Source organism: Durio zibethinus, chromosome 14 (assembly GCF_047325235.1).
Source record: "Durio zibethinus cultivar Kanyao isolate XHJ-2024 chromosome 14, ASM4732523v1, whole genome shotgun sequence".
NCBI classification, from domain to species: domain Eukaryota; kingdom Viridiplantae; phylum Streptophyta; class Magnoliopsida; order Malvales; family Malvaceae; genus Durio; species Durio zibethinus.
In genome coordinates, this window is record NC_143175.1 from 17245042 (window position 1) to 17317130 (window position 72089).

Consider the following 72089-nt stretch of genomic DNA (forward strand, 5'->3'; position numbering starts at 1 on the left):
ATCATAACAACAAATCTTAGATTTTTTCAAAAATTTAACCAAAACATGATGCTTCAACACCTTGGAGCTCTTTGAAATTCACCGTCTCTAGTATGTCTCTCAAGTGATGCCATATATTACTCATTCGATTTGTTCTTCTTCAATTCAAGCTACCCTTATGGGTTTTCAACTTGAAAAATTTTTTTTTGTTGTTCAAGCTGCCCTTTCGAGTTTTTAACTTAAGCTCTTTTCTCTTTTTTTTTTTTTGTTCAAGCCACCCTTTTGGGTTTTTAACTTGAAATTTTTTTTCATTTTTTTTTGTTGTTTAAGCTGCCTTTTTTGGGTTTTCAACTTGAGCTCTTTTCTCTTTTTTCTTTTATTCAAGCTGCCCTTTTAGGTTTTCAACTTAAGCTCTTTCCTCTTCTTTTTTTTTTGTTCAACCTGTCCTTTTTCGATTTTCGACTTAAGCTCTTTTCTTTTCTTTTTTTTTGGTCAAGCAAAGTACTTTTTCACAGTGTCAGAATTAATAGGATTAGGAAGCTCATCTCCATTTATTTTTGACAAGATTAAGGCTTTTTCTGAAAAAGCTCTTTTTACCACATATGGTGTTTTCTAAATTGGAGTCCATTTCCCCTTATCATCATGTTGAATTGGAATAATTCTTTTCAATACCAACTTTTCTTCTCGAACTTGATGAGATCGAACCTTTTATCATGAGCTCTCATCATTTTCTTTTGGTACAACTAGCCGTGGCAAAGCATTGCTAATCTCTTTTCTTCAATGAAATTTAATTGTTCATAGTGCTTTTGGACCCATTCAGCCTTTTCTAATCCCACTTATCTGAGGACTTTTAGAGATGGGATTTTTACTTATACTAGCAGTACAACTTTTATTCCATAGACCAAGAAAAAAAGAGTTGCTCCAGTAAAGGTACGCACCAAGGTTTGATAAGCATGTAGAGCAAACGATAATTTTTTGTGCCAGTCCTTGTATGTTTCAATCATTTTTTCCAGAATCCTTTTGATGTTCTTATTTATAGCTTCCACTGTCCCATTCATTTTTAGGTGATATAGGACTAAATTATGATGCTTGATCTTAAATTGAGTGTATACTTCTTGCATCATTTTGTTGTTCAAGTTCTTTGCATTATCTGAAATAATCCTCTTTAAAAGCCTATATCTACAAATTATCTCTCTTTTAATGAACTTGTAGACTACTGATTTAGCCACAGTTGTGAAGAAAGTAGCTTTAACCCATTTAGTGAAGTAATCAATATCACGAAAATGAATCTATTCCCGTTTGAGGCCTTTGGGGTAATAGGACCAATGACATCCATTCCCTACATAAAAAATGGCCAAAGTGGTGCCATAACATGTAGAGCATTAGGCAGAACATCAATCTTATCAACATAAATCTGACATTTGTGACATTTTAAAACATAATCAATGCAATTCCTTTCCATTGTCAACCAATAATATCCCACCCGTATGATCTATTTAGTCATCATTTTTCCATTTGCATGTGCACCACATATACCATCATAGATTTCTTCAATAATCTTTTTGGCCTCGTAGGTACTTACATAATGTAGTAACACTTGGTCCCTACTTCTCTTATACAAAAACTTCTCCATCTAAAAAGAATCTCATAGCTAATCTCTTCAGGATTCTCTTATCATTTTTTGTTGCTTCATATGGGTACTGCTGGTCCCTTAGATATTGCGTAATGTCATGATACCAAAGATTGCCATCTTTTTCCTCCTCCAAGTTGGCACAATGCACCAGCATATTTTTCACATCTAATTTAATGGGTTGAATTTCAACGGTATCACCAATTTGTAGCATCGCAACTAAAGTTGCCAAAGCATCTGCTATCTGATTATTTTCACGAGGTAAATGTTCAAACTGGATACTTTTGAATTGCTTGCACAAGTTTAAGATGTATTTGTAATAAAAGATGAGTTTGAATCCCGTGTCTCTTAATCGCCTTTTAGTTGATAGATAACCAAGGCTGAATCTCCGAATACTTTTAATGTCTTAATTTTTCTGTCCAAAGCAGCATGTAACCCCATAACACAAGCTTCATATTCAACTATGTTATTGGCACAGTTTAAGTTTAATCTTGTTGTTACTGGATAGTAATGTTCTATTGAAGATATCAATATTGCTCCAATCCCATGCCCCAAGGCATTGGTAGCCTCATCAAAATACATCCTTAATGTTTCATCCTCATCTTCTTTTACTCTAAGATGGCCATTAATTCTTCATCTGAAAAGTCAAGTTCGTAGGTTCATAATCATCAACGGCCTTATCTACCAAAAATTTGGCAATGACACTTCCTTTTATTACTTTTTGGCTTATATACATTATGTCATATTTTAAAAGCATCACTTGCCATCTTGTGAATCTTCTTGACAATAATGGCTTCTTAAAGATGTACTCAATGGGATCTAACTTAGCTATGAGCCAGGTTGTATGGTAAAGCATGTATTGCTTGAGTCTTTTGGTTGTCCAAGCCAAAGCATAACATATCTTCTTGAATGAAGAGTACTTGGACTCATATTCTATAAACTTCTTACTCAAGTAGTAAATATCCTTCTTTTTCTTACCAGATTCATCTTACTATCCCAGCACACATCCCATTAACTTCTCATATACCACTATGTATAGAATTAGTGGTTTTCTAGGAATAGGTGGTGCTAATATTGAAGGATTTGATAGGTATTCTTTAACCTTATCAAAAGCTTATTGACATTCTTCATTCCATTCAACAAGATTATTTTTTCGAAGGAGTTTAAAAATGGGATCACATTTAAAGGTGAGTTGAAAAATGAATCGAGAAATATAGTTAAATTTACCTAAGAAGTCTTGAACCTCTTTTTATGTGCTTGGTACGGATAAAATCTGAATGGCTCAGATTTTATCTAGATCAACCTCTATCCTTTTTTCACTTACTATAAATCCCAACAGTTTCCATAATTTAGCTTCGAATTTATATTTGGCCGAATTTAGTTTAAGCTGAAATTTTCTCAACCTCTCAAATAATTTTTTGAGATTGGTTACATGATCTTCTCCTTTTTTGAGATTTTGTAATCATGTCATCCACATATACCTCAATCTCTTTATGCATCATATCATGGAACAATGTCACCATAACCCTCTGACAAGTTGTCTCAACATTTTTTAGTCCAGAGCATGACCTTGTAACAAAAGATTCTCCATATAGTTATAAATATGGTCTTTTTCATGTCATCTGGGGCCATTTTTATCTAATTATAGCAAGAGAATCCATCTATAAAGGAGAATATCGAATGTCAAGCTATATTGTCTACTAATGTATCTATGTGAGGTAAAAAAAAATTATCCTTTGAGCTAGTTCTATTTAAACCTCAATAGTTTACACATATTCATACTTTTTCATCCTTATTAGGGATTGACACTATATTAGCCACCCATTCAGGATATTTGGTCACTTGTAGAAAATTGTCATCAAATTATTTTTTTACCTTCTCTTTAATTTTTATCAACATCTTTGATCTCATTATCCTCAACTTTTGCTACACCGACTTACATTCTGGCTTCAATGGTAGCTTATGTTCTACTATTTCAATGTTGAGCCCAGACATATCTTCGTAGGACTACACAAACACATCCATAAATTCTCAAAACAAATCTTCTAAATGTTGTCGATCAACTGCTAGAAGTGAAGTACCAACCTTGACTTCGTTTTTGTTTTTGGTATCACCTAAATTGATCATTTCAACAACTTCTTAATAACGCTCGATGGATTTATCTTCCTGGTCAATTAGTCTCATTAAATCTAGAGAAAAGTATATTTTTCAGAATCTTCCTTAGCATTGAATTCATCAGTATTAATTGAATTTTTAAAATTTAACCCTGAATCATTGTCATGATTACCTTCATGTTCAATCGGGGACCTGAAAATTAATGAAATAGGAAATATTGGCAAATTGCTTTGATGGATGGAATAGAAGAAGTGGACAAAATGCATGCTTTTACTTTTATTGAAATAATGAAAAATAAATGGCCCAAACATAAAAGTTCATCCTAATGCTTTGGGCGTAAGCAATTAGGAGATGTGATTACATTGAGAAAAAATCAGAAACAACTGGCATCTGGATTACCCTTCAATTCTTTAGCTCATAGCCAGCTAGGCATCAGTAAACCATAGCTTCCTTGCTTTGTCTTTCATTATCCACCATATGAATGAATAACTTGACAAAAGCTTCCTTTCATCTTGGTTCTTCTCTTATGTTTTTCTTAGTTTTCATATGCATATATCTTCTAAGGATGAAAGTCTCATTAAATGAGGAACAACCATTGGCCCATTTTTTACCCTCATACTATTGTTCTACACTTCATCCATCTCATAACCCAATCCTACTCTGCCACTATTATCTTCAAGTTTTAATGGCCCTCTTATCCCTTGTAGACTCTTACCCAAACCAAACCTAATACTCCAACCCTTATTGATCATCTGATTGATCATAATTCTACTGAATTTGAGCCCTTCTCCTACTATATTGATAAGTTCAAAAGACTAATAAGAGCATTCCAATGATTCTTCTACACCTTCTACATATGAGGCATTTATAGGTTGGGTCACCAATAAATCTTCTTTTCTAGCCATAATCACCAATTTTCCTTCCACATTGAATTTAATCTTTTGATGCAGCAAGGAAGAGACAGCACCTACCTTGTGGATCCATAGTTGTAGACATCAATTTATCCAGAATAAATAAATAAATACATAATATAAGTATAAAATATGAAATACAATAAAAAATATGAAATAATATAAAAAAATATGAAAAAAAAATAAAACAGAACAGAAAAATCGATGATGGCAGTGGTGCCATCCCCGATACCACTGCCACCACCCATGCCACTAGACCCAACACCCCATTATTCTGATCACTATACCCTACCCTCTACCCCTCTAATTACTCCTTCCATTGACAAAACTATCGGATATGGCCAAAACTAATAAAAGAGGCATGGGGCTCGTGCTTACACCCAAGCCAAGCCCCATGCCTTTCCCTCCAAACACACATGGTTGGAGCTCTATAAATAGAGCTCTTAGCGAAGATAAAAAAGAGGGAGGGGAAAAGGAAGGAGACACTACAAAAAAATAAAAAAAATACACAGTTCTCCCGTAGGGAGGAACTCAACGCCTAGAGCTTCCTGCACAAAGAAAAAAAAAAGGGTCAGTTTCATAAAAAGAAAAAAAGTCAGAATACACAAAAAAATAACCTCATCGAAACTTTGAAAGTATATCTAGGGAAGTGGAGACTCTTTTTGGTGAAAAAGAGGTCAGATCTACGCTCAGGGGGTCGAGAAGAGTTTGTGAGAGATTTTTGAGAATTTTTCGACCATCGACGATGGCAGCCGATGACCGACGAAAGACGGCGGCACGGTGGAGGAACGGCCTGCTACCATCTGTGTTTGGCCAAAAAAAAGAGAAAAGAAAGGATTTTTATCTGACAAACGGAAAAAATGAGTGAAATTTTTTTTTTTTTACTTTTATATAAGCTGTTAATAGCCAAAATGACGTCGTTTCAATAAACTCCCAAAACGATGTCCTTTTAAGCACCCAGGATCCGCGCGTCAAACCACGACCCAACCCTGGCTCCGCGTACCCAACCCGTCACCCGCTTCTTTCATTAGCCTCTGATCGGTCTGATTGAATCGAAATCGAACCGAACCAGTACTGAACCGCTGAACCACCCAGACCGAGCTGAACTGTCGAACCGAACCGTCGAACCAAACCGTACGTTGACCAGACCGTTGATCGGTCTGGTTCAGATAAAAAAAAACTTTTTTTTGAATTTTTTGAATTTTTTTTATATATTATTTTATTAATATTTATGCATATTAAAATATTTATATTTGTTAGATTAAGTGATGAAATATGTAGTTAATTTTTTATATTATAATTTTGTTAATTTTTAAAATAAACTTTAAAAATGAAATAATATAAAAAATAAATTTAATAATAATACTAAACGAAAAAAAAATGTAAGAAAAGGAAATTTTTATCTGATGATGAAATTCAAAGGTATTCCGAGTAGTGATATGCCTACGAAATCTCTAGGTGAGAAGATTTTTTTTAAATACTACAGTGTATTGGAGTATTTATAAAAAAATTTTAATACAATAAAAATTTTCTTTTTTTTTAAATAATAAATAAAAATTGATGAATATATTAAAAATATGAGTAATAAAAATGAGAAGAAAAGAAATTTTATCCGATGATGGGATTCTAAAAGTATTCCGAGTAGAGATGCTTTAAGAATTCTCTAGGTGAGAAGATTTTTTGTAAAATATTACCAGTGTATTGGAATATTTAAAGAAAATCTTCAATATAATAAAATTTTCATTTTTTCTTCAAATTTTTAAATAAGAATATTAATAAAATTTTAATAAAATTTCTAACAAAGGAAAATAAAATGTGTGCATCAACATGGTAACATTTTGCATTGAATGTGACATTTTTTTACGAAAAATAAATTCGAGCCTCCAAAGATGGGATTCTAAGGTATTCCGAGAAATGATGCCTAAGAAATCTCTAAGTGAGAAAAAAGTTCTTCTAATGTTACCAACGTACTCGAACATTTTAAGAATTATTTCAATAAAAAGGTTTTAATTTATTTCTCTCGAGAATATTTTTTTCTAATAAATAAAAAATCAAGGAAATTATTTTTTTGAATACCGAAAATTGGACTATTTTTATCAAAATCAAAGGATAACACGTTGTTAATTGGTATCGTTTTTTAACGGGCACTGTGGGGGTGCTAATCCTTTTCCACGCGTAACCGACTCCTGAACCCAGACTTTTTCTCAGACCTTAAAATTATCTTTTTAATAAATTTTAATTAATTTTGAAACTTTATTAAAAGGGTATGTTTTAGTAGGTGGCCAATCGCACCTAGCCAAAAAAGATTGGTGGTGACTCCGTTATTTTTTATTTCGTTTCCAAATTCATCGAGCGAACACAAAACCGTTATTATAGCTTGGCGACTCCGCTGAGGACGCTTTTTGTTTTCGAGAGTCAAGCCAAAATTAATTACTTGTTATCCTCAAATTTTGATTTAAATAGTCTTAATCAATTTCTTAAATTTTTATTCTTCATTTTTAGTAAAAAAGGTAAAAAAAAAAAAAAAACAAAACAAATCAAGAATAAAAAGCAAAAAATTCACACACATTTCTTTTACTATGCCTCTCGTGTTTTATTTTTCTGTATATATTGCTCTCAATAAATTAAGATATATTTGCACACAATGGCACGATGCATCTCATACATGAGCTCTATACCCGAGCTCCGTCCTTTATAGGAGGAAGTAAAGTACCTATGCTCTCGTGAGGTGATAACTTTCGCAATAGCAAGCGAAATACTTTCACCCGAATTGAACCCTTTCCGTTCATAGCCTGTAATGGGTGAAGATCAGGGTGCCTTACTAGTTCAACATGGACGACAGTGAGGAACAATTTGGGAACCTTTAGACCCTGTCAATCCAAACCGAGCATATAATAAGCTTAGGAAACCAGCCTTATGTAGAGCCTTGTCCATCCTCTTGTAGGAAATACCTAAGAATAAAAGTTGTGTATAGTATAATACAAAACAAAACAAAACAAAAATCTCAGAAACACTAAAAAACAAAAAAATGTTTTTTTCGAACCACATTAACTCAATTTTGTTTCATTTTCTTTTTTGCATTAATCATATCATACAGTTTTGCATCAAGATATTTGTTTTAGGACATATTTCTCTCAAGAAGTTTTCATGGATCCCATAGAACTGTAGATTTGCTCATCCTCAGTCAGTGTGCCATGTGAGTCGTATAATAAAATACATGTTTGGTCGAAAGAAGCTCAACAAAAGAATAGAGATTGTTTACCTACCGATTATGTGTCTGAATTACCCGAGAAAGTGCATTTAGATCTCACACAGAATGATTTAAAAGGGTTAGCTGCTATCTGGGGTCAATTAAGTGAAGAAAAAAAAAGTTTTTGTAAAAAGTATGGGCAGATTGCATCCCTCATTTCAGTAGTCATCGATGAACAGCTGGTCAAAGTAGCTATACAATTTTGGGATCTATCCTATAGATGCTTCACTTTTAATCAGAAAGATTTGGTGCCAACTATCGAGGAGTATTCGATTTTGCTCGGGATAGAACTACAATGTCCAGATAAAGTATTTACCCGAAAACCAAAATCAGGTTATCGTAAAAAGTTAGCCAAGCTTGTGGGGGTTAAAGTAGAAACCATTGATTCCTTTGTGAAGTTTAAAGGTGAACATCTCGACATTCGTTGGGACTTTCTCCAGAACTTCATTCAAGAGCATTTAAATGATGATCAAGGTATGGCTGTATTTACTCTAGCATTGTATGGCATGGTAATCTTTTTGAAGACTTTGAGTTACATTGAGATAACTGTGGTAGACTTTTTCGAGCAAATTAAAACCCAAGCAATTAATCCCTCTCCAGCAATCCTAGCCGAAACCATCAGGTCATTGAATTTCTGTCGACGAAATAAAAAAAGACGATTCATAGGATGTGCATCTCTATTATACATATGGGTCAGAAGTCATTTCAAATGTGGGAAAAGTGCATTTTCAAAACCATATCTTCGAAACAAGGCACCAATCAAAGAGTTTTGTAAAAGCCAATGGCCAACATTAAAGACTAAGGAATAATGGGTCCTTTTCTTGTGAAGGCTTACTGGGGATGAAATCGAATGGATGACGCCTTGGATGCCTCGTGTGCCCTTGTTATATCATGGAAGAAATGAGCCATGGATACCGTTATTAGGGCTATAGGGTGTTGTAAGTTACGCTCCATTGATGGTACTTAGGCAATTTGGTGCAAAGTAGTTTATTCCTGCTACTCATAGCCTGATCCAAGTAAAATTTATTTATGGGAAATCGAATCCATCGAAAACCTAAGAGCAGTTGATCCAAGCATGGAAGAGAACACAAAGAATGAGGTTAGGGCCTTTCATTGACAAAGTCACTTTTGATTACCAGATTTGGAAAGCAAGGCAGCCTAGAGACATAGTACTCCCTCTTGATGATAGCTCATATCAATTGGTTAATCTTTCTGAAGATGTGTAATTATCAGAAGTTGAGCTTGTCAAGAAAGAATCAGAAGCTGAAAAAAAAAAGAAACAAGAAGAGAAAATTTGAAACTTCATGAAAAAGTAAGGCAATTGAAATATGAAGCAGAGATACAAGGGAGCAGATTACAAAAAGTCATAAAAGAATGGGATCTAGTTAATAGTGATTTGAAAGATCTACACCAAGAAAATAAGAGGTTAAGAGTTCAATTTAAAACTGAAAAAGTTATCAAGTCTTACCTTAGTCGACAACGTGAAATGGATGAGCTCTGAGAGAGAATAAACTAATGGAAGGGCAAAGCTCAAGAAAAGCAAGAGGAGACCACCAGAATTTCTCAAGAATGTCAGAATTGGAAGGGATTATACTCTACAACCTCAGCAAGATTGGTGGAATGCCAAAATAAAAAGGAAAGGTTAAAAGTCATTCTCGTAAAAGAGAGAAAAAAGCACTTTGAAGTACTAAATGAAAAAGAATCACTTCACCAGGTGATCCAAGGGTTAGAGATACAACTACAAGACCACAAGAGACATATTTCAGTAATGATAGATGAGTGGCATAGAAGGGAAAAAGATTAGATTTCACATATGATTCAGAAAGGGATACCCACATGAGATGGAAAGCAGAAAGCTTAGGGAGGTAATGGTACATAGAGCACTTGACTAATCAAGTTTACAAGGCAGTGAAGAAAGCATGAGAGATGGTTGAAAAGGTAGAGGCATTAAAAAGAAAAGTCAATCCCATAGGAGAATATAGACAATACCTAGTGAACTTTTTAGATAAGGCAAAAGACCATTATGAGCAAGTCAAATGCTTCTATGGATATAACTCTAGGATGGTAAATCCTATGTAATAAAAGTTGTATGAGATCAATAAAAATTTTTAATGTTGAGATTCGTCCAAGAACAAATATCTCCCACTTACATTCATGCATCATATACATTATTTTTCATAAAATAAGTAAAAAATAAAATTTTCAACACATAGCATTCTAATTTTTTCTTTCTTTCTTCTTTAAAATAAAAACTTTGTGGTAATAAAGGTTCAAGAATAGCTCGTCCATCGAAAATTTTGATCCAACTTACTTGTCATTCATACAATACCAAGACACAGACAAGAATCATGAAATAAGAACAGACCAGTCGATTTGAGAGAATTGAGAAAGCTCAAGAAGAACTAAGAGGGGATCTTAGTACAGTAATGGATATGCTCAAGAAACTTGACAAAAGAAAAGCAGTGGAAGAAAATTCTAGCTTTCAAGACCAATTGTCAGATATGGTAGATCCTGTCTATCCTTCAGGGTTTGAGCCACGATTGAACCAATCTTCACAAGGAACTAGAGTACCAATTCTTACTCTCGGTGGATATCCTAATCCTTATCCAGGAATGACATCCACACTTGCTCTAGGACAATTTAAAAATGTTGTTAATCCCATTATGATGGAAAAACCACCTGAGCCAATCTTTGTTCCTGATTTGGATGATCCCAAAGAAAGAGAAAAGCTAGGGATGCAGACACTTGAAAAAGTAAAAGATACCAGTACCCGGGAGAAGATGAAGTTATTAGAAGAAAGGCTTAGGGCTGTAGAGGGAATAAATTTTTATGGCTCCACAGATACGACTGACCTTTGTTTAGTTCCAGATGTGGTCATTTTGCCTAAATTCAAGGTCCCTGAATTTCAAAAATATAATGACACAAAATGCCCAATGACCCATATCACCATGTATTGTCAAAAGATAGCATCATATGCTCGAGATGAGAAGTTGTTAATGCACATATTTTAAGATAATCTTATGGGTTCTGCAGCTAGATGGTATGTTCAATTAGATAGGACTCATATTCATTCTTGGTAAGAGCTTACAAAGGCATTCCTTACACAATATCGACATGTCACGGATCTGGTTCTAGACTGTCTATCTCGACAAAGTATGGAAAAAAAAAGCAACTAAAAATTTTAAGGAGTATGCACAAAGATGGAGAGACATGGCTATACAAGTTCAACATCCTCTCACTGAGAAAAAAATAACTGTTTTATTTGTGAATACCCTAAAAGCACCGTACTATGAGAGATTGATAGGCAATACAACCAAGAACTTTACAAATATGGTGATATCAGGTGAGATCATTGAAAACGCCATAAAAATGGTAAGCTCGATGCAGGAGAGACAAGTGGAGTAAGAAAAGGTAGAGCTCCTATAAAGAAAAAAAATGAAGCTCAAGCAGTGAACTATATGGGGTAACAATTCAAAGGTTTCACACCTTATCCTACACCAGTATACCAAACCCATTACCCTTCTGTAAACCATGTTACATCCATCCCTCATTCATATCAACCATACCAGTCATTACCACAACCAGCTTATTCACCCCATTTTCAGTCATCCTTTAAGACACCCACCTACAATCGTCCTGCTGCACCTATCAGACCAAGATGAAGACCTAGTCCTAATAGTAGTTTGAGAGCCCAAAGAAATACCCAAGAAAAAATCACTTTCAATCCCATTCCCATGACATACACAGATTTGTATCCTCTACTTGTTGAGAAACATCTGCTTGCTCCTGTTATCGTTGAACCCTTGAAACCTCTGTTTCCCAAATGGTATGACCCCAATGCACATTGTGATTATCATTATGAAAATCCAGGTCATTCCACTAAAAATTGTATTGTTTTGAAACGAAAACGTGCAAGGGTTAATCAATGAAGGAGTATTAAATTTTGATACCAACCAACAAGGGACTCTAAATGTCAATGGGAATCATCTACCAAATCATATCAGACCATCAATAAATGCCTTAATTGATGGCCAAAGAAGCCACGTAAAAGAGAAAATAAATAAAGTTAAGACTCTAATGGCTAAGGTGTTCGAAGTATTGGTCAAAGCTGACATCCTAAAGCCAATAAAACCTCAAAATTACTCTGAAGTAATTAACCCAACTGAAAGCTACAATTATCATAGAGGTGTTCTGAAGCATTCTATCGAGAATTGTCATCAATTCTGTCAAGATGTGCAAAAATTGATGGATAAGGGTCGAATGGAGTTTTACCAAGAGAGAGAAGAATTGGTGAAAGTGTCTACCATTGATTCAAAGAATAAGTTTGGGCATAGACCGATAATTATCTATTATGATGAGAAGCCAACATCAAAGCTAGAAAAGCCCCTCTCCCAACTAGTGGTAACAACTAAAGTTCCTAGCCCTTTTTCATATCAGAATGATAAAGCAATACCTTGAAAGTATGATTATGATGTCGTAGTCAACCTAAATGCTACCAACATAACGGGTGTGAAAGGCATAACTCGAAGTGGGAGGTGTTATACCCCAGAGGCTCTAAAAAAAGCTAGAAAAGAGAAAGCTAAGGTAGGAGAAGAAAATAAAAGTCAGAATGGTCTGGATGTAGCCCTAGAAAAAAAATGTCAAAAGCCAGTATCTAAAAATGAAGCATGTGAATTTCTAAAGTTAATAAAACATAACAAGTATAACATGGTAGAACAGCTTAACAAGATGCCAGCTAGAATTTTGTTATTGTCATTATTGCTCAATTCAGAGTCACATCGTAATGCTTTGCTTAAGGTGCTAAGTCAAGCATATGTGTCTCACAATGCTTTTGTTGAATATATGGAATAGCTTGTTAGCAATCTGACGATTTCAAATTATATCTCTTTCAGTGATAAAGAGATTCCTTCTGAAAGTAGAGGAAGTACCAAGCCTCTTCATATTATTGTAAAATGTAAAGGTCATATAATGGCTAAAGTTTTGATTGATAATGGCTCATCCATTAATGTTATGCCTGTGACTATTCTGGCAAAACTCTCTATTAATGGATCTTATATAAAACCTAGTCATATGATAGTGAGAGCCTTTGATGAAATCAGAAGAGAGGTGCCGAAAGATATAAAAGTGCCATTACAGATTGGCCCATATACTTTCAACATGAAATTTTAAGTTATGGACATCTCTCTTTCATACAGTTATTTATTGGGTAGGCCGTGGATCCATATGGCAGGTGCTGTTTCATCCTCATTACATAAAAAAGTTAAATTCATTGTTGAAGGGAGGCTAACATGTATGATAGAAGAAGAAGATTTATTGATAACTCAACCGATAAATACTTCTTATGTGGAATCAGTAGATGAAGCTTTGGAATGCTCTTATAGATCTTTTGAGATTGCCAATGCAATATATATAGCTGAAAGATCTAAATTGTATTCACCATACTTGTCTACGATAACTAAAATGATAGTTAAACAGTTTACCAAGATAGGATGGTGACCTGAAGTCAGATTTGGGAAGAACCTGCAAGGAATCACGAAGCCATCGACCATATATGAAAAGAAAGACAGATTTAGCTTGGGATATAAGCCAATAAGAGGGGACAGAATAAGAATGGTGAATGAGAAAAGAGATAAGAGGATAACTAATCTTAGGGGACATGAGCCAGAGTCAAAACCCATAATCATTCCATACCTTTATGATTCTTTTCACTCAAGAGGATACATTTATCCAGATTTATCGAGAGCCCCAAGTGCAAGATTCGTGGAAAAATTTTTAGAGTTGGCCATTCAAATGGTGGATGATGGAGAAAAAAAGAGTCAAAGTGAAAAGCTGTTCATGTACCCTTGTCCTTCAGATTTTGAGCTGAATAATTGGAAAGTTACAGAGTTGCTTGTTATTTTTAAAACTTTGAAAAAGTAATGTACTATGAAACCTTAAATCCCTAATTACTTTCTACGAGTATTAGGAGATCTTTTATGGTGTGTTTATGTTTATCGTTTTAATAAAAGACTTAGAAGATGTATCCACATTTTTTCTATTATTTTCATCTTCATTTTACTTTTCATTTTTTTCTTTTCATCATTTTCTTGCCATTCCATTTTTGTGTGCCAATATTCTCTTCATCTTACCCTTTGTAGAATCCCAAACAATGAACACGAAGATAATCATGGTAATAATCTCAAATTTAATTTTGAAAACTTAGTTCATGTTGATGAACTTGATAATGAGAAAGATTCAGATAACTACACACTGCCTCTTGATTTATTAAAATTAATAGAACATAAAGATAAGCCAATTGAACCCCGTAAAAAAATTATCGAATTAGTGAATTTGGGAGATGGTGAAAATAGAAAAGAGGTTAAAATTGGTATATCTCTTTTACCAGCTGAAAGACAGAAGCTAGAAGAACTGCTTCGAGAATATGTAGTTGTGTTCGCGTGGACTTACTAGGATATGCCAGGACTCAGCACTGATATTGTAAAGCATAAGTTACCTTTAAAACCAGGATGTAAGTCGATGCAGCAAAAGCTAAGGTGCATGAAACCAGAGATGTTGCTGAAAATTAAAGAGGAAGTGAAGAAACAATTCGATGCTGAATTTTTTAAAGTGGTAAAATATCCTGAATAGGTAGCCAACATAGTGCTAGTTCCTAAGAAAGATGGAAAAGTGAGAATGTGTGTCGATTATCGAGATTTGAATAGGGCAAGCCCTAAAGATAACTTTTCTTTACCTCACGTCGATACTCTAGTGGATAATACTGCTAGGCATTCCATATTTTCCTTTACAGATGGTTTTTCAGGCTATAATCAGATCAAGATGGCTCGAGGTGATATAGAGAAAACTACATTTGTGACCATGTGGGGAACATTCTGTTACAAAGTCATGCCTTTTGGGTTAAAAAATACTGGTGCCACTTATCAAAGAGCAATGGTGACTCTCTTCCATAACATGATACATAAAGAAATAGAGGTATATGTGGATGATATGATTACAAAATCTCATGAAGAAAAAGATCATATAGTAAATCTCAAAAAGCTGTTTGACAGGTTGAGAAGATTTCAGCTAAAGTTGAATCTTACTAAATGTACATTTGGTGTCAAGTTAGAAAAACTATTGGGCTTTGTGGTCAGTGAAAGAGGAATCGAAGTGGACCCGGATAAGATACAAGCCATCCAAAACTTATCTCCTCCTCATACCCTAAAAGAAGTGCAAGGTTTCCTAGGGAGACTGAACTATATTGATCATTTTATCTCTCAACTCACCTATAAGTGTGATCCTATTTTCAAGCTTCTCAGAAAACATGATCCAGGAGCATGGAATGATGAATGCCAATAAGCTTTTGATAAGATCAAAGAATACTTGTCAAATCTACCTGTGTTGTTGCCTCCAATCTCAAAAAAACCTTTGATCTTATACTTAATAGTGCATAAAAATTTTATGGGATGTGTGCTGGGGCAAAGAGATGAAACTGACAGGAAAGAATGAGAAATATACTACTTGAGCAAAAAATTGACTGATTATGAGTCCAAGTATTCACCATTAGAGAAGATATATTGTGTATTAGCCTGGACAACTCGAAAGCTTAGACAATATATGCTTTATCATACTACTTGGCTCATAGCAAAGCTGAATCCTATTAAGTATATCTTCGAAAAACCATCATTGACAGGAAGAATAGCACGGTGGCAAGTTATGCTTTCAGAATATGATATCATTTATATGACTCAAAAAGCTATAAAAAAAAGTGTCGTAGTCGAGTTTCTTGCTGATTGTGCTGTTGAAAATTATGAACCAATGACCTAGAGTTCCCTGATGAAGATGTGATGGCCATTAAAGAAAATGAACCTGTTGAAGAGTCTTGGAGGATGTATTTTGATGGAGCTGCTAATGCTTTGGGTCATGGTATTGGGCAATTTTAATATCTCCTGATGGACATTATTATCCCATTACAGCGAGGTTAAATTTTAATTGCACAAATAATGTGGCTGAGTATAAAGCCTATGTTATGGGTCTGCAAGCAACAATTAAAAAGAAAATCAAAGTATTAGATGTGTTTGGAGATTCAGCTCTAGTCATCTATCAGTTATGAAGAGAATGGGAAACCAGAGATTCTAAGTTGATACAGTACCATAAGTACATTTCTCAGTTAGTTAAATAATTTGAAAAAGTTCAATTTGAGCATTTACCTAGAGAGGAAAACCAAATTGTTGATGCACTAGCTACTCTAGCTGCAATGATTAAAATAGATGCAAATATTGAAATCCAACCCATCAAGCTGGATGTGAAGGATGAACCAACATATTGTTCAGGTGTTGAAGAAGAGTCGATGGGAAACCATGGTATCATGACATCATGCAATACATTAAAAGCTAGCAATACGTAGAACATGTAACAGAAAATGATAAGAGAACTATTAGAATGTTGGCTATGAGTTTCTTCTTGATGGAGACATCATTTATAAAAGGGGTCGAGATCAAGTACTCTTAAGGTGTGTGAATGCAGCTGAAGCGAAAACGATTATTGAAGAGATGCATGATGAAATTTGTGGGGCACATGCAAATGGTCATATGATGGCTAGACAAATTATGAAGGCTAGATACTATTGGTTAACAATGGAGAGTGACTGTATTGATTATGCCAAAAAATATCATACATGTCAGATCTATGTTGATAAGATCCACACTCCTCCAATAGCGTTGTATGTTTTGGCTCCTTCGTGGCCATTCTCTATGTGAGGTATGGATGTCATTGGTCCCATCACTCCAAAAGCTTCAAATGAACATAGATTCATCTTTGTGATGATTGATTACTTCACAAAATGGGTAAAAGCCGCATCATACGCTAGTGTGACCCGATCTGTGATATGCAAATTCATAAAAAAAAAAAGATAATATGCAGATATGGGCTTTCGGAGACAATTATTTTTAATAATACCAAAAATTTAAACAGTAAGATGATGAATGAAGTTTGCACTCAGTTCAAGATTCGTCACCATAATTCAGCACCATATCATCCAAAAATGAATGGGGCAATAGAGGCTGCAAATAAAAATATCAAAAGAATCCTAGAAAAAATGACTGATACTTATAAATATTGGCATGAAAAATTACCTTTTACTTTGCATGCTTATAGAACATTAGTTCGAACATCTACCGAGGCCACTCCGTTCTCTTTGGTATATGGAATGGAAGCTGTGTTATCGATCGACGTAAAAATTCCCTCGTTGAGAATCCTGATGGAGGTAAAATTAGAGGAAGCAGAATGTGTTCGAAATCGTTACGAGCAGTTGAACCTCATTGAACAGAAAAGACTTACAACACTTTGTCATGGTCAATTATTTCAAAAAAGGATAATGAGAGCACATGATAAGAAAATCCATCCTCGTTGCTTTAGGGAAGGAGATTTAGTACTGAAAAAGATCTTTCCAAATCAACATGATAATCGAGAAAAATGGACACCAAATTAGGAAGGCCCGTATGTGATGAAAAAGGCATTTTCTAGTGGGGCATTGATTTTGGCAAAAATGAACGGAAGTGATTTACCTACTCCAATAAACTCAGATGCTGTGAAGAAATATTTTGCTTGAAAAAAAAAACAAATTAAAAAAATAAAAAAATAATGACTCATCTGAAGCTGAAAACCTGAAAAAAGATGGCTTGGATGCGAAGAAGAAGCATCATTCCATAATATAAGGGCAAGTGTAGTTTGATGAACTCTAAAGGATCAAGGAAGTTATCTAATTTAGTTTTAGAAAAAGAATCTGAGAATATTCTGTTCATGATTATCTTATGATCATCATTTAGGCACTTTTGTTTCAACTTAAATACTTTACCATGCACTTATTTCCAGTCTAATAAAATATGCTATCTTTCTTTTAGAAATAACACCTATCCATTCCATTATTCTCATTTTTTTTTGCCATATGAATAGAAAAAATGTGTGATTGCATTTTATTGGTCTTGGGTTTAAAATGATGAAAAGAAAAACAAGCATGAAAGATTTTAGCATTACTTTTTAAAAGTTGACAAAAGCAAATGAAAAAAGATGAGAAAAGCATGACAAGACATTGATGTTGTAAACTTTTGAAGAAGAAAAAATATTGTGGTCAGATGTTAAGAACAAATTGGTCGTATAAGAATTCTAATAAAAGAAGCTAAAAGTGAGAGATTTTGAAAATTTTTTTACTATAATGAATAATTTTGATTGCATTACATGCATTGCATTTAGAGCACTCAGTACATGCATCCATGAACAGTTTTAATAAGGACAGAGACTTTTCATTTCCTGATCAAACAAAAGATTTAAAAAGAGAAGAATTTACTTGTTAAAAGAAAAGAACTCAGTTTTGAGAAAAGATGAGATTTTTAAAGTTGTTAGCCTCTGATGAGAGGAGCTTTTTCAAAATAAGAGATTTTTTTTTAAGTTGTTGAGATCTGTTGAGATGAGCTTTTTCAAATGAAATTTTAAAGTTGTTGAGCCTCTACTGAGAGGAGTTTTTTCAAATGAGATTTTAAAGTTGTTGAGCCTCTACTAAGAGGAGCCCTTTTTCAAGATGAGATTTTAAAGTTGTTGAGCCTCTGTTGAGAAAAGCTCTTTCCAAGATGAGATTTTTTTTTTTTAAAGTTGTTGAACCTCTACTGAGAGGAGCCATTTTTCAAGACGAGATTTTTTTTAAAAGTTGTTGAGCCTCTGCCGAGAGGAGCTTTTTCAAATGAAATTTTAAAGTTGTTGAGCTTCTGCTGAGAGGAGCCCTTTTTCAAGATGAGATTTTTTTTTTAAAAGTTGTTGAGCCTCTACTGAGAGGAGCTTTTTTAAAAGAGATTTTTAAAGTTGTAGAGCTTCTGCTGAGAGGAGCCGATTTCCAAGATGAGATTTTAAAGTTGTTGAGCCTCTGCTGAGAGGAGCCCTTTTCAAGATGAATTTTAAAGTTGTTGAGCCTTTGTTAAGAGGAGCTTTTTTAGATAAAATTTTTAAAGTTGTTGAGCCTCTGCTGAGAGGAGTCTTTTTTATATTTTAAATTCCCAAAAGTTATCGAGTCACAAGTGAGAGGAGCATTTTCGATTAAAAAAATTTTCGTTTGGATTTCGGACAAAATTATTGTCTTTGTCTTTGCCCTATTACTGATTATCAGTAATGTGCAAAGAGGGGCAGTTGTAGACATCAATTTGTCCAGAATAAATAAATAAATACGTAATATAAGTATAAAATATGAAATACAATAAAAAAATATGAAATAATATAAAAAAATGAAAAAAAATAGAACAAAACAAAAAAATCGAGGATGGCAGTGGTGCCATCCCCGACACCACTGCCACCACCCATGCCACCAGATCCTACACCCCACTCTTCTGATCATTATACCCTACCCTCTACCCCTCTAATTATTCCTTCCGTTGACAAAACTGTCGGATATGACCAAAACTAATAAAAGAGGTATGGGGCTCGTGCTTACACTCGTGCTTACACTCGTGTCGAGCCTCATGCCCTTCCCCTCAAACACACATGGCTGGAGCTCTATAAATAGAGCTCCTAACGAAGCCAAAAAAGAGGGAAGAAAAAAAGAAGGAGACGCTGTAAAAAAAAAAAACATAAAAAAATACACAGTCCTCCCGTAGGGAGGAACCTAGCGCCTAGAGTTTCCTGCACAAACAAAAGGGGTCAGTTTCATAAAAAGAAAAAGAGTCAGAATACACAAAAAAATAACCTTACTGAAACTTTGAAAGTAGATTTAGGGAAGTGGAGACTCTTTTTGGTAAAAAGGAGGTCAGATCTGCGCTTAAGGGGTCGAGAAGAGTTTGTGAGAGATTTTTAAAAATTTTTTGACCACTGACGACGGCGACAGGTGCCGACGAAAGGCGACAGTGACTGCAGAGGAACGGTCGGCTGACCATCTGTGTTTGGCCGAAAAAAAAGAGAGAAAATGAAGGATTTTTGTCTGAAAAACGGAAGAAATGAGTGAAAATATTTTTTTTGACTTTTATATAAGTTGTTAATAGCCAAAACGATGTCGTTTCAATAAACGTCCAAAACGATGTCGGTTTAAGCACCCAGGATCCGCGCGTCAACCCGAGACCCGATCCGGGGTTCGTGCACCCGACCGATGACCCGCTTCTTTCATCAGCCTCTGATCGGTCTGACTGAACCGAAATCGAACCGCCCAAACCAAACTGAACTAGTACTGAACCACCCAGATCGAGCCAAACCGTTGGACCAAACTGCCAAATCGAACCGTGCGTTGACCGGTTCGATTCAAGTAAAAAAAAAAAATTTTTTGAATTTTTTTGTTTTTTATATATTATTTTATTAATATTTATGCATATTAAAATATTTATATTTGTTAGATTAAATGATGAAATATGTGGTTAATTTTTTTTATTATAATTTTGTTAATTTTTAAAATAAACTTTAAAAACGAAATAATATAAAAAATAAATTTAATAACAATACTAAACTAATAAAAAATGTAGGAAAAGAAAATTTTTATCCGACGATGAAATTCAAAGGTATTTCGAGTAATGATGCCTACGAAATCTCTAAGTGAGAAGATTTTTTTAAAATACTACCAGTGTATTGGAGTATTTATAAAAAAAAAATTTAAATAATAAATAAAAATTGATGAATATATTAAAAATATGAGTAATAAAAATGAGAGGAAAAGAAATTTTATCTGATGATGGGATTCTAAAAGTATTTCGAGTAGAAATGCTTTAAGAATTCTCTAGGTGAGAAGATTTTTTGTAAAATAATACCAGTGTATTGAAATATTTATAGAAAATCTTCAATATAATAAAATTTTCATTTTTTCTTCAAATTTTTAAATAAGAATATTAATAAAATTTTAATAAAATTTCTAACAAAGAAAAATAAAATGTGTGCATCAATGTGGTAACATTTTGCATTGCATGCATGATATTTTTTTTACGAAAAATAAATTCGAGCCTCCAAAGATGAGATTCTAAGGTATTCTGAGAAGTGATGCCTAAGAAATCTCTAGGTGAGAAAAAAGTTCTTCTAATGTTACCAACGTACTGAAACATTTTAAGAATTATTTCAATAAAAAAGTTTTAATTTATTTTTCTCCAGAATATTTTTTTTCTAATAAATAAAAAATCAAGGAAATTTTTTTTTTGAATACCAAAAATTGGACTACTTTTATCAAAATCAAAGGATAACACGTTGTTAATTGGTACCATTTTTTAACGGGCGCTGTGGGGGTGCTAATCCTTCCGTACACATAACCGACTTCTGAACTCAGACTGTTTCGCAGACTGTAAAATTATCTTTTTAATAAATTTTAATTAATTTTGAAACTTTATTACAAGTGTATGTTTTAGTAGGTGACCAATCGTATCTAATCAAAAAAGATTGGTGGTAATTCCGTTATTTTTTATTTCGTTTCCAAATTCGTCGAGCGGACACAAAATCGTTATGACAACAGTTTTCCTAATAAGCAACTATATGATAAAAAGATATCCATGACTTGAAATTTTATGTTAGGAAGGACAATGCTAAATGAGAATAGACAAATTTCCTTAGCTACAAGTTGTTGGAAATTTCAAACTCCATTTCGCAGAAGCAATGTGAAGTTTCTAAAATTCGTGTTTTGATTTTTTTTTAAAAAAAAAATTTAATATTTTGAATTTTTAAAAATATTTTCTCTATTTTTAAAATTTAAATTTTGAAAATTTTTATATATTTTTAATTTTTTTTCCTTTTTCATTTTTTTAAATTTTTAAATATTTTTGTTTTTTAACTTTTTAACAAATTTGTTTTTTTTTAACATGGCAAGTAATGACATGGTATTTTTGACACATATTATGATTTTATTAAGTTTTCATGTTATATCGACAAGTTAACTAATAAAGTTAATTCGTTAAAATATCAAAATATTTAATAAAATGAAAGTTTAGATATTTAATTATAAATTTTAATTTTTTAAGTGGGGCAAAATTTATATTTAACCCCAAAAAATATAAGAGCGTGGTTCAGCAGGAAATTTCAAATCAACTTTGTTTACTTTTCTATTTTCAAAAATAAAAACTTTGTTTACTTTTCTTATGCAGAAGAAGTCCAAAATACGCGGAATGGAACCATATATGGAAGAAACTGACCTTTACAAGTACAGATTTACGCATAAATACTTTCGTTTAGAAATACTTCTTTCATATTCATTTCCTTCAGCATATCGACTGAATTTGGTTTTACAGGCTATAGAAAAAAAGGGTTTTTTTTTTCTTTTTTTTCCAAATACTATTTCTTTACATCAAGTACAAATAAAGAAATATAGTTTTGCGGAAAAGTTAGCACGAATCAGTTAGAAGAGATATGCCTACCCAGATGAAAGAAGAGTGGCTGGAGAATTGCAAAGGGGATGATTTTCAGCTTGAAGTTGCCGCCAAGGCCGAGAGTAAAAACCTTGTGTTGGAGAACCTGGCTTGGAACCATGATGTAGCTCTTCCAAATGGGCAAAGCTTACAAGTAAAGACGGGTGGTGCGTCGTTCATCATATTTCTTAAGTTCGCGGTTTCTGTTTTACTTGGAGATCCATCGTTGTTCATTTCTACAATGTTTCAGTTTGAACAAAAGTAGTTTTTTGTTTTTTTTTTTTTCCACTTTTGGGGGATGTTTTTGAGTTTGTTGCTGGTTTTGTTGGGTATTTACTATCAAGTTGAAGTAGTATTCTTCAATTTAAATCATTGAATGACGGTAAAAACTAATGATTAGAACTTTTACATGTGCTGAAATGCTTTTCGCTTGATGGTTAACTGTGAATAATTGTACTCCATATAAGATTTCAGACCGACTTGGCCCAACCCAAACCATAGACACCTAAATTTTCCCCGATTATTAACTAAGCCCATATATCCATTATTTCTCTTATTAATTTCTAGTTTATTAATTATTTAAGCTCTATTTAAAAAAATTGCCAACAAAATACTATAGGTAGATTACTGAATTTTTAATTTCAATGATTAATTTTAAATTTTGACAATCTCAATTATAAAAAAAAAAAAAAAAAAACTCTCAGACCATTGTCAACACCTCGACGATTGATCTCATGGGCCATTGACAGAAGAGTAATTGCGTGTTTTAGGGTCTTCCAAGTCCCAAAATATATGTTATTTTGGTTGGACAACAAGAAATATATGTTATTATGTTGGTTGATCTTTGTTATGTAGAATCAATGAGAAATAGAAGATGATGCCGAACACGGGGAAGAAATTATTAATAACAAATGAAAGAGGGTTGTAAGTTTTCTGGGTAAAAGTCACGCGGGTACACAGATTTTCGGCCCTAAATACTCTTTGTTGTTTATGCGAAGAGGAGGATCAGATTATTCTTTCAGCAGTTATGGTCAAAGGTGTTTGATACTTCATTATTAGTTACTAAACCTTTGAATTGTTGGAATGATGAATTTAGATGGGCTCTTACATATAGCGGAAAAGAAATTCTCCAAGTCGTTCACAACGAAGGAGATCTACAAAGATTGTGTTTCGGTCAATGGTTGTTACTATTAATTATATTAAAGCTTTTTTTTTTTATTTGTTTCAATTACAGAAGATATTATTTATAATTTTTTTAGTACAACTTATAAATATTATAATTAGTTAATCACAACAAAAATCATTTTACTATTTCAAAATGTGGGTTCAACATATTTTTTTTATAAACATTATATAATGTTGAATTAAAATCTATTAATTGTATTATAATAATTATAGGTGATATGTTTTATTTTAATTATAAATGTAAACACTGTAAAAACTAAATTTAGTGAAAATTGAGATATAAACCAACAAAGCTAACTATAACGAATCGTCGAAAAAAAAATAATAAAGCTAACTGTACAAGGCTATATCTCCTATGGTACTTCGTAGCAGGTTGATCTCTACTTCTTTTTGGATTTGAACGAATTGCAATTATCCAAAACGAAAATTCAAGTTTTATGAAATTCAACTTGTTCTCTGCATATTTACACAACCATATGCAATAGCAAGCCAAAGGTATTAGACACGCACAATAGACTTGAGGAAAAGAAATTGATAAAAAAACGAAAAAAATTGTAAAAACGACTTGGTACGAGTTCTGCCAACTAAGATATACTATGAATTATCAGCTTGAATTAGCGTCTTTCGGAGGTGCATAGGATGAGAAAACAGATAATACTCACCATATTTGCTTAGCTTAAGATTCCACTTACACTATACCTGAAATTTTGGTGCAATTAAATTTGTTTGAATATAGAATTTTTGACCCCATACTCAATTTGCCATCTAGGGTCAACGAGGCCATGCCCTGGTTTACTTGGTCGACCTCGGCAAGCTCACAACTTAGCGGGGTTTTTCGACCCAAAAATCGTGGGTGAATAAACAATTTCTTGCTCTATGCTTTAATTGATTAGCTTTTCGTTTCTGTGAGCTTGTTGGCAATATGTGGGGAACAAAAAATGACTAGTGACCCGAAATTTTATATCGAGTATTTAATTTAATATAATTGTAAATATCTTTTTATTTAAAGAAGTTTGAATTATCCGGCTTCTTTCATTGAATCAAAAAGTAAATAAATTAATAGAATATATCCTCCATAAGGCAACGGCATGACAAAACCTGTTCCCATTGCTTGAAAGAGTTGCGAGAGGATGAACCCACCATTCTACTGAACTGTGGGGGGAAACTGAAAAGAAAGTAAATGACTTTGTTCATTCCATTAACTCATTGCCACTAGTAAAAGTTGCAGGAGCCAATATTGGACCATTGCACTATTGACAAAACTCTCATATGTATATATCACTTCAAAATTGATTATCAAAATCAATCTCTTGGGGTTGATTACTAGGACAAAATGATTATGCTTCAAATGAACCCTTGCACAAATTCAAAGGCTGATCTAATCAACTTTAAGACTAAAGGTAGACATGACTCATATTTATAAAAAGCAAACGATCATGTAGGACAATGACGTTTTACAGCAGTAGAATTTTAATTTGGTTTCTGATTTAAATATGCTTGGGGACTCTGCCATGGCCCTCTCTTATGTCTCTACACATTCCAATATAAATTTTTTTTTAAACTTCTTGTACTTTTGGGGACCAAAAGTTTTCTCAGGATCCATTGCCAGTAGCTCCTCATCTTCAATCAAACCCCACTTTGAAAGAAGAGCTGCAGAGGGCCACAAATTTAGTAATCTGTTGGCCCAAATCTTTCAGTCAAAAATTATCAGCTAATAGCTAGATGGTGTTCTAATTTAATTTGCATGCCTAGTAGAATCAATGTTGTCTACTGAAATTTATATAAATTCTCTGAGATCATTTTTAAGATGTAGAAGAAATGATGTCCCAAACATTCTATTTCCATTAGATAGAAAGACCAAGAAACCTTTTAATTACCTTTATTTATGACATCACGTTCCAATAAGCTGATTATATTTTTAAAATTTTCCCATAATAAACCGATAATCAAAAGCCCCAACAGATCATCAGCTTCAGAAAAAACTAATGTAAAAGCACATTATAATGCATCATCAAATTGATTTTCACTTTTGATTTGAGTTTAAGCTTAGTACAAATGTTCCTTTCCAGTCAAATATAGGTCTCTCAATTTTTTTCTGAAAGAAACATCCAAAATTATCCTCTTTTGCTTCAATCAAGATACCATCGATGAGGTTCAAAGGGCTAAGTTTTGAGTGTGGGTTAAATATTTTAGTCAAAATTAAACTATCTAATTTAGTCTGATCATCACTTTTATGGCCGTTCGCTGTAATTATAAAGGATTAAAACAAAGCAATGCATTACAAACAAAAGCGACACTCAATTGCGCAAGCTTCCAGTGTTATATAATTGATTGCATGACGAAGGTCGAATATAATTAAATTGCATAATGAAACCTTATCACCCAACTATGCGCTACTTTAATTACCTAATTGCTGAGTTTCTTTTATAGATAATTCAATCAAGTGCAGACCCATCCATAGGTCGAGTCTTGCACATTGTTTTGAAGTTGGAAGTCGATCTTATCCGAGATATTATTTAATAAATAAAAGTATTTTTGTTTTACTTTATTTTTAAAATATTTAAAATCTTAATATTTTAGAATTTTTAATATATTTAAAAATTTTAAGCTTATTAGATCCAAATAGATTGGGTTAGGCCTTCGGCTTCTAAAAGTCGATTGGGCTTGTATCCGACTTAACTTATAAGCATTTTTGCTCAGAGATGTCCTTTGGGTTTCATTCTCTCTCAGGATGATCCAAACACGCACACTCTCTCTCATATGAATAAAAAAATTAAGATTTAACTTTCAGACTATTTTCTCATAAAAAGATAGAACTCCTTTATGTATTAAGTGAATTAATTTTTGCGAGTTACTTCATTGCTGATTGCATGCATTAAAAAAACATATAATATATATTATAATATAATGCTATTTCGTTCTACGGTCAAACAATATTGCTCAAAAATGGTACGAAGATAAGAAGTAAAAAATGTATGGACATTTGTTTTCATTTTCTTGGCTTACTTCCTAAAAAAGTGTAAGAAAACATAGAGTTTGAACCCCACCATCCCCATCTCCTATTAAAAAAATCCGTTAAAAATTATTTATTTTGAACCATTAATTTGTAGACGTGAGTATGGGGCAAAGGAGAAAATCTCAATCCCTCAAAATTTAAGCAAATCTTGAAATAAACTTCAGGTCAAACAGTCTTCTCTTTTGATGTGAACGGGCAAAAAGATCAAATGTAAGAAAAAAAAAGTACCTAATGAAATCTTGTTTCAAGGACGAAGAAGAGGTTTTGAAACCATTAGGTTTTAATTTTAGGTTCAAAACTCTGTGTGAATTTTATTTAATTTTGTCAGTCTGTTAATATTTTTATTTTATTAATTAGTTTCTTATATTGCATGTAATAATGTTGTCATATTTTGTTGAAAATTGTTTATTTTTTATTTTTATTTGATTTCGATTTATAAAAATAATTCTCATAAAAGAAAGAGCGAAAAAAACAATCATAATGAGAGCATGATGATTTCTGGAAGAGATGGCAAGAATCTTACACTTCGATGATTAAGCACATGTGGAAGAACGTGCATGACAAGTGACAACTGAAGACGTTAAAAAAAAAAAAATGGCAAATTATAAGATGGACGTTTCAAAAGTGAAAGCTGCCATAGGTAATAGAGAGAACCTCTCAAGCCTACTAAAAAAAAAAAAGGTTAAGTTGCGTATAAGTACACTTTGATTTTAGACGGATTAAAAATGATTTTAAAACTTTAAAAAGTGATATTTAATTATTTAATTATTTTTATTTAAAATTATTATTATTTTTTTTTCATCATCAATTCATTCTCTTTTTAAAATTACATAAATTTTCTTTTTAAAATCAAACAAATAAAGTTCTCCGTCATTTTCTTCATCTTTTCTTCCATTGTTTTCGACTTTCATAAATGTTTCTTACTCATTTTTTACCTCTAACATTTGCAACTTGTTTTTCCTTTTAAATTTTGGGAATCCCAAATCATATCATATGGATTTGTCATGAAATTCTAAATTCTAATCTATTTCTTTATTTTTGACTTTTTTTAATCTTTTCACTTTGTAGCAACAAAATGCATATTAATCATATCTTATTGTCTCAAAATAAAAAACTTGCATTTCACAAAATTCAAAACACAAAAAAAAAAAAAAATTCAAAACTCACATATTAGAAATTTCAACACCCAATTCAACGATCCATTGAAAACCAAAGTAATTGAGTTTGGTGGAAATAGAGATAGCAACACCATTAAGTAATCCATCGTTGTTTTTTTTTTTATTTCAATGGTGATAGTACTAGAATCAAACCCATCTCTCTTAATTTAGCTTTATTTTTTTAATTGAAAATTTATCAATGCATTAGGTTCGATTAAAAAAAGAATTTTGAATTTTTAAATTTAAAAAAAAAATTGGATAAGATAATTAGAAGAATAAATTATAAAAAATGAGATTCAATAAAAGATTTCTAGTTGTTGGTCATTATCAAATTTGCAAAATAAAAAAGAAAGGAAGTGAAAAAAAAAAAAAAAAAAAAGATCTCGTTCAGTTTGCTTAGCATAATGGCGTTTTTTCCCACATATTTGTAAAAAAAATTATGAGTATGGAAGAGATTGGTGGCTTGCTAAGAAAAATTTGAAAATGGAGGAAGAGAAAGCTAAGGGGATGGTGATGATGAAAGGTTGGCGGCTATAGGTAACGTTAGTAGAAGAAGAAAAAGAAAAGTCTAACAGCGTGAAGGATAATACTAAAGGACTAAAACACAAAGGGGTTAAATGTCACTTTCAAAACATTAAGAGAGATTTATTTTGACCCTAATTAAATAATATTTATATATAGTTTACCAAAAAAAAATCCTTATAGCCATTAACATTAACATTTTCTAAACGTTAATCTTTTTCATTAGGAATAATGACCTAAATGACCTCTAAACTATTGTATTTTTTTTAATATAATACCTAAAAAAAAAAATCTAATATGATATTTAAACTTCATATATGTATAACAATAAACCCCACGATTTAACACTTTTAAAAACAAAAGCCGACTTGACCATTTATCCAATTAAAGCATGACACGTGTTCAAAATGCCACATCACATATGGAAGTGTTATTGATATGAACACATGGTAATTACATGCATACAAGTGTCTGCCCACATGGCTTTTATTATTTTTTAAAATTTCAAAAAATGAAAACTTTTTTATTTTTTTATTTTTGAAATAAAAAAAACTAAAAAAAAAAAAAAAAAACAATGGGTAAAGAGAAGGGGGAATGGAAGAGAGAGAAGAATATCACTGATCCATACATTCAAATCTAAGCTACTTCTCTCATCTCGGTAAGCCTCTTCTTCCAGTCAAAACCAAACCCTTTTCCTGTTAAAATTTAGAAGACATAAACATCAATGAAGACCCAAAAATTTCAGTCACAAGATAAGATTTCAACTTTAATTAATCAGTATTTTGATATAAAAGCAAGAACAAATTATTATTAACCTGAATTAATCTTAAAGTTAAAAAAAAAAATTACTCTTTAACCGAAACCATTTTTTCTAATTTAATAAAAATCCCCTAGCCATAAAAACAAAAAGCGCCAACATCTTAATCCCCAATTTTATTTTTAAAAGGCTCAAAATGAAGAAAGGCATGTTTAAGTTTGGAACTCACCTGGTTTCCATTTTAAGGATCCAAGTTTCTGCTATCATTGCTGAAGTTGAGCTGTTACCTTTGTGTTTCAATAGGTTAAACACAAAATCTCGTTAAGAATTTAAAATGGGTTTTCAAAATGAAGAAGCCTTTCTCTTTAGTTCTTAATGGCTAGCAGTGCCGCTCTCCTTCCCCCTTATCTCTCTCTCTCCTCCCCTACCCTCCTTTCCCTTTTCTCCTCAATTCTTTCTAACATTTAAATCCTAAAAAAAATTAAATCTGAAAACAAATGCAATTAATTCAGGAAAATAAATTAAACTTGTATTTTTCAAGGAATCAATCATTGTCGAGATCATTTTCGAATCTTCAAGTTCTTTTTCAGTCTTTTAATCTATCTAAGACTTGTTCTTCAATCTTGGAACAAGAATCTTCAAAAATTTTTCTTAGATTCTAGATATTTTCATATTTGGCATCTTAGGGAGGTAAGGGATTTTGGGTTTTATTTTGTTGTTAGCAACCTGGGGATTTTGAAATTTATTGATTTTAATTTGTAAACTTTTTTTTTTTGTTTTAAATTCTTTTTTCATTTAACAACTGGTAAAAAAGAAGACATGTTGGTCTACACATGTCGAAATATAAAAATGACATGTTCATTTTTTTGGTTTATTTGTCGTATTTTAACTTGGACAGATGCCACATCAGCAATTTTTTTAACGAAGGTGGGTTACTGGTTACATTGTTACACAGAAATAAAGTTTCAGTAGTTGATTAGAATTTTTTTTCTTTACATATTAAATTAAAAAATATAATAATTTAGGGGCCAATTATTTATTATTCCTTTTCATCGCAACAGCAAAGTGGAACTACTCTTTGCTCAGAATTTCGAGCTTCTTTCTTCTTTCATTTTTTTTTATATTAATTACTTCTTTAGAAATTAATCCAAATAATACTTTTTATTAATAATTTTATAGTAAATTTGGTATATAAAATTATGATAAAATATAATAAAATTATATTATGAATATAATTAAATTAAATAATATTATTTTATCTTATATTTGATGTATATAAAAATTAAGATAAGATAATTTATTTATAAGTTAAATTTTTTTTTAAAAAAATTTATATAATTTAAATTATTGATATAATTTTTAAAGATATAATAAAATATATAAAATTAATCCAATGAATTAAAAATAATTATATTCACTTCGAAAGAATTGAATAATCTTACATAAAAAAAGATAGTTTTTGTTGGGGAGATAAATCATATTTTGAGCCCATAAAAGATATTAGAAAATACATACATACATGCTAAATATCACTTGAGCTCAAAAACTTAAACTATTAGGTTCTTGGATCCTTCATGCATATATAGGATATCTTATTTAAATTTTCTAATAATGTAAAATTCTTTATTCACATGTAAATCATATTCCATCAATCTCTCTCATTCACTTTGTGAGTTTTGATTAAGTCCCGTCTCAATTTCTTAGTACAAGTAAATCTTATCAACACCTACTTTAGGTCAAACAATCTCATATTTTTAATGTGTTTTTGGGCCAAGACACAACGTTTAATCTGATTGCTTAGGTTTTCTTAATGCTCCATCAAACTTACACTCAAAGTTGACTCAACAAATGCCTATTTAAGTGTTTTATTTTTACATATTATTATATACTCGTTGTATCAAAGTCGAGCTTTTTAAATACTGGTGTGCTCGGCATTCGAGCACATGGAGTTGATGACGTGGCTAACCTCTGATCTATCAACAATCTTTCCTTTAGTAATACTACTTGAGATTTGAACTCATAACTTTTGGCTCTGATATTACTTGTTGGAGAAATAAGTTATACTTAGAGCCCATGAGAATATATTAGAGAGTCTATGTATATATGTTGGATGCCACTTGAGTCTAAAAGTTTAAACTATTAGATTTTTAGATCATTTATGTATATATGAGATATTTCATTCAGATTTTCTAATGATATGAAATTTTTTACTTACATATAAATCATATCTTAATAGTTTTATTTATAATTTTATCTTTTTTTAAATACAAATAAAATATAATATAAAATAATTATTATTTTATTTTATTTATAATTTTATAAAATAAATATGACATAATTTATCGATAAAATATTAAAATTTTAATCTTTAACTATTAAAATTTAATTTTTAACAATCTTAAACAAAAAATTTTCACAGTTTTTATAAACAATTTTGGATCCCATCACATTGGCTCCGTCCCATCAGTCGACAAACCCCAAAAAACAACTATAGCTCTCAAAGAGAGAGAAGGGAGAAGGTGGGGGGGGGGAGTTTGGCCTTTTTGATAGATGACTTTGTTCCGTGTTAGGAAGCGCGGCGTTGGTTATTGCTAAAGCAGATGATTCCTTTCTCTTATAGAATTAGAAATATGTACCCCTCCAAAAAAATTGGATTTTGGCGTTTTTCTTTTTCAACTTTCTCCTACTCCAAACTCTCAGTTCGTATTGCTGTACAAACAACAAAAAATCAGCACCTTCATGTTTGGTCAAAATTCCTATAATTATATAATCATTTTTCGTCCACAAAGCAACAAATAAGTATTTTCCTTAGGATAATTTTATTTTTTTATAATTAGAATTTCATCATTTTGAAATCCTTTTCTCTCTTTCTCTTTCTTTTTATAGGGTGAATTTTGTTTTGTATTGTTTTTTTTTTTGGTTAAGAGCATGAAAATATGGCATGGGCACAGACTTAGACGCATTCAAGAGACAATTATTTTTTTTTGGTAGGGTGAAAAATAACTAACCTCAGGTTAAAATTCCTAAAAAATGTGAGACCAAGAGACTTCTAGGAATTTGGAGTTGCCAAGAAAGATGATTAAAGGGAACCTAAGATACTAATCAGTGATCCCTATAACAGTGATGAATGACTTTGGATTCAAGCTTTGATGTTGATGAATCAAAGCATGGAGAGTTACAGAAGGGACCGAACCCCTTTAGACAACTCCACAAGAACGTGTGGGAGACAAGTTTATAACATCACAAACTTGAAAGTGGTAACAGTCATGAGAATTCAAATGAATTAAGAAAACGAAAAAATAATGGATACATTTTCACATATCATCGTTCAATCACTTAGTACAAAGCATAATTTTGATCATCTACTAAAACAATAATCTATATCTTCTTCATGTCAGATTACGGAAACTCTCTCTCCATGAATATTACATATGGACCTACTGAAGTTCTTAGAGAAGTACAATAATAGAACACAAAAAAAAAAAAAGTGAACAACAGAATAATTGTCAAGAGTGAAAGTCTACCATTTTCTACGGTCTTCTTTTAGTTCCAATTGACCATCACTTTCTCCTCATCAGGTTGGAGACTTGAAATTTGCAAAAGTTAGAGTAGTTGTTCATTGATCAAAATCCTTATCTATGACGTGATTTCTCCTTGATTAAACCTGTAAGTAATTCAACCAAAAAATGGGACAAAAAAAGAGACTGGATTGTGTTTTGGTGGAAGAAAAGATTAAAAAATCACAACAAATTGGTGGTGGAAGAAGAGGTAAAACCAGAAAGATCTCTCCATGCATTGCCACCACGACCTCCCCAATATTGATCACTTCCTGAAATTCCCAAAAAAATTCCTTGATAAATTCAACCCTTGAGTTTCTTCCATTTTAGCCGTTGCCAACTGAGTAATCGCACTCTCCAATGGCTTAGACCGGAGTTGATGATGACCACCATAACTTGGTGCCTCTACACCTTCACCTTCAAATGGATACAATCCAGTTGGAGGCTCCAAACCAGTTAAAAATGGAAATTGTTGAACTTGTTGCAGTCTCCACTGTTCTACTAATTCATTTGTTAACATTGACCCACAATTAGGGGTGTAAATGATACATTAGTACTCGCAAGCTACTCGAGTTAATTTCGAAAAAAATTCGAATTCGGTTCGATTATTGTCGAGTCGAGTTCGAGCTCGAGTAGCTCGACTTATCGATCGAGCCGAATTCGAGTATTCTTATATCTGATTCGAGTAGCTCGCGAGCCTAATCGAGCTTTTATATTTAAATATATTTTTATTATTTTAATTAATAAAATATTTCGAGTCCGAGTTCGACTTCGAGCATGAATAATCGAACTCTTATTGAGAATACGAATCGAACTTATTTTTACATATTAATCGAGCTTAATCGAGCGAACTTGAATAACTCGAATTCAATCACGAATCGAACTCGAGCTTGAAAAATAAAACTCGATCGAGCTCGAACCGAATATCAAACCCCGAGTTATGAGTCGAGCTCGAGCTTCTCACTATTCGGCTCAGCTCGGCTCGTTTACAGCCCTACCCACAACCACTTGAGCTAGTTGAAAATCCATGTTAGTAGCACTTGTTCTGCCGCCTGTCGCCGCCACCTGAACCTGAATTCTCCCAAAATTTATCCCAACATCACCAGAATTAAAGTCACCGAGATGTTGTAAAGGGGACAACAGAGGCAAATGTGGCGGTGCAGGGTTCATGTGGCCTAAAATATCAGTGCAACTATTAGAACCAAGTGTCCTTGAAGATAAGCTTGACCCGGTTTGGCGGTCTGATACTACTGATGAAGACTTTGATAGATTACTTCTTTTGATCCTTTTGTTTCTTCGACAAACACCACCAACCGACACGTTCCTTAAAGCATCTCCTCTAGTCCAGTATCGTCTACAGGTTTTGCAAAAGTGGCGAGGCTGTGAAAGGCTGTAATTTTTGAAATAACAAAATTTAGTATTTGTTGATTCACATCGAGGGCACTTGAGAGCTGCCTCAGGCTGTGGTATCTTGGCTAGCCTGGCTCGTTCCGTCATTGAAACAGGCCTAGTACCGCCTGCACCACCCCCAGGTGGTGTTGGTGGTGGAAGCTGAGGATTATGATGATTCTCACTAGTAATAACACCAGGTTGCTGATGAGTTGGTGGCTGCAGAATTCAACATATACATAAAGAGAAAAGGAAAAAAAAAAAAAGAAGAAAATCAAATCAATGGCATTTTCAAGAGAAGATTGGAAAAGAGTAGGAATATTATTTATCTTCATTTGGCTTTTTTGGAGAAAAAGCTAGCTAGGAAAGGAAAAGAAAAGAAAAAAATGGGTAAAAAATACTGAAAAAAAAAACATTACCTGTTGCCAATTGGGTGGACCTAGATAGATTAGGACAGATGAGAAAACCATCGTGTGAGCTTGAGCTTTCTATCTTTTGGAGACATGGTGGAGAGTCACGTTAAAACAGGTGAGTTGCAGAGAAAAAAAAAAAGAAAAAGAAATTGAGGAAAGAATGGAAAAAAATAGGGTTGATTTTATAAATATATTATGTGATTAAAGCTGAAATAAAAGTACTCTTAAGGTTTAAAATGTGACATTTAATTACCTATGATTTGTTAAATTATTTTTTATTTAAATTTGTTACTTTTTGTTTTTTTCTTTAATTTTTCTTTCATTTTAATTCGTACTCTCTTTTTAAAAATTCATATTCTCTTTCTAAAAATTTATTTTCTCTCTCTAAAATCAAACCAATTCTCTCTCTAAACCCAAATTAATCCATAAACAACAACATTTATTCCACTAGAACCTTCACATAACCACCATAATTACAAATTCATATCACCACAAGATTTAACTGAATTCATACTCTCTCTAAATATTCATAATCTCTCTCCAAAAACTCATTATTCCTATTTAAAAATTCATACTCTCTGCCTTAACTAGTCACAATCATTACCCCAGTTGTTCAGTGTCACCACCAATTCAACCTCAACTACAAAGAAATCAATAGCATATATCTTTACTAAGTCTCCATATCCAATAACAAAAGCCTAAAACTGCCTGGCAACCAAAACAAACATATTTTGTTTAAGCAAACAACTTCATAGGTATACACAATCAAAAATTTAAAAATCTATTCAGTTGAAAACTGAAGAGATCAAAGCATTTTTAGAGAAATAGTTTTTGGGTATACGGTCGAATTAGTGGACGATTGACGGTGGCGATCAGTATTGGTTGATAGCGGTTGTGACGATGGAGGTATGCCAAGTTCTAAAAAGGCATTGAATGAGTTAAAGATGAAGTCTGTTGGTGATGTGAATTTGTAATGATGATTGTGGTGAGGAGATTTTGGTGGTTCGAAGGTTATTGTTTATAGATTGGTTTGAGTTTAGAGAGGGAATTAGTTGGGTTTTAGAGAGAGAATATGAATTTAGATGAAAAAAAAAAAAATTTTAGATAAAAAAATAAAATAAATCATAGAGTAGTTAAATGTTACATTTTAAATATCAAAGGGACAATGTCATTTCAGCCTTAACCACAAAATATATTTATAAAGTTAACCCAAAAAGATAAAAGGAAAGCTTATGGGTTTGTTTGTTTATTTATTTTGTTCTTTCACCCCACTTTTTTTTTTTTGTTTTATTAAATTTTTTTAGGATTAAAACATAATTTTTTTTTCTGACTAAGTAAGCTTCAATATTTTTTATGTTTGTTTTTTTTTTTTATTATTATTATTACAGTGCCCCAAAAAAATATTAGTGGCCATGCATGTTTTGAAAAAGAAAGGAAACCCTAGGTGGAACTTGGTAACAATAAAATAATAGTTTATTATTATGAACAAAATAATGGCATTTCAAGCCAAAAACATTAAAAAGAAAAGTTGGTCTTGGTGGGGGAGGCTTATGGGTGGATGTGTCACGATCGAATGGACATTTATTTCTTAGGTTTGTCCCCTAAGGAATTTTATTTTATATTTCATGTAAAAAATATATATATATTTCATGTAAAATATATATTTTCTTTTTTTTTTTATATTGTTTCTTTGCTTAGATTATTGTAAGGTACGTAAAGTTTTACATTTTCTTTTGCTATAAATTGTCCTATTTTTTCTTTTAGCATTATGGGATTTTGGCAAAGGACTAATAAGGACCATGAAAGGCAAAGTGAGCTACTATAATCCTTCTCTAATTCCAAAAGAGAGTTGAGAGACAAGAAAAAGTGTGAAAGGAAATTGAATATTTTAGGTACAGTGGGATTAAGCAAACCCTATAGTGGTGCATTCAACATATTCTTGTCACTTTTTCTTAATCACCCATTAATATATTATTTATGCTTTTTTTATTTGCAAGACTTTGATTTCTATTTTAAGTCAATATTAAATTGATTTTAAATTTAAGTCGAAAAGGAATTAGCAGCATCATGGGAAAAGAACCAAAGAAAAAGATTGGCTAGCAATTTGAACCAATATTTAATTAAAAGGATAAGTATTAATTCTTTATTGTAGTCATGCTCAAAGAATTTGATCTAATATATATCCATGTTCATCACATTTTGCATATGGCATCCCCTGTGAAAGTATAAACTGAAAAAAAAAAGCAGTATTTATTTTCTAAAAATATAGTTAGAACTTAGAAAGTACCAAGTCAATCTTTATAGGACAAAATTAAGGAACGATGCCATTTTTCTTTTGATCTTTTTTTTTTCAATGTAGAACCAAGTTGATTCCGACTCCAATAAAGAAATCAATTAATCTAAGTTCTGCCCCTTTTTTTAGAAAAAAAAAAGGAAATAACTATAGTTCATGGGAACTAAAGAGAATATCACATCGTTATCTTTTAACTTGATTTTAGTCTGTAAAATATTCATATAATTAGTTTTTTTAATCACAATCTAAAATTTGTTAAGGATTCTTCAAAACACTTAATTTTATCTAAAATAATTCAATCATGTTTGATTTTAATTTTGATTCAAATATACTTATTTAAATCAATTCAAACATGTTAATTTTATTAAGTTATCTTGATTTTTGTTTTAGATTAATTATTTTGTATCGTTTTGCATGAAGTAAAGTCCAATTCAATTTAGATTTAGTCGATTAGGCTTAAACTCCAAAAGATCAATTGTGAGCCCAAATTTAATTTTAAGATCCAATTTCAATTATATCATAATTTTGATGAATTAAATGAAGAATACAAAAAAATAAACAAAATTAAAGAAAAAGAGACTGAGATGGTGGTGTCGTGCACGATGCCATCCTACTAGCCACTCTACCTATCACCTGCCAGCTACCCCACCAACCCCCTGCCAACCACCTTGCCAATCTCTCTTCCCCTGCTAGCTACCTCATTTCCCTTGTCTCTATGATTTGCTATTCTCCCTGTTGTCCCTTACTGCTTGCCCTTGTTTTATAAATTCCACCATGGAGGGAGAGCAAAAGACTGTTAAAAAAATTCTCATGAGCCACCCATTCTTTATGCTTGAGCACCATCCTCTACCATTAAACCTCCACCGTAACTACTCCACGACACATGCAACCAATTGGTAGCAATCACAACCCCTTACCAAAACTGTTTCATGGCCAATCCACCTAAGTAACCCAAGTTTTCTTTCTCTTATTGTCATTACCACCACAAAGTCTAAAACACACTAGCAACTAAGGTATAATCCTTTGCCCAAAACCCACTAAAACCAACCATCAAAACCTATGCCTAAATCTTTCACTCTTATCTAATCCATTATTTCTTTTTCGAGAATAAAAAAAAGGCATAAGAAAAAGAAAAAAAAATCCATAGTTCTCTTTTCAAGGTGTAACCTTAGTCAAAGACCAAAAAAAAAAAAAAAAGGCAACAACAAAGAACTTAAAAATAAATAGAAGAAAGGTTTTGATCTAAAAGGAGGTTTTGGGTGCTCAAATTTCACAAGGACGGAGATTAAAGATTAGGGATGAACATACTAAGAGTAGGGGCCCGTAAGGGTGGCAAAACTCAAGATTTTAAGGTGTTTTGATCACAGCTTTAAAGGTAGATCTAAGGCTTTATGGGGCGATTTAGGAAAATCTGAGGTTAGGATGGCAATGAGGTGATCGAGACGAAGCTACTATGAATATTTGGACTAAAAATGAAATTGGTAGATAGTGGTGGGTGGCGATGACTGGCATGATAAGAAATTGAATTTAAGGGTGGTGCTTTATTTATTCTAAAGGGAATGAGAATTTTTTTTTAGGAAGAGATCAAATGAATTAAGAAAAAGGTTTGACATTTATAGTATAAAAAAGAAAAAGAAAAATAGGAGTAGAGCCCAGACCCGACCTGCCAACTGACCCAACTATAATTGCTTAACCTGACTCGATTCAAGTCTGACCCAAAAGTCTACCTTACTTGGGCCATTTGACTTTCTCTTAAGCTTCAATTCAAAGTCCAAATGAGATATTTTATTTTCTATAAACTTTGGGTTTGTGTTGTAAATTATTACATGTATTTTATTTTTTTAAGGTAAAGATGAATATGTAAGTCATTTTTTTAGAAATAAAAAATAAAAGAATATGTCTAAGTAAAAATAAAATAAAATAATTTTAGAGACCCTATCTAGATATTAGAGAGGATTCAAATAATTATATTTTGTGAAAGAATATTATTTTAGTATTAAAAAATTCATGTGAATCTTTTATGTGAAAGATCAATATTTTTAATTCAACCTAAATATTAGGGAGTTAAAAATATAATTGTAGACACTTTATTTTGTCCATGAAATTTTTAAGGTTGAAATGGGCTTTCAACTGTAAATTAGGTTTTGATTAGAAAACTTCAGGCCCAAATGGGTAAAAGCCCACAATTTTAATTTAAATGTTGATTTTGATTTAAATTTAAATTTTAATTTCAAGTATGATTTTGGATTTTAATTGTGATTTTATTTTTTAATTTTGGCCAAAGATGAAAAGAAAAAAAGAAAGAGAAACGTGTTGAAATTGATAAAATAGAAAATCGAGGGAAACTTTATAAATGTGTTTGAAATCCAAGAAATCATGGAAATATCTTGGCATTAGTCCCATAAATTAAAATTTGGCAAATAAGAAACTAAATCACGGGATTGGTGTTTGGATTTCCTTTTTTTGGTTTCAATTTTGGATTTTAGAGAGTTTTGGGAATTTTTATGGGATTTTTGGTTTGATCCTTTAAATTTCTGGGCTTGGTTTGTTTTTCTATTTTTTTTTTTTTATATTTTGTGAATTTAGGTTTGAATTTTTCGATGAAGTTTGAATTTTTGGGTGGAATATACAATGGCCAAAGGGGTTGGTTTCATGGTGGTCGAAATCTAGGTTCTTGAAGTTTTTTGGGAAAGTTTGAACTTTTTGAACGTCGATTGAATTTCTCAGCTCCTAAAATTAGGTTAAAGGTGGCTAGTTAAATTTTTTATTTGGGGCTTTTAGAGAAAAGGTAGAGAGAATTTTTCTAGAGAGAGAGAAAGGAAAATAACCATTTGAGGGTTAGCTGAATTTTTTGGCTTTTATGCAACATAGGAATGATGCTATTTTGGAAAAAGCTTTGACCTGTGTGAACCCAATTGACCTACTGACAGCTTGCGTGCCTATCCGCTTAGGATCCGACATGATCGCAAGGTTATCTTTTCTTTTTTATTTTATTTTTAGTTTTATTTTTTTTTTGTTTTATATTTTTTAATTTTTTCATATTTATATTTTGTTTTATTATTTTATTTATTTTAATTGTGATTGAGTTAAGTAGGATAAAAAAAACTTTGACATTAATTATAATATATATTTTGCATGATTTTACAATATATTTGCATAATATGATTTTATATTTATTGCATGATATGATTAATAATGTATTTGTATGATTATATTTAATTTGATTGTATGATTATTAATATATTTAATTACATGATTATTAATATATTTATTTATACGATTATATTTGATTACATGATTTTGTGTGACTTATATTTGCATGATTAATTAATATCTGTATGATATTTTATATTTTGCCTAATATTTTACTATATGATTTGTTGTATGATATATTATATTATTGTATGATATCATTTGTATGATAATTTTTGTTTTATTTTAATTGAATTTTTTTCTCAGACTAAAAATAGGGTTTTAAAAATAAATTTATGAATCCTATTAAATTATTGGAGGATTTTTATGGATTAAAGTTTTTTTTTTTTATGAATTCTACCAAATTATTGGAGAATTTCATAATCTAATTTTTGTGAAAAAATAATTTTCATAAAATCTTACTAATATATTGGAGGATAATCTTTGACAAAAAACTTATCAACATATTGGAAGATATTTTTAAAAATAAATTATTTTTTATAAAAATTAGATTTTGAATCTCCATTGATAGAATTATTAAGAGTGTTGTAAATAGCAATCTCTATGTGAATTCTTAAGTGAGAAAATCTTTTCTAAATTTTACTAACATATTGGAGAATTTATATAAGAATTTTCAATACCAAAACTCTAGATCTCAGTATCACAAATAAAAGTTTTTACAAAAAGGTAAATGAATCTGATAATGGAGCCTCTCAGAGTAAGGCATTGTTCTTCATAAATACTCTTAAGGTGAAAAAATTATCCTAAATTTTTGTTGAACTATTATAGTAATTTTAATATTATTTTTAAATAATTAAATTATTTGGTAACTTATAGAGATGTTTAAGGCTTAAATAACTTAAAATCAAATTGGTCTCATCTTTTAGGAGGGCACTGTGAGGGTGCTATAAGCTTCATCATGTATAATCATACTCCTAAACCTAAATCTGATTTCGTAGACTAGAATCTACCATTTAAAGATACCTAAGTTGAGTTTGAAACTTTTTTTTAAAATGGGACAGATTCAGTTAGTTGGCCAATTGCACCTAGATAAAAAAAATATTGGTGATGACTTCTTAAGTCTATACCTAGCGATGGATCTATGGATCCATACATTATGATAATTTGGTGACTCAACTGGGGATAGTTGAAAGTTAGGCCAGTAAATGATTTCTGGTTATCCAAGCCTAATTTAATAAAATTTTTTTTTGTCTGTATTTTATTTATTTATTTATTATTATTATTATTATTATTTTTCATATCTGTTATTCACTTGCATATGTATAATACTAGCTCTACACCTAAGCTTTGTTATTAATGAAGGAGTAGAATACCTAAGAAATTAAAGGGGAGCTAAATAAAATCCTAAAGGCATTGAATAAGTTGAATAAGGGAAGGCTGTGGAAAAACATTCCAACCCTCAAGATCATCGATCACCAAATGTCATTGACTTTTTTTTCCCTTTTAGGTATGACCTATATCAGGCCTAGTCCAATTAAAGTATTCCACCACAATAGTTCATATTCCTTGTAAGATACCCTATCTTAATATGCCGTTTGCATCCACTCAGGGGTAGTTTCAAAGTTTTGCTAATTTTTTTTTCACAAAAAGGGCAACTAAACTAGTTCTAGTCCTAGTCCCCAACTTAGATGACCTAAAGGAAAATGAAAAGCTAAAATTAATGGCGGTTGAAAGTTTAGAGGATTCAAAGTCTAAATAGAAGATGAACCTACTAGAAGAGAGATTACGGGCAGTCAAAAGGATAGACATTATGGCTTCATAGATGCTGCTGGCCTTTGCTTGGTTTCAAATGTTGTGATTCCTATGAAATTTAAAGTTTTAAAGTTTGATAAGTACGATGGTATTAAGTGTCCAATCATACATGTCACCATATACTATCAAAAGATGATTACCTACATCAGTGATAAAAAGTTGTTAATACATGTATTCAAAGTTAGCTCTACTGGCTCACCTATAAGGTGGCATGTCCAGTTAGATTAAACTTGCATCCATTTTTGGAAAGAGCTCATTCGAGCATTTATTAATTAGTATTGCTACATTATTGACTTGGTCCTTGATTACCTTTCTTTACAATGCATGGAAAAGAAGGTAATAAAATCCTTCAAAGAATATGTCCAACAATAAAAGGATATGAATGTTCAAGTTTAACCACCTTTGACTAAAAAAAAGTAGTACAATACCATTTATTAACACCTTGAAGGCACTATATTTTGAGAAGATGATAGGGAACATAACAAAAAACTTTATTGATATGGTGATCTTAAGAGAGATTATTGAAAATACCATTAAGAGTGGTAAGTTTGAGGAAAGAAAAGCCAACGGTATAAAAAAAGGTGAGATACCTAAAAAGAAAAAAGTTGAAGCACATGTTATGAGTTTTAAGGGGCAATAGTTCAGAAATTATGCTTTATATCCATAACCTATTCATCCTACTTATTACATTACTATTAATAGTATTGCACAAGTTTTTTACAAACCTACTCCATAACTAACTTACTTACTTGCTTACCAACCAGCCTTTCAAACACCTGTATATGGGTGTAGTCCTGTCACTACACCAATTTCAAGGCTTAACAACCAAGCAAGTGGTTCGAGGAGATCTAGTTATAACAAAAAAATGCTCACGTTGATCCTGTATCTATAAACTATACTGAGCTATTCTCAAATTAGTCAAGAATAACCTAGTATTTTTAGTTTATTTAGAACCATTGAAGTCACCCTATCCCAAATGGTATAATGTTAATGGCACATGTGATTACCATAATGGGAATATGGGTAACTCTATAGAGACCTATCTTGCTTTCAAGCATAAAAAGTAAAGTTTGATCCTAGTAGGCTTAATGAGTTTCGATGAATTAAATGAGATAAATGCCAATAAAAACACTTTGTCCGATCATCTAGAGGCATAATTTTAGGAAGGATATGAAAACGTTGATTGAAACTGCTTGTCATTTTAAGATTTTTTTAGAAGAATTATCTCTTTTATGTACTAAGATTCATCTTATTTTACATCATTTTCTCTTTCGTGTGAATCATATTATATGCTTTTACCTTCTTATACTTTTTCTATATCTATTCTTAAATTTCAAATAATGAATGTTCAAATAATCATGATAACAATTCAGGATTCAATTTTTAAAATATCATTCATGTTGATATGATTGATTTATTGAGATTACTAAATAAAAGAAGATAAGTTTGGCAAAGATTTTAATTATTGAAAGATGAAACTAATATAGTACGTGACCTTTGTTTTTAGTCAATAAAAATTCTTGATTGAAAGTATTAATGTTTAAGATAAGAAATGGCTATATTTTTTCTACCCTTCACAGAAAGAGTAAAAATTATCTTTTATTACCCCACTTGAGCCTATTAAAAATTTTTTTGGAAGAAATTCTAATTAAGGATCACCTCCACACTGGAGGCAAAGTTTGAGAAGCTTGTTAACAAAAAAAAAAGTGAAGATCCTTAGTGTTTTTAAGAGTAAAACTCTTTTATGGTTAGATCTTTTTGAAAAAATGATAAAAAAAAGAAAAAACTGAATCAAATTCTCTTGTTTCAAATTGAACATTTTTTCACCCTTTTATTTTGCCAAAACTCATTTAGGAACTAAAATAAACAAATTCTAGAAACAAAATGGGTTTATGGTATGTTTTGGATAAAAAGGATCGATTCTTTAAGGGAAGGATCCATCCCCTCCCTTACCTGATCGATCCGTTGGCCAAAGGGATCAATCCATTTTTCTTTTAGTAGCCAAACTTTTAGAAATTTATTAAGAACCAATCGATCCCCTCCTTGTAAGGATCGATTGGTTGGGGTTAGAAACATACCTGATCGATCCCCTTTTAAAGGGATCAATCTTTTCTTTTTATATAGAAAGTAAAATTGGCTCAAAATCAATAAAAGAGATCGATCCTTCCACATAGGGGATCAATCATCTAAACATAGGATCGATTAGGTAGGTGTTTTCATGCATAAAATGGGGTTTCTTATAATTGACCTAACCGATCCCCTACATGAGAGGATCGATCCACTGATGCCTAGAAAACCCTAATGGCTATTTTTTTGTCTGATATTTTACAGGTTTGAAGTATTAAATGCAAAGCAACGATTATTTATTCCTTTTTACATATAAATGAAGCCTTCCACTATAAATCAAGATTATGAAAAGCTAAGAAAACTTATTACCTCCACCAACCATCTTTTTCAAGCATTAAAACCAGTTTAAAGAAAGAAAAGTGTAGAAAATCCCTTATTATATTAGCTTTTTCTCTTAATCCTCTTGTCAAAATTGGTTTGTACTGCAAGTTAGCAAACATTCAACTATAGAGAGGTTCTTTAAATTTGCAAAATACTTCAAAAACTTTATATTGTGAGATTGTGATCTTAAAGGGTAGGATAACCCTTAAGAGTTTATGGTGTTGATTGTGTAGAGCTTTGAGAAGCTAGGTTATAACTTTCAACATATAATGGATTAAACTCCTTAGCAAGTGAGGCTAAGGGAGAGGACGTAAGTGTTTAAAAGAAGAATCGAACCTTAATAAATCTTGGCATCCAATTCTCTATCTCTATCTTTTATTTTTAAGATTGTTAGTTTACTTTCATTTATTATGTTTACTTGCATAGAAAATTTGTTTTGCAAAATTTGTGCTTATTGGGTATTAATTTTTAAAAATTTTATTATCAACCAATTCACCCCCCTTTTAGTTTAATTCAAGTCTTTAAGCCAATAATTGGTATCAGAGCTAGTAATTTTTTTGTAGGTCTAATAACCTAAGAGTGATCTTAAAAATGGCTCAAAGAAATATGGTGATCAATGTGGAGCAACCATCTTCAAGCTATAACAAATACAGTGAGCAACAAGAAGTGTGTCTCATTGCTAATGAAACAGTTGCTACATCTCTTAGAAGTGAAAGCCATTTAATTGTAAGACCTCCTCTCTTTGTTGGTGACAATTACTCCTATTAGAAGACTAGGATGAGATTGCTTATTCAAGCCAATGATTATGAAGTTTGGAGAGTCATTGTAAATGGCCTTCAAATTCCAATGAAAATGGTGAATGTTAGAGAGGTGATCAAGCAAGAGAGTGAATACGATGTCAATGATATAAATATGGCTTAACTCAATGTTAAAGTAATGTATACACTCTTTTGTGCATTAGGGCCTCATGAGTACAATAGAGTTTTTTTGTGTGAAAATGCAAAAAAAATTTAGGGCAAGTTGGTTATCACTCATGAAGGTACCAATCAAGTGAAGAGATAAAAATTGGCATGCTCACTTATGATTATGAGTTATTCAAGATGAAATCAGATGAAACCATTAGTGAAATGTCAAACTTCACTGACATCATTAACGATTTAAAGGCTCTTAGAAAGACTTACACAAATATGAAGATGGTGAAAAAATTTTTTAATAGTTTACCAAAGATCTAGAAAGCTAAAGTGACAGCCATTTAAGAGTCTAAAGATCCTCACATAATTGTTTTGGATAAACTAAAGGGTTTTCTCTTTACCTATGAGAAGAATCTCAAAAGAAGATAAGAACCAATCAAGAAAGGTGACATTACTCTTAAATCAACCTTTTTAGAAGATGAAAAAAATCTTAGGCAAGAAAAGGATGATAGAGATTAAGAAATAGCCATGTTTACAAAAAGATTTAAGAAGTTCATAAAGATAAACAAGTCCTCAAGTAAAAGAAGACCATAAAGGGAAATGATAAAAAAAGAATCAAGTAGAAGAAAAAGAGATCGGATTATTTACCATGAATGTAATAAATTGGGACATCTTAAATTTGATTATCCTTTGTGAAAGAAAAAAAACATGACAAAACCAAAGAAAAAAGCAATGGTTACAACATGGAATGATAGTGACTTCTCCATTAATCAATCAAATCAGGAGAAAGTAGCCAATCTATGTCTTATGGCTCATGATGAGCCCAAGACAAAAGAGCATTGCCACAAAGCAAATTCAAGCAAAAACAATCCATGGTACCTTGATAGTGGATGCTCAAAACATATGATCGGAGACAAGACTCTTTTCAAGAACTTAAAAGCTAAAAGTGGAGGAAATGTTACATTTGATGACAACTCTAAAGGCCATATTGAAGGGATTCGCTCCATCGATAACAATTCTTTTACTACTATTAAAAATGTTTAATTTGTAAAAGGACTCAAGCAAAACTTACTTAGTATTAGTCAATTATGTGATAAAAGACGTAGAGTTGTGTTTGAATCCATATGCTATCAAGTGATTGATATCAAAACTAACAAACTTTTTTTTATTAGACATCATTAAGAAAATATTTATGTAGTGCATCTAGAAGATCTTTCCTCTAAAAATGTTTATTTTGTGGCTCAAAAAGAAAATGAAAGTTGGATTTGGCTTGGAAGACTTAGACATGCAAGCATGTATGTAATTTCAAAACTTGCTCAAAATGATTTGGTTGTTGGTTTATGAAAATTGAAATATGAGAATGACAAGGTTTGTGATGCGTGTGCTCAATGAAAACATAGAAAAATCTCTTTCAAACCTACGCATTGTATTTAAAATATTAGATGTCTTTAACTACTTCATATTGATCTTTTTGGTCCTACTAGGACAATGAGTCTTTATGGAAAATAATATGGGTTTGTTATTATTGATGATTTTCTTAGATCACATGGGTTTTCTTTTTGCATTCAAAAAATGAAGCTTTGGAAAAAATTCATCACTTTTATCAAGCAAATACAAAATGAAAAAGGTAATTCAATTTCTAGTATTAGAAGTGATCATAGAAAAGAATTTGAAAACCTTTGCTTTAGTGTGTTTTATAGTGAAAATGGTATTAACCATAATTTTTCTACTCTTAGAACTCCTTAACAAAATAGGGTAGTAGAAAAGAGAAATATGACTTTAGAAGAAATGGCTAGAATCATGCTTTGTGAAAATATTTTACCTAAATATTTTTGGCTAGAAGCCATAATACCTCTTATTATATTATAAATAAAGTCATGATTAGGCTAATTTTGAAAAAAACTCCCTATGAACTTTTTAAAGGAAAAAGTCCTAACATAAGTTATTTTCATCCTTTTGGTTGCAAATGTTTTGTTTTGAATAATAGAAAAAACAATCTTGAAAATTTTGATGGAAAATGTGATAAAGGCATTTTCCTAGGATATCCTTTGAATTCAAAAGCCTATATAGTCTTTAATAAAAAAAAAACATTAGTTGTTGAAGAGTTTATCCATGTTATCTTTAATGAATCTAACCCATCTCCGAGAAAGGTGCCTTTTAATGATGATGATATAGGTTTACTTCAAGAATATATCAATGATGTATCACATGACATTGAGGAGAATATTCAAAAGAAAGATGATGAGTTTCTAGAAGAGCCACAACTTATAGAGAAAAAACCAAATCACCATAGAGAAATGAGATATGTCAAAGATAGTGAGATTATTGATGATCAAACTTAAGGGGTAAGAACTAGATCTTCTTACAATGTATGTAATTATGTTGATTTTCTATCTTATATTAAACCCAAGAACATAGATGAAGCTTTAGGATATGATCATTGGATATTGGCTATATAAGAGGAATAGAACCAATTTGAAAAAAGCTAAGTGTGGAATCTTGTACTTAGGCCTAGTGATCATCCTACTATAGGTACCAAATTAGTTTTTAAGAATAAAATGGATAAGCATGGCAATGTTGTTAGAAACTAAGCTGGGTTGGTAGCTCAAGGGTATAGTTAAGAGGAAGGAATTGATAACGATGAAACCTATGCCTCAGTTGCAAGGTTAAAAGCCATTAGAATGTTGCTTGTATTTACATGTTTCAAAAATTTCAAAGTTTTTCAAATGGATGTCAAGCGTGCATTTTTAAATGATTTTATAAATGAAAAGGTGTATGTAGAGCAACCTTCTGGTTTGAAAATTCTAAATTTCCAAATCATGTTTATAAATTGACAAAAGTTTTACATGGTCTAAAACAAGCTCCTAGAGCTTGGTATGAAAGATTATCAAAATTTTTAATTGAAAATGGTTTTAATAGAAGGAAGGTTGATACTGCACTTTTTATTAAAACAAAAAAAAATATTCTTATAGTGCAATTTTATGTTGCTGATATCATATTTGGTGCTACTAATGAAGTTTTTTGTCAAGAATTTGTTAAAACTATGCAAGGTGAATTTGAAATGAGCATGATGGGAAAACTTACATTCTTCTTGGGATTACAAGTAAAACAAACAAAGATAGTAGCTTCATCAATCAAGCCAAATACATCAAGGATTTACTCATAAGGTTTGGATTGGAAGAATCAAAGCCTTGCTCAATACCTATAAACACTTCAACAAAGCTTGACAAGGATGGATGGGGTAAATGTATTGATTTAAAATTATATAGGTCTATGATTGGTTCATTATTATATCTTACTTCAAGTACACCAAATATAATGTTTAGTGTGTGTGTGTGCTAGATTTCAATCATCACCTAGAGAATCACATTTATCTACTGTTAAAAGAATTTTTTGACACCTAAAAGATACTCTTAATCTAGGATTATGTATCTAAAAGGTTCATTTTTTGTTTTGCATGCCTATTCTGATGCAAATTTTAGTGGTTGCAAAATTGATAGAAAGAGCACTTTCGATACTTGTCAATTGTTTTAGAATATGCTCGTATCATGGTTCTCCAAGAAACAAAGTAGTGTTGCTCAATCTACAACCGAAGCTGAATATGTAGCAGTTGGTAGTTGTTGTGCTTAAGTTTTATGGATTAAGCAACAATTAAAGGATTTTGAAATTACCATGGATCACATTCCCATTAAATGTGGTAATACTAGTGCCATCAATCTAACCAAAAATCTAATTCAACATTCTAGAACCAAGCATATTGAAATTAGGCATAACTTTATTAGAGATCATGTTCAAAAAGGTGATATTGTGCTTGAATATGTTGATACCTTACATCAATTAGCTAATATTTTCACAAAACCTCTTGATATGGGTAGATTTAATATAATTAGAGGTGAACTTGGTATGATGAATGTTTCTTGAAATGAATTTATTCATGGCATGATGAATATTGTTACCTTATTTGATCAAATGTGTGTTTATCTTGAATTTTTTTTAATCTTATGTATAATTATATTTGAAATTGTACGATACATATTTGAATGTTCATGTTGCATGGTTTTTAAGTTAAAATTAAAAAAATTGCTACAGGCAAACCGATTGATCCCTTCTTGCACCTGATCGATCAATTTTTCATTTAGTAGCCAAATTAAATGGAAAACGTTGGGGAGCCGATCTCCTCTTATGGACTTGATTGATTGGACCATGGTTAACCTCTACCTAATTGATCCCTTTTTACACTTGATCAATCAGGTCATGCATAAATTGCTTTATGCACACTATTTTGTCCTCTTAAAATTAGGTTCCTTCTCATCGTTGGTCGACTATTCAAGCTCCTTCATCTCTTTTTCTTCTTCCCAAAATACCTTTTTCTCAAACCCTAAGAATTCTTACTTCATTTTTTCTCAAAATTGATCTTTTTCAACCAAAATTTTTTGCAAATTGCTTTATTTCTATTTGGTTTCTTACAAAAATCATCCTTAAAAATCTTCAAATCACATAAAAATCTGCACTCATTCTTCTTACTCTAGAAAATTGATCAGCTTTTTGAAACTACCACATTTACTCAATTTTTTAACCTCTGTTAAACATATTCTATTACTTATCACCTATAATCACCAATTTCTTTATCAATTTCACATAAGCCTACCTATTCTAACTATCCCATTGTTTTCATGGCTCTAAAGACTAAAAAAAATGTTGGAATAAGGAGGAATCCTCTAAGGGAGGTTTTTAGTTTATCAATTAGCCCTTTATTCAATCAAAATTTTACAAAACCCTAATTTTGAGGAGAGATATGAAGCACATTTTGCTTATAAAGAGGTCAAGCATGGAAGGGTAATCTTTCTTGAATTCTTACAATCTATTAAGTTCCATTATTTGCATACATTTGAAGAATTTGGCTGGTCGAACTATTTGTGTATGGATGGAATTGTGTATGAGAATCTAGTTAAGGTGTTCTATAACAATGTTAATTGTATTGAAATTGAAGGGTTTGCAAATAGACATTATCTTCATAAATTCAAAACCTATGTGATGAGTACAAAAATTGTAGTTAATAAGCAATTATTTGTTGAAGTCTTTATGCTAAATGATAAGAGAGACATAAACACTAGGTGTGAGATGCTAGATTTAGCTCAAGATATATTTGGAAATGAAAATTTAAGAGTTGCTCCTACCTAAGCTACTAAGCTTTCAATGCATGATAGATTGTTACACCTTATAGTCATTCATGTATTGGCACCTTTTAGCACTCAATATTCAACAATTAGGAAACAAGATTACCGGTGGATATATAAAATCAAAAATAAAGAAAAACCCAATCTGGTGCAATTTATTTTTAATGATATGATGAAGGTAGTACAAAATGAGACTAAACCTTAGTTTATGGGTTTGCAATCAGTAACCTTTTGAAGAAATTAGGGATTAATACTAAAGGTGATAAAGATATTGTGTTCAATGATCCATTCAGTATTCTTGGTGATTTTACTCTGCATAGTATGGCATATACTCAAAATACAATAGGTTTGAGGGTTAGAAAAACTGAAATTAAGGTTGTGCAAGAAGATGGAGAAGAGCATGATATTTTAGATATTCTTAATGCATCTTAAAGAGAATCTTCTACCCCATTATTAGATACCCAAAGAGCTTTAGAAATGCTTATGCTTCAAATAAATAGTTTACACTTACTGGTTGGGACTATGAATTCTAAATTGGAAAATACGGAAATGACCTAACATGAGCTGGTTTCCCAAGTTCTTCAAGTTAGAGCTGATATTGAACTCATTTGGAATGCATAATAGCCAATAGGGTAGCACTTTTCTTATTTTCTTTATTCTCTACCTTCTCCTTAATGATCCATCTTAATGCCATTCCTCAGATGTTTTCCCACATCTTTATTTTTTTATATTGTAATTTTTCCTTAAAAAAAAAATTGCATTATGTTTTCTTATCAAACTTTGGTATTTGCTATTTATATTCATGAAATATACATTTAATCTTGATCAAGACATTTGCTATATTACTTTGAAATTTTGCTTGTGAAATTGGTATATTACTTGATTATTATATGACATTGAGATTAGTATAACCTTGAGTTGTGAAATTGAGTTGGTATGGCCTTGAATTAATTATCATCTTACTTTGATTGACTTTATCCTTTTCACTATGACAAAAAGAGGGAGAGGACATGGTATGAAAAATTCTTATTTGATTGATGATCTTGATATTGATGGTATAAAAAATTCTTATTTAATGATATTGACATTGATGATTATATCTTTGTTCTTAGTTGTTTAAAATCGCTTAAAATTTTTTTTATGCTTAAATTCAAGGGGAGTTTATTTTTCAAATGAAAAAATGTTTTTAAGCAAACTTTTCACTTGGTTTTATCATATCAAAAATGGGGAGATTGTTAGCATTGAATTGACAAAAAAACCTTTGCCTAACTTGAATCAAATTCTCTTAATCTCAAATTGAACATTTTTGTAGCCTTCTATCTTGCAAAAACTCATTTAGGAACTAAAACAAACAAATTCTGGAAATGAAATGGGTTTATGGCATATTTTGGATATAAGGGATTAATCGCCTAAGGGGAGTGATTGATCCTTTCCCTTACCCATTTGATCTCTTGGCGAAAGGGATCGGTTTATTTTTCTTTCAGTAGTTAAACTTTTAAAAATTTATCAAGAACCAATTGATTCCCTCTTTGTAAGGATCGATTAGTTAGGGTTTGAAACAGATCAGATCAATCCTGTCTTAAAGGGATCGATCTATTTTTTGTACAAAAAGCAAATTTGGCTCAAAATCAACAAAAAAGATCGATCCCCCTAAATAAGGGATCGATCACCTAAGTATAGGATCGATCGGGTATGCTACCTGATCGATCGAGTATGTTGTCTGATCGATTGGGTAGGCATTTTCACGCATAAAATAGGGTTTCCTATAATTGACCCAATCGATCCCCTACATGAGGGGATCGATCCCCTGATGCCCAGAAAGCTGCAATGGTTATTTTCTTATATGATATTTTACAAGTTTGAAGTATTAAATGCAAAACAATGGCTGTATACTCCTTTTTACATATAAATGAAGGCTTTCACTGTAAATCAATAGTATGAAAAGCTAAAGAACTTATTGCCTCCATTAATCATTTTCTTCAAGCATTTAAACCAGTTCAAAGAAAGAAAAGTGAAGAAAATCCCTTATTGTAACGACTTTTTCTCTTAATCTTTTTGCCAATATTGCTTTGTACTTTAAGTTAGCAAACACCTAACCTTGGAGAGGTTTTTTAAGTTTGCAAAATACTTCAGAAACATTATATTATGAGATTGTGAGCTTAAGGGGGAGGATAACCCTTAAGAGTTTATGGTGTTGATTACGTAGAGGTTTAAGAAGCAAGGTTGTAACATTCAACACATAGTGGGTTAAACTCCTTGGCAAGTGAAGCTAAGAAAGACTAGGATGAAATTTTTTATTCACTTTGTTAGTGACAGCTACTCCTATTGGAAGACTAGGATAAAATTTTTTATTCAAGCCAATAATTATAAAGTTTGGAGAGTCATTGTAAATGGCTCTCAAATTCCAATGAAGGTGGAGGATGGTAAAGAGGTGATTAAGTAAAAGAGTGAATGGAATGTCAATGATATAAAGATGGCTTAACTCAATGCTAAAGCAATGCATACATTCTTTTATGCATTAGGGAGTACAATAGAGTTTTTTATGTAAAAATACAAAGGAAATTTGGGACAAAGTGGCTATCCTTTATGAAGGTACGAATCAAGTGAAAGAGATAAAAATTGGCATGCTTACTTATGATTATGAGTTATTCAAGATGAAATCAGATGAAACAATTAGTGAAATATCAAACCACTTCACTAGCATAATTAATGGTTTAAAAGCTCTTGAACAGACTTACTCAAATGTGGAGATGGTAAAAAAAATTCTTGATAGTCTACCAAAGAGTTGGGAGTCTACCATTGAAAAGTCTAAAGATCCTCACACATTTTCTTTGGATAAACTAAGAGGTTCTCTCCTTACCTATGAGATGAAGCTTAAAAGGGGATAAGAACCAATCAAGAAAGGTGGCATTGCTTTCAAATTAATCTTTTAAAAAGATGAAAAAAATCTTAGACAAGTAGAGGATGATGAAAATGATGAAATGGCCATGTTTATAAAAAGATTCAAGAAGTTCATGAAGATGAACAAGTCCTCAAGTAGAAGAAGACCATAAAAGGAAATAATCAAAAGAGAATCAAGTAAAAGAGAAAAAGATTAGATTATTTGCTATGAATACAACAAACTAGGTCATATTAAATTTGATTGTCCTTTGTGCAAGAAGCAAAACATGACAAAGCCAAAGAAAAAAGTAATGGTTGCAACATAGATTGATAATGACTTCTTCGATGATAAATCAAATGAGAAAGAAGTAGCCAATCTATGTCTCATGGCTTTTAATGAACCCAAGGTGGAAGAGCATTACTATAAAGGAAATTCAAGCAAAAATAATTCATGGCACCTTGATAATGGATGCTCAAAACATATGACCAGAGACAAGACTCCTTTTAAAGACTTAAAAGCTAAAAGTGAAGGAGATGTTACATTTGGTGACAACTTTAAAGGCCAAATTGAATGGATTGGCTCTTTTGGTAACAATTCTTTTACTGCTATTGAAAATGTTTTACTTGTAAAAGGACTCAAGCAAAACTTACTTAGTATTAGTCAATTATGTGACAAAGGACATAGAGTTGTGTTTGAATTCATATGTTGTTAAGTGATTAATATCAAAACTAACAAACTTTTTTTTGTTGGATATCATCAAAAATATATTTATGTAATGCATCTAGATGATCTTTCTTCTAAAAATATTTGTTTTATGGCTCAAAAAGAAAATGAAAGTTGGATTTAGCATAGAAGACTTGGACATGCAAGCATGCATGTAATTTTAAAACTTTCTCAAAATGATTTGGTGGTTAGTTTACCAAAATTGAAATATGAAAATGATAAGGTTTGTAATGCATGTGCTTAAAGAAAGCATAAAAAAATATCTTTCAAACCTAAGTATTGTATTTCAACTACTAGACCTTTTTAACTACTTCATATTGATTTTTTTGGTCTTACTAGGATAATAAATCATGGTGGAAAACAATATCTTTTTGTTATTGTTGATGATTTTACTAGATTCACATGGGTTCTTTTTTAGCATTCAAAGAATGAAGCTTTGGAAAAATTCATCACTTTTAGCAAGCAAATACAAAATGAGAAAGGCTATTTAATTTTAAGTATTAGGAGTGATCATTGAAAAAAATTTAAAAACCTTGGCTTTAATGTGTTTTGTAGTAAAAATGGTGTTAGCAATAATTTTTTTGCTCTTAGAACTTCTCAACAAAATAGGGTAGTAGAAAGGAGAAATACAACTTTAGAAGAAATGTCTAGAACTATGCTTTATGAAAATAATTTACCTAGATATTTTTGGGTGGTAGCCATAAATACCTCTTGTTATATTATAAATAGAGCTATGATTTGGCCAATTTTGAAGAAAACTCCCTATAAACTTTTTAAAGGAAAAAGGCCTAACATAAGTTATTTTCATTCTTTTGGTTGCAAATGTTTTTTTATTGAACAATGAAAAAGATGATCTTGGAAAATTTGATGTAAAAAGTGATAAAGACATTTTTCTAGGATATTCTTTGAATTCAAAAGCCTATAGTGTCTTTAATAAAAGAACATTAGTTGTTGAGAAGTTTAGACATATTATCTTTAATGAATCTAATCTACCTTTGAGAAAAGTGCCTCTTAATGATGATAATATAGGTATACTTTAAGAATATATCAATGATGCATCATATAACATTGAGGAGAACATTCAAAAGAAAGATGATGAGTTTCAAGAGAAGCCATAACATATAGAGAAAAAACCAAATCACCATAGAAAAAAGAGATATGTCAAAGATGTTGAAATTATTAGTGATCTAACTCAAGGGGTAAGAATTAGATCTTCTTACAATGTGTGTAATTATGTTGCTTTTCTATCTCATATTAAACCCAAGAACATAAATGAAGGCTTAGGAGATGATCATTGGATATTGGGTATGCAAAAAAAATTTAACCAATTTGAAAAAAGCCAAATGTGGAATCTTGTACCTAGGCCTAGTGATTATCCTACTATAGGCACCAAATGGGTTTTTAGGAATAAAATGGATGAGCATGGCAAGTTTGTTAGAAACAAAGCTAGGTTGGTAGCTCAAGGGTATAGTCAAGAAGAAGGAATTGATTATAATGAAACCTACTCCCCGGTTGTAAGGTTAGAAGCCAATAGAATGTTGCTTGCATTTGCATGTTTCAAAATTTTCAAGCTTTTTCAAATGGATGTCAAGAGTGCATTTTTAAATGGTTTTATAAATGAAGAGGTGTATGTAGAGGAACCTTTTGGTTTTGAAAATCTTAAATTTCCAAATCATGTTTATTCATTGACAAAAACTTTATATGGTTTAAAACAAGCTCCTAGAGCTTAGTTGAAATATTGTTAATATTTTTAATTAAAAATGGTTTTAATAAAGGAAAGGTTGATAACACTTTTTTATTAAACACGAAAGAAAAGACATTCTCATAGTGTAAGTTTATGTCGATGATATCATATTTGGTGCTACTAATGAAGTTCTTTGTCAAGAATTTGCTAGGACTATGCAAGGTGAATTTGAAATGAGCATGATGGGAGAACTTACATTCTTCTTGAGATTACAAGTAAAGCAAAAAAAAGATGGTACCTTTATCAATCAAGCCAAATACATCAAGGATTTGCTCATATAGTTTGGATTAAAAGAATCAAAGCCTTGCTTAATACCTATGAGCATTTTAACAAAACTTGACAAGAATGAAATAGGTAAATGTATTGATTCAAAATTATATAGGTTTATGATTGGTTCATTGTTATATCTTATTGTAAGTAAACCCGATATAATGTTTAGCATGTGTTTATGTGCTAGATTTCAATCATAACCCAAAGAATCACATTTATCTGCTATCAAAATATTTTTAGATACCTTAAGGACACTCATAATCTAGGATTATGGTATCCAAAAAGTTCATCTTTTGCTTTGCATGCCTATTCTGATATGGATTTTGGTGGTTGCAAAATTGATAAAAAGAGCATTTCTGATACTTGTCAATTGTTTGGGAATATGCTCATATCATGATTCTTCAAGAAATAAAATAGTGTTGTTTAATCTACAATCGAAGTCGAATATGTAGCGATTGGTAGTTGTTGTGCTCAAGTTTTATAGATTAAGCAACAATTGGAGGATTTTGGAATTACCATGGATCACATTCCCATTAAATGTGATAATACTAATGCCATCAATTTTATAAAAAATCCAATTCAACATTTTAATACCAAGCATATTGAAATTATGCATCACTTTATTAGAGATCATATTCAAAATGGTGATATTGTGCTGAATATGTTGATACCTTGCATCAATTAGTTGATATTTTCACAAAACCTCTTGATATGGGTAGATTTTATACAATTAGAGGGAAACTTGGTATGATGAATGCTCCTTGAAATGAATTTTTGATGGTATGATGAATATTGCTATGTTGTTGGATCAAATATGTGTTTATCTTGACATTTTTTTTATCTTGTGTATGATTATATTTGAAATTGTATGATGCATATTTGAATGTTCATGTTGCATGGTTTTTAAGTTAAAATTAAAAAAAATTACCATAGGTGAACTGATCGATCCTTTCATTGCACTGGATCGATCAGTTTTCCATCCAGTAGCCAAATTAAATGGAAAAAGTTAGGGAATCGATTGATCCCCCTATGGACTTGATCGATCGATCCATGGCAAACTTTTACCCAATCGATACCCCTTTACACCTGATCGATCGGGTCATGCACAAATTGCTTTATGTGCACTGGTTTGTCATTTTAAAATCGGGTCCCCTCTCCTTCTTGGCCAACTATTCAAGCTCTTTCATTTCTTCTTCTTCTTTTTAAAATACCTTATCCTTAAACCCTAGAATTTTTGCTCCATTTTCTCTCAAAATTGATCTCTTTCAACCAAAATCTTTTACAAATTATTGCATTTCTATTTGGTTTCTTGCAAAAATCATCCTTAAAAATCTTTAAATCACACAAAAATCTCCACTCATTCTTCTTACTCTAGAAAATTGATCAATATAAATTACAGGTTGTGACTAGATAAGGAAAATAAAATGTATAAATTGACGAAACTTGTTTAAGATCGTTAATGCTTAGAAGCTTAGAAGGAATATATGGATGGTGAAGTCTTGAAAACATTGTTACCAGAATTGGAATTTCATGGTATTGATTTAATGACATTTGCCTTACATACATTTTGTTTGCATTTATAAAATAAATACTTGTGAATAGTTGAATCTTTGTTTTGATATTTGCATCATGGTTAGGGTATGCATTTACATCATGGTTGGGACATGCATTTGCATCATGTAGTGAATATTTGAATCATGGTATAGCATTTACATTAGTGTTTAGGATATGCATTTGAATCATTTAGTGAGAATTTGGATTATTGTTTCATTTAGAAGGCATTTGCATTGTTATTATGACATTTATCGTATATTTGACTTTGGTGGGAGAAAATGTTTGACTTTTGAATCCTCAATAAGGAAGACCTTTGATGATGAGATTTATTTTTACAAAGAAAATATTCTAAACTTTTAAAGTTATAAAGCCTTTGTTTAAAAAGCTTTTTCTAGAAATTGTCATGATTTATAAAACCTTCAGGTATAATCACTAAAGTTTTTTAAATGAGAATCATTGAAAGTTTGGATGTGAAATCATGAAGTTTTTTTGAATGAGAACCTTTGAAATTTTGGATGTGAAAAATGAAGGTTTTTCGAGTGTGAATTTTTGAAATTTTGGATATAAATCCTAAGTTTTCAAATGAAAATCTTTAATTTTTGGGTGTGAATCTCTAAAATTTTTGAATGAGAATATTTAGATTCTAGATTTGAGCCTTGAAATCTTTGATGTGAATCCATGAATGTTTTAAACATTAAACTTTAAATTTCAAATGTGAATCACTATAAAATAATCTTTTGAATTCAAATCTTTAAATTTTTATGAATCTGAGTTCTTGTGATTATGAAATTCTTATGAATCTGAGTTCTTACAAATTTGAAAATTCTTGTAAAACTTAAATTCTTATGAATCTGAAACTCTTACAATTTTGAGTTTTGATGAATTTAAAATTCTTTCAAATCTAAATTTGAACAAATCTGAAATTCTTGCAAATCTAAATTTTTGGGAATATGACATTGTTGCAAATATGAATTCTTAGGAATCTAAAATTCTACAAATCTCTGAATTCTTGTAAATATGGAAGTCTTAAAAACTTAAAATTCTTGTCAAACTAAAATTTTTACTAATCTTTGAGTTCTTACGAATCTTCCATTCTTGTGAATCTAAAAATCTTATGAATCTTCCATATTTGTGAATATGAGTTCTTACAAATTTGAAAATCATGTAAATTTAAAAATTTTACGAATCTTCTATTCTTGCGAATCTTTGTGTTTTATGAATCTTTGTTTTGTGAATCTTAGAGTCTTAGAATCTTTCAATGAAATCTTGTAAATCTTTGAAGCTTTGTGAACCCTTGAATTTAATGATAAACCCTTAAGTTTCCAAATTGTGAATCTTTGGGTTTCAAGCTAAAAATTTTCAATTTTCAATTTTCTAGACAAAAAAAAAATGGATGTATTTTGATCTTTGTATAATTCCTATTTCATGTAAAATATACAAAAAGAGGCAGCTGTAGACACTCTATTTTGTTCAAAAAAATTTTGGGATTGAAATGGGCTTTTGATTGTAAATTAGGCCTCGAATGGAATACTTCAGGCCTAAAAGGGTAAAAGCACATAGTTTTAATTTCAATGTTGATTTTGAATTAATTTTAAATTTTAAATTCAATTATGATGTTCGATTTTAAGTGGGATTTTACTTTTTAATTTTAGTCAAAGGTAAAAAAAAAAGTGTTGAAATTGGTAAAACAGAAAATTAGGGGAAACTTTAGAAATATGTTTGAAATTCAGGAAAAGCAGGGATATATCTTGCCATTAATCGTAGATATTAAATCTTGGCAAATAAGAAACTAAACGATGGGTGTAAAGGAAACTTTAAAAGAATCAAATTAGGCTATGAAATCTTTGGCATTCAATAAAAAGCCCAACGATTCTTGTTAAGAGTTTTATATAAAACCAATCAATGAAGTACACAAGAAGATATAAAGAAATCATATAGGGGAAACAATATCAAGCAATTGAACATTTCTAATTATGGGTTAATTTTTAGGATTTCTAAGAATCGTTCTAAGATTAAGGTTTTTTTGAAATATTATGAAATTTAATTTTTGTTTATGGGTTTGGGTTAATTTGAAATTATTAAAATGCCTGAGTGATTGAATTTAATTCATAGGTTCTGGATTAAGTTTGTGGATGCTTATGGGATTTGGGAAATTTTAATTCATGGGTTTGTTTGATTGTTGTTTTTTGGGATTGTTGTTTGGATTTCAATTTTTTGGTTTCAAATTTGGATTCTAAGGAGTTCTAGAAATTTTTTTGGGATTTTTGGCTTGATCTTTTAAATTTTTTGGTTTGAAATGTTTTTCTAAAAATGTTTTGTGTTTTTTTGGTTTAGGTTTGAATTTCCCAATGAAGTTTGAATTTTTCGATGGAATATACGTTGGCTAGAAGGGTTTCACAATGGTTGGAATATGGGTTCTTGAAGTTTTCTACGAAAATTTCAACTTTTTGACAGTCGATTGAATTTCTCGGCATTAAAATCTGGGTTTAGGGTGGCCCATTGAATTTTTTGTTTGGGGCTTTTAAAAGGAAGGCAAAAAGAAATTTTTAAAGAGAAAAAAAATGAGAAGAGCCATATAAGGGTTAGCTGAAATTTTTTGGCTTTTATACAACCCTGGAATGACATCGTTTTCGAGAAGGCTTTGACCTATGTGAACTCAGTTGAGCTACCAACGACCCATGCACCTATCCACTTAGGATCTGATTCAATCACAACGTTTTGCTTTGCTTTTCCTTTTTATTTTCATTTTTTATTTTTATTTTTATTTTTATTTTTTTGTTTTATATTTTTATATTTTTGTTTTATTATATATTTATTTTAATTATGATTGAGTTAATAAGGATAAAAACAGTTTTGACATTAATTATAGTAAATATTTTGCATGATTTTCCAATATATTTCATGATATGATTTTATAATTATTATATGATATGATTTTATATTATTGCATGATATGATTATATTTGTAATTGTATAATTATATTTAATTTGTTGCATGAGTATTAATATATTTAATTACATGATTATTACTATATTTAATTACGTGATTATATTTGATTGCATGATTTTGTGTAACTTATATTTGCATGATTAATTTAATATCTGCATGATATTTTATATTTGCCTAATATTTTCTTGCATGATTTGTTGCATGATATATTATATTATTGTATGATAATTTTGCATGATAATTTTTGTTTATTTTAATTGAATTGTTTCTCAAACTAAAAAAGGGTTTTAAAAATAAATTCATGAATCTTATCAAACAATTGGAAATTTTTTTATGAATTTTATCAAATTATTGGAGAATTTCATAACTTAATTTTTGTGAAAAAAATAATTTTCAAAATCTTACTAATATATCGAAGGATAATTATTGATAGAAATCTTACTAATATATTGGAAGATATTTTTTAAAATAAATTATTTTTTTATGAAAATTAGATTTTAAATCTCCGATAATGGAATTACTAAGAGAGTTGCAAATAACAATCTCTATGTAAATTTTTAGGTAAGAAAATGTTTCCTAAATTTTATGAACATATTGGAGAATTTAGATAAAAATTTTCGATACTAAGGTTCTAAATTTCATTATCATAAATAAAAGTTTTTATATTAAAAAAATGAATTTGACGACGAAGTCTTTTTGGAGTTGGACACTAATCTTTATGAATACTCATGAGGTGAAAAAATTATTTTAAATTGCTACTAAATTATTGGACTAATTTTAAGATCAATTTTCAATAATTAAATTATTTGATAAATTATAAAGATGTTTAAGGGTTGGATAACTTGAAATTAAATTGGTACTAAATTTTGGATAGGTGCTGTGAGAGTGCTATAACTTTCTTTACGTGTAATTGCACTCTCAAATCTAAGTCTAATTTCATAGACTAAAATATACCATTTAAATATACCTAAGTCAAGCTTGAAATTTCTCTTTCAAATGTGATAGATTTTATTAGGTTGTCAATAGCACCTAAATAAAAAAGATTTATGGCAATTCCTTAAATTTATGTCTAACAATAGATCTACGGATCTATACGTTATTACAATAATAAAGAAATATTTCTAATACCAAAAATGGCGTTTTCATCCTAAATAAAATCTATTTGAAAAAAAAGTATAATTACATGCTTCATTTAATGTATGCTCATATGGTCATATATGCATTTTATGCATTAATAATAAATATAAAATGACAAAATAACAATTTCAAAAAATAATCTTTTACAAAAGATAGAATATTATCTCTAAATAAAAAAATTTTGGAAACCCTGCCTCTAATTGGAAGGAATTCCAATGAATGTTTTTGTTTAGGGATGTTATTTTTTCTTATGTAAAGGATTAATTTTTGAAATTTCGTCTAGATATTGATGAATTAAATAAAATTTTTCTACACAAAAAATAAATAAATAAAATTTATTTTTAATAAATAATAACAAAAAAGGAAATAAAATTAACTAGATGGATCAAATTGGTTATTTGCATCTTTTAATTTGTATATGCATAATTTATTTGCTTCATATTGCATTTTGCATGTTATTATTGTCCAAAAATATAAAAGTAATAAATGCTAATTTTGAAAATTTATTTTTATAAAAAATAAAAGCTAATATTTTTAAGTAAAAATATTATTCTTAAGGTCATATCTATATGTGGGAGGTTTCTTGATAATTATTATTTATAAAGGAGTATTATACCTGATTTTAAAGGTTATTATGAGAATTTTAAGTGAAGAAGTATTTTTTAAAATCCTACTTAAATATTGAAAAATGCATGAAAATTTTTTGAAAGTAAAATTTTTTATTTTATTCCTAAATAAAATGTCTTAAACACTACTAGCAAAATAGGCTTTAATAATGGAAAATACTTTTAGTGATGGTTTATCAATGAAAAAATTTCATCGGTGCTGTCATAACCTATAGATCTGTGGAGTTATAGCTAAACACAACCTAAGGAGTTACCACCAATCTTTTATTAGAGAATGATTAACCACCTAATGAATCTATCCTTTTAAAGATGTCCTAAGCTTAACTAAGGGTCTCCTAAAAGAATAGATTCTAGTCTGCATTTTAGGATAAGGTTTGGGAGTTCAGTTACGTGTAAGGAAGGTTATAGCACTCCCACAATGCCTATCTTAAGATGGTCCCTATCATAACATACAAATTCGTGGACCTATCGCTAGACATGGATTAGAGGAGTCGCCATCAATGTTTTTTTGTTTAGGTGTAATTGGCCATCTAATCGAATCTGATCCACGAAATCAGATTTTAGATTTGGGAGTGTGATTATGTGTGAGGAAGGTTGTAACACCCTTACAATGCCTATCCAAAAGATGGTGCAAGTTTGATTTCGGATTATCCAAGCATTGATCATGTTTATAATTTACCAACATATTAAATGTTAAAAATTAGTCTTAAAATTACCCCCAATAGTTTGGTAGCACTTTAAGATAATTCTCTCACTTTAAGAGTATTTATAGAGACTAGTGTCCTACTCTGAAGGGGCTTCATTGTTGAATTTATTATTATATTTTATTCAAAAAAATGAGTAAAATCTCTTAATAGTTTGGTAGGACTTACTTGAAGGCAAATATCCCAATAGTTTGGTGAGATTTTACTTGAAAAATATTTACAAAATTTATTTTTTATTATTTTTTTTGAAATTTCATTAAGTCTCCCAATAGTTTGGTAGGACTTAATTTAAAAGCAAATCCTCTAATAGTTTGGTAGGACAAAAATCATAATTATTTTTTAATTTATTTTTGAAAATTTTCAATTGTTTAATGAATTCTATAAAATTTAAATCCATGAAAATTCTCTAATATTTTGGTAGGATTCATGAATTTATTTGAAAATATTTATTTATTTGTTGTTTTTTTAAATAAATAGGAAAATTTTTTATTTTTACTAAATATTTAAGAGATAGTAAATTACTTAATGGAGATAAATAAATAATGAAATCAATAAAAAATGAAACAAAATAAATATAAAAATATAAAAAAAAATATAAAAAAATAAAATAAAAATAGAAAAGGGAAAACCTATGATAGAGTCAGGTTGGAGTGCAGGTCGACATGCGGGTCAACGAGTTTACTTGTCGACTTGAGACCCTCAAAACGATGTTTTGTTGGGGTGGTACAAAAGACAACTTCCAATCTTTCTAGACCCCGATTCTCTTTGACCTCTCTCTAAAATTCCCCAAGAACACATCGAAAACTAGAAAAGTTTGTCAATTTTTGGAAATATCGTTGAAATTCCATCGAAAACTTCAAAGTTTGCCAAAAAATTCAATTGAAAACTTCAAACATTTATCCTGAAAACCAGATTTTCTAGAAAAAATCTAAGAAATTCCCAGATTTCTCCAGATTACTTTAGAAGCCCTCTAGAAGTAGAAACCTAATCCAAAAAACCCAAATCTAAACCCAAAAATTTCAAATTGAACCTAGAATTCACAAAAATTCTAAAAATTCCCTACTACCTAAAAAATTTTCTAGAATACCACTTTTCCCTAAAAATCCACCTTGTTTTGTTTTGTGGTCTCTTGTCAATTTGTAGGCCTCTTTAGTAGAATCTTTAGGAAATTGAAAAAACCAATCCAAACTTGAATCCTCGGATTGGGTTTTGTTTGAGTGTAACCTTAGGCTTTTGATTTAATTCCAATTGAATTTGGTAGTTACCCTGACTTGATTTTGCATTAAAAACTTTTAACTATGTTGATGAAATTCTGATTTGGCTTATTTGAACTTCTAATTTCCTTATTCAAATGCAAATTAGAAGAAAAAAGAGAGAAAAAACAAAAATAAAAATTAATAAACGTAATTGATCCGGACATAGATGGGTGTCTACAGCTGCCCCTCTTTATGCATTTTTTGTGAAACAAGAATTGCACAAAGACAAAAGACATCCCATTTTGTTTGGGTCTGAAAGCGATTGAAGTATACCAAATGATCGATACTAAACTATGAAACACAAAATAAAATGATCCAAACTGAGTCGAGATCAAAATGGGTGACCGAGATTGAATCATGAGTCAGAAAAAAAAAATGATCTGGACTAAGCTGAGATCAAAACGAGTGATAGGGATCAAACCACAGATCTAAAAATGAAATGATTTGGATTGAGCTGAGATCAAAATGAGTGACTAAGATTGAATCACGGGTTAAAAAATTTCAAAATTTCAGCTTGAAATCCAAATATTCACAATTTGAAAATTCAAAGATTTGTAAGGTTCCATAACAGAAGTTGAAAGATCCCAACATTCCAAGTTTTGCCAAAAAATTATAAAGATTCAAGATTCACAAAGATTTTTAGATTCGTAAGAATGGAAGATTCACAAGATTTCAAGTTTTGCAAAGATTCTGGATTTGCAAGGTTTCAGGTTTGTAAAGACTTTCAGATTTACAAGAAGGAAAGATTCACAAGATTTCAAGTTTCGTAAAGGTTTTAGATTCATAAAGATTTCAGGTTCACAAAGACTTTCATAGTCGCAAGAATGAAAGATTCGCAAGATTTCAAGTTCACAAGGATTTTCAGATTCGCAAGATTGAAAGATTCGCAAGATTCCAAGTTTTGCAAAGATAAAAAATGATCTGGACTGAGTCAAGATCGAAATGAGTGACTAGGATTGAACTATGGGTCTGGAAGGATAATTTAGACTAAACTAAGATCAAAACAAGTGATTGAGATTGAACCACGGGTCAAAAAATATTCTAGATTGAGTCAAGATTGAACGATTGGGATTGAAAGATAAGTCTGAAAAATGATTTGGACTGAGCCAAGATCGAGCGACCATGATTGAACCATAACTTTGAAAAAAGATATGGACTAAGCAAAGATCAGATGATCGAGACTGAGCTATAAGTTAGGAAAATGATCTAGACTTAGCTAAAATTTGATGACCAGTGTTGAGCCATAAGTTAGAAAATTGATTTAGACTTAGCCAAGATTGGATAACCGAGACTGAGCCACAAGTAAGAAAAATGATTTGGAATGAGCCAAGATCTGATGATCGGGGACTAAGCCACAAGTTAGAAAAATGATTTGGATTGGGCCAAGATTGAATGACCGAGATTGAACCACAAGTCAGAAAAATGATCTAGATTGAGCCAAGACCAACTGAATGATAAGTGATAATGCAACGATGCAAATGCATGTCCTATCTTGAATGCATATGTAATTATCAAGGATTTAAATACAGTGTAAACATAATGTGTGTAATATAGATGTTACTAAATCAATGCTATGAAATTTCAATTGTAGTAACAAGGTTCTCAAGATTTCTTCCTAACTTCTCAGTATTAACAATTTCAGAATAAATTCTATCAACTAATCCATGTCATTTTTCATATCTGATCACAACTCACAAGTTATGTTGATCAATCTATCTTTGTATTCACATCTGTGTCACTTCATCTATCCCTCTTTTTTTCTAGCATTCTCTTAGGCTTCTCTTATTTATCTCATCTTAGATTTTTTTCAAAAGATTGGAAAACCTTTACAAACATTGTCATTCATTTATTTAGCATAATTCAAATTAGTGACAGTCATGATACATTTTCTTGATTCATTCAGGAGATATACATTTGGTAAAGGATAAGAATGAATGGTCTTTATGAAAAGAAATATGGTCAATAACAAATCAAAAGTGAACAAAGGCAAAATGTTTTGACTGTTCAAATGGGATATTAACATCCAAAATATTGATTCTTCAAACAATTTTGAACTCCAAGTTAGAATCCTCTTTTAAAAACACATTCCATCGATATCCTTAGTCTTTGAGCCAATCATCATCTTTATTCTTGGGATTTTCATATGAAGTTGATTCTTCAAGTTTTCATCTTTACTTAAACCACCCTTTCGGGTTTTTAGTTTAAGTTTTCCTTTTTCTCTTTCTTCTCTTCTCTTTTTTTTTTGCTTTTTGTTTTATTTTTTTTGCACACCTTTTTTTCATCTTTTCTTTTCATTTCTCTTTTCCCTTTATCCATTAGTGACACTTTGATCAAAGTTTTAAACAATCCAATGATAAATGTACCTTAATTCAATTCATGATTCTCTAATTCAAGTATTCATATTCGATCAAAATGGACTTTTAAAGGACATAACATAGGTTAGGGTGAGGGGTTATGAAAGAAATGGATAAAATAGGCCCAAATTGTATTTGAAGGGTTATCAAATCAAGAATCATTTTTTTCATGTGGAGCACATTGGCATTTTATCTTATCAATTTCTCCTTCATTTTTTTTTTCATCAATTTTCAAGAAAAGTTTGAGCACCGCAGGGCTTTGCCCTTGAAATCACTAAGGATAAACAAGCTTTTCCAACTTTGCCCTCATTGTAGGGGTGATCTTTGGTTAGGGTTCCTTAAAAGAAATTTTTAACAGGTTCAAATGGGATAGGAAAGGATAATTTTACTTCTTTTTTTAAAGATAGAAGAAAGATAGCCATTTATCATCTCGAACATGAATACTCCCATTATTGACCAAGAGCAAATTTGTGAATGAAGAATTGCAAAGATTTTGAAACTCTTCACCATATTTATCTTCCTTTTATTCAACAATCCTAATGAATTAACAATCTCCACTATTAATCAGATAATCGTGAATGATGCTATCAAAATCGAATCCTGAATTGTCATCATGATTATCTGAACATTCATTATCTAGAATCAAAGAATAGATATGGAAAAAAAGGTATGAAAAGATAAAGGTAAATAATGGTGATTATACAAAAGAAAAATGTCATGAAAATGCATTAAATCTATCATTTTTATTAAAATGATGAAAAATTAGATGAAATCCTAGTACATAAAAGAGATCCATATTTTCAAGAAATCCTAAGATGATAATTAGTTTTAATCAGCCTTCCTAAAATCGTGCCTCTGGGTGATTAGGTAAAAGGCCTTTGTGGATATTTAGCTCCTCTAATTCATTGAAGCTCATCGAGCTTGCTCGAATTAAACTTTGCACCTTATGCTTGAAAGCAAGGTAAGTTTCTATGGAGTGACCCATATTTCCATTATGGTAGTCACAAGTGGCATTAACATTGTACCATTTGGGATAGGGTGACTTCAAGGGTTCTAAAAAGATTAGGGATATACTAAGTCATTCCTGACTAATTTTGAAAATAGCTTAGTATAGGTTATGGGGATAGGATCAATGTGAGCTTTCTCTTGATTACCCATAGATCTTTTTAAACCACTTGCTTGATTGATAGGCCTTGAAACTGGTGAGTAACAAGATTAGGCCTATATGCATATGCTTAAAAAGTTGGTTGATGAGGACTTAGAGTAATATTGTTCATGGTTGGGAAATAAGGCTAGTAAGAAACTTGTGCAACATTATTGATGGCTAGGTAGTAAGCAGGATGAGCCTATAGTGGATATAGAGCATAACTTATGGATTGCTGCCTCTAAAAATTCATCACTTAGGTTTCATCTTCTTCCTTCTTAGGCATTCACCTTTCTTAGCACTGTCAATCTTTTCCACCTTAAGCTTGCCATTCTTAATGATATTTTCAATAATCTCCCATGAGAACATCATATCAGTAAAATTCTTTGTAGCATTCCCTATCATCTTCTTATAATAGAGCAACTTCAAAGTGCTTACAAATAAAACCATCATTTCTTTTACGGTTAAAAGAGATTGTACTTAAATGGTGACATCTTACCATCTTTCGACGTACTCTTTGAAGGATTCAAATGTTTTTTTCTCCATTATTTGTAATGAAAGGTAATTAGGAGTTATATCTATGATGTGATGATATTGATTGATGAAAGATCAAGTAAAATCTTTTCACAATTTTATGCGAGTCCTATCCAACTAAACATACCACCGTACAGTAGACCTAGTTAAGCTATTTTGGAACACATGCATGAACGGTTTCTCATTGTTAGTGTATGCTACGATCTTACGATAATATATTGTGACATATGTAATGGGGTGCTTAGTACCATCGTATTTCTCAAATTTTGGCACTTTGAACTTGGGTGGTGTCATCATGTTTGGTACAAAAAAAAACCCTATAGCATTTATGGATCCACATAACTCAATGCATTTTACAACCTTAATCTTTCCTTAATCATGCTTATTGTTTGATTAATCTTAGAGTCTGTTAAAGATATAGTCATTTGCAACTTCACTTTTTCTTTTGCCTCATCCAGATTGGGGATTTGGATTGGCTTGACTGTCTTTTCAGTGAAGATAAGATTAGTATAACTCTGAACATTGACTTGATTTGGTGTATAAAGCATTCCTAGGTAGCTGTGACTTGGGAATGTGGTTTGTTATGGCTAAAAACTTAGAGTGGCTTAGGTCTATTGTGGACTAAAACCTGGAGGATATAGTGACTCAGTGAGTTCATGCGAGATATCTTCTTCCACTATTTTTCCTTTGTTTATTTTATCCAGAGCTTCAAAGATCTTAATTTCCCCTAAATTACCTCATGAGCCTTTTCCAACCTTTCAAAACAGTTTGCATTATCCTGCTCCATCTTTCTAACTCTAACTTAGGTGTTATACGGATGTTGAACTAGTGTTGTACCTTAGTACCACAATCTATAATAAGTGATCCTGACATTATTTGACATAATGAATAAATGGTCATGAATGAATGTAATGCAATGCATATTTGTTTATGAATATATATAAAAAGAAAAAAAATAAACAGGATAAGAAGATCAGTTAGTCATCTCAATAAAGAATAAACACTATAAAGCAAGTAAAATAACAATATGACCTTAAATTATGGATTAGCTATAAAGGGTGGAAAGACATGGCTCTACCTATGATTAGGCTCTTAAAGTTACTATATGTGGTTTGGATTACTTTTAAAAGGTTCACAAATTATTCCTTACATCATTATCCATTACAGACTAGTAAGGCACCATAATCCTCAACCATCATAGGCTATAAGTTGAAAGGATTCAATTTAAGTGAGAGTATTTCACAGTCCCATGTGGAGACATGAAATCTCATAAGGACATAAGTAGTAGACTAGCTCTTAAGGGTAGAACTCGGGTAGAGAGCTTATGTTATGCACATGCAAATGAATGACAGATATATATAAATGAATAACTAAATAGAATATAAGCAATGAAAAGAAAGAAATAGGAAAGAACGAAAATTTATTAAGCAAGGCTTGGATAGTAAGAAATCATTTACCGGCCTGACTCTTAATATCCCCAATAGAGTTGTCAAACTATCATAACGTATAGATCTATGGACCTACTACTAGATATGGATTAGAGGAGTCACCACCAATCTTTTCTTATTTAGGTGTGATTGGCCACCCGATTGAATCTGATCCATGAAACTAGATTTTAGATTCAGGAGTACAATTACATGTGAGGAAGGTTGTAGCACTCTCACAACAACTAACATATTAATATTAAAAATTAGTCTTAAAATTGTCCTAATAGTTTGGTAGCACTTTAAGATAATTCTTTCATCTCAAGAGCATTTATGGAGACTAGTGTCCCATTATGAAGGGGTTTCATCATCGGATTTATTACTATATTTTATTAACAAAATGAGTAAAGTCTCTCAATAGTTTGATAAGACTTACTTGAAAGTAGATCTCTTAATAGTTTGATGAGATTTTACTTGAAAAATATTTATAAAATTTATTTTTATTATTTTTTTTGAAATTTCATTAAGTTTCCTAATAGTTTGATAAAACTTAATTTAAAAGCAAATCTTCCAATAGTTTGGTGGGACAAAAATCATTATTGTTTTTTAATTTATTTATGAAATTTCTCAATTGTTTGGTAGATTCCATAAAATTTAAATCCATGAAAACTCTCCAATAGTTTGGTAGGATCCATGAATTTATTTGAAAATATTTGTTTATTTTTTTCATTGTTTTTTTTTAAATAAACAGGAAAATTTTTTATTTTACAAAATATTTAACAAATAGTAGATTACGTAATGAAAATAGATAAATAATGAAAATAGTAAAAAATGAAAATAAAATCAAAATCAAAATATAAAAATAAATATAAAAAATATAAAAAAAAAACTTGCGATTGGGTCAGGTTGGAGCCTAGGTCGACAAGCGAGTCAGCGAATCTATGCACAGACTTGGGATCCTCAGAATACCATCATGTTGGGGTAGTATAAATGGTAACTTATAGGCTTTCTCCTCAGAAACTATCTATTTTCTCTATCTAGACCTCGATTTTTTTTACCTCTCTCTAAAATTCTCCAAAAAACTCCGTCAAAAACTAAAATTTGTCAATTTCTGGAAAAATCACTAGAATCCCATTGGAACTTCAAATTTCACCAAAAAATTCAATCGAAAACTTCAAACATTCATCATGAAACCTAGATTTTTAAAAAAAAAATCCAAGAAATTCCTAGATTTCTCCAAATTACTTCAGAAACATAAACCTAATCCCAAAAGCCCAAATCTAAACCCAAATATTTCAAATTGAATCCAGAATTCACAAAAATCCCAAAAATTTCCTACTGCTTAAAAAATTTTCCAAAACACCACTTCTCTAAAAAAATCCACCATGTTTTGTTCTGTGGCCTTTTCTCAATTTACAGCCTTTTTTAGTAGAATCTTTAAGAAATAGACAAAAACAATCTAGGCTTGAATTCTGGGATTAGGTTCTGTCTGAACGTAACCTTAGGCTTCTGATTTGATTCCAATTGAATTCAACAGTTACCTTGACTTGATTCCACATTAAAAACTTTTGACTGTGTTGATGAGATTCTAATCTAGCCAATTTGAAATTTTGATTTCCTTATTCAAGTGTAAATTAGAATGAAAAGGAAAGAAAAAAAAATAAAAAAATAATAATAAACACAGTTAACCTAGACAGAGATGGGTGTCTACAGTACTATTTAATTTTAAATTATCCTAACGATCATCTTGGTTCTAATGGCCTTTTCTATTCTAATGTTTAAATATTGAAAATAATTCTTAAGATTTCTCCATCAATCTAACAAAATTCTTAAAAATATTTTCTCACCTCAAGAATATTCAAGAATGCCATTTCTTTCTTGAAAAGGCTCTATCGTAAAAAAAACTTAATCATTTATTTTTTGTTAAATTTTTCTTTGTTTTATTGGAAATATATCTAATCTTTCCACTATCTGGGTCAAAATTAAAAATATTTTCTTACCCAAAAAATTTCTTAGATAATCATCCATTTGTGATTACTAAGAATTTCATCATTGGAATTCATTTTTTATTTTACAAGTTTTTTTTCTAAATTTTTCACCATTTGGGCCTAATTTAGAAATATCTTACAAATATCTTACAATTTAGGTTAGATTTAGAATATAAACTCTTTTTATTCGTCGTTTGATTCCTAATTCTAAGAAAGAAAATTTTCTTTTTTTTAAAATAAAAATAAAAATTAATTATTGTTATTAAAATTTTATATAAAATTTTCCTCTATTTGAGTTAAATTTAGCAAAACTTTCTCACCTAAAATTTTTTTAGAAATTGGCCCTTAATAATTTTTGAAAATTTCATCGTCTGATAGTTATTACTTATCCTCAAAAATTTATTTTATATTTTATATTTTTTATAATTATTCTTTCTAAAATAACTTCCTCTAATTCTCTTAAAAATTTTAATCATGTAAGACATTTCAAAAATAAATAAAGGATCAAAATAAGTAAATAAATAAAATAAAGATAAATAATAAATAAAATGAAAAGAAAATACCAAAAACAAGAAACCAACTTAGCTTGGCTTGGTATCACAGCATGGCTACAGGCATGGGAGTTGGCTTAAAAGGTGCGGCTTACCTCAGCTTGGCTTCACTTCATGGCTCAATAGTAAAAGCCAGTTACCAGGTCAAGCAAAATGAATTGGGTTGGGTATAACAAAAACGCACGGATCCTGTGGGCTTGTTTAAGGGCAAAACAGCGTCATTTAATCTACTATAAAAACTTAAAATTTT

At 30.9% G+C, this 72089-nt stretch overlaps 1 protein-coding gene across 1 annotated transcript; it reads right to left on the reverse strand.

Annotated features, from left to right (window-relative positions):
* Positions 1–33188: 33188 nt before the first annotated feature.
* LOC111295353 (dof zinc finger protein DOF3.6-like) lies at positions 33189–34020 on the reverse strand (the record flags this gene model as incomplete). Its single annotated transcript, XM_089742976.1, has 1 exon — positions 33189–34020. A coding segment is annotated over one exon (645 nt), but the record flags the coding sequence as incomplete, so codon positions are not given.
* Positions 34021–72089: the final 38069 nt, after the last annotated feature.